Source organism: Motacilla alba, chromosome 20 (assembly GCF_015832195.1).
Source record: "Motacilla alba alba isolate MOTALB_02 chromosome 20, Motacilla_alba_V1.0_pri, whole genome shotgun sequence".
In the NCBI taxonomy this organism is placed as follows: Eukaryota; Metazoa; Chordata; class Aves; order Passeriformes; family Motacillidae; genus Motacilla; species Motacilla alba.
The window spans coordinates 14,891,072-14,960,895 of record NC_052035.1 but is presented as its reverse complement, the minus strand read 5'-3'; the positions used below and the strand labels follow the sequence as shown (position 1 = coordinate 14,960,895).

Below are 69,824 nucleotides of genomic sequence, written 5' to 3'. Positions count from 1 at the left end.
AACCCAAGCAATAACATCTTGGTGCTGCTGTGATGGATTTATTGAGTGCTAATCCTTCTGCACTCCCCTGTCCTGCAGTCAATGAGCAGCTGTCCTCTGAGAAGCTCAGGAGCCTTTAGCACCTGTCATCCTGATGACTCCAAATCTCTCTTTAATGGTGCGAGCCTCAGGAAGGGTTTGCACCTGCCTGAGAGTATGAAATTTTAAGAGTGCCCCTTTCCCAGGAAGCTCCCCGAATGCTAATAACAGGAGGGGGACAAGAGGGCAGTGGGAAGAGCTTTGGAAGTCTGCTGGTCTGCACTGAAGCTGGATCCCACAGGTAACACCTCCACATTGCCTTTGACCTTCACCGTTTTAGTGCTGCTGATATAAACACCCTGCTCCACACAGACCTCCTGGTACCATCCAACACATCTAAAGAGAGCAGATTTGACAGTTCAAGCACTTTTGCAGCCTTCCCCCTGCAGTGGGGGAAGCATTTGCTCAGAAATCCCAACCACAGCCCTGCTCTTATCCCTATATTTAGGCTGGTTTGGTCATTTGGAGTGCAGCGTGCACTGCTCACCTCAAGCAGCGAATAACCTGCTCCCACCACACTCTGCACCTCTCCAGAGGCTTCTCCAGGAGCCTTGCTGCCTGCATGGGACCGGGCAATGACCCCAGTCTGCCCTGGCAGCCCGGTGAGGAGCCCTGCGGACAGCTGCCCCGGGCAAAGGAGAGGACTTGGTGCTTTCCCTGCAGCACAGAGTCAAGTTGAGGGCTCAGCTCGAGCCCTGCAGAAATGCTGGCACTGTGGGGAGGCTCTGGGGATGAAGACATGGGGGCACCATCAGTGCAGAGCTTCCTCAGGCCTTTACCAGGCACGGAGTGCTGTTCGTGGGCACAGAGCATCCCAGTGCCCGCCTGCCACCTCCCCTGAAATGTCACAAACCACCAGAGAGCTCTGTAAGGAGCAGGGGAAGCACAAACCAGACCAGAGCACAAGCCCTAGCATTAACGCTGCTACACCATCCACTGCTGAACCCAAAGAAACCATTTTTATTTCCTTTTTTCTTGCCTGAAGGTATCGGACAATCCCATGGCAACCAGCCTTTCAGCGTGGCTGTCATTTGGCCAATACAGCTTAAGCCATCAATCATAAAACCAGTCCTTTCACCTAATCTGCTCCTTTCCAAAGAAGCCATTTGGCCTGTACAGATGCTGTAAAACTGCCCCCGACCGAGTTATTTTGGAATGATGTGCAGGGGGTCACAGAGCTCAGAATCTTTTGCTGCATGAGACTTCCATCCAGCCCTAGGGAGTGCCTCAGTCACAGACACAGCACAGCCCCTGCAGCCCAGTCCCCACGGCTTCAGACACACAGCGGAGGATTAAACTGTCCCGCAGCACACAGAAACACAGCCTGGGGAGGCCCCGAAAGCTGGGGAGGTAAAGCCAAGCCCTGGCTTCCCCCAGCCCCACGTGTACCCGGGGAGCCTCAGCAAGAGCCCAGGGAGCCCCTGTCCCTGCCCGAGGGGCCGCAGCCCCTTGCTGCTGGGAAAAGAACACAATCCCACACCAAGGCAAAGGAAGCCACGCTGGTTGTGTTGTTAAGGACTGTGTTTCCAGGATTGCTGCCTGACCAGCACTGTGTTTCCCAAACGAGAGAGAAAGGGCAGAGAAATCTCATTAACGACAGGACAAACAACCCAGCAGTGCAACAGGGCTTGCTTCAAGCTCAGATCCTGACAGTGACAGATTTTAATGTGCCAGCACACGAGGTCGTTGGTCATTAATTAGAAACAAATTTTATATTGTGACCCTACCAACAGAGGCTGGGGGCTCCCAATGCCCAAACTCCCCCACACACGAGCACGGTGAGGAAAGGGAGGGATTCACTCCGAGGGTGATAATGAGCATGGATTTCAGATGTGAGCGAGTGCTCGAGATGAAAATCTGTGCTCAGATCCAGGGCTGGGAATGGCATTGGCATGACCCATAAAATGGGTCAGTTTCTCCACCCTCTCTGCATTTTTCTTTAATTCCTTCATTACGTTTCAATGTTTTGGAAGCGGGGAGTTGCAAATGAATGCCCAAGAGGTGACCTGGGGGAGAATGCTGAAAAATTGCAGCTCTGGGCAATGGAGGGGTGGTAACTCCTGCGCTCACCTCCGGAGGGGAACACCTGGAGCAGGGGGAGAGCAAATGACACCAACGCGGCTCCAAGAAAAGCCATAAGAGAAGAAAATGAAATGGTGGCTTCACGCAGCATTTCAGGACAGGAGGCAAATACTGAGGCAACTTGATCCACCCTCATCCGCTCTCCTGCCCGTCTGGGGCAGGGCCAAAGGGGACCCTGCTGGGAGGGTTTAGGGATAAATCCATGTGGCACCTCTGGGCCATGCAGACCCCAGGCAGGGTCAGCAGACACCCAGCTCTCCCCTGGCACAGATCCCCTGCAGCAGAGCCCAGCACAGCTTCAGTCAGCTTGGGGGGGATGCACTCCCTGAGTGAGCCTCCGTGGACATGTCTGGCTGAATTAATTAGGCTGGAATAAATAAGCAGCAGGGAAATTGTGTTCAGAGCTTTGGTGTAGGTATTTGCAGCTGAACACAACCACAGCCTCACACAAACACGGCACAGAGAGCAGGAGACCACTGCTCAGTGTCAACAGATGTGGATTCTCCAGCAACCTCTTCATCCCAGTGTAGGCAGAAACTCTGGCAAACACTGGCTGTCTTTACGGTCATCAGTGCAGAAAGGCTCAGTGCCAGCTACCTAGAGGCTTTCCACGTGCTGGGGAGGTGCTGCTCTCCCAAATTTGGCGAATCACTCTGCCTCCCTTCCACACGATCTGCAGGGCCATAGCTTTCCAGCACGGCCTCCCCGGGAAGGTCTCTCTGAGCAGACAGCAGGCTCTCGTGCTCACAGGCTAGCACACAAGCATGCACCAGGACACTGTCCAGAAGGAAAACAGAGCCCAGGATGCATATTAATTACTGCTGGCACAAAGCCCAGGCGAGGTTGCTGCCCCACAGCCAGGCTATAAATCTGTCCAAATAGGATTCTGACCACGTCTGCCTTGTTTACATTACTAAATTTTATGGCCATGTGATTCTTCACCTGGAGAGGAGGAGTACCCTTGCACAGCCAGTTAAGGGCTCAGATTTATCACCTGGTGAGAAGGGCCTGGCTGTTCCCTGGCTGGGCAGTGCCCGTGGCTGCAGCACTCCCTGGGACCCCCCAGCCCCTGCTCAAGCTCCTGGAGAAGTTCTGTGCCTTTGTTTTCCCCAGCAGAAGCTTCGAGCCCCCTCCAGGCTGCGGAGCTAAGCGAGCTCCTGCAGGGACGCCCCACCCTGCGTGCTGGGAGAAGCCACGGCCAGCTTTCAGAGGATCTCTGCTGTCAGAGGGGCTGCTGTGCACTTCGGGAGGATCCTTGCCAAAAGAAGCTCGCGCCCCTCTCTTGCGATGAGACTGGCTCTGCATGCCTGCAGCACAGAGAAGCAAATGTTGCTTTCACCAGGGAGGGGAAAGACTCGAGCTGAATGCGTGGTGGCAGACTGATTGCTGAATTACAGAAAAAAGCAGATTTCCTTCCCTGTGTCAGGCCTTTCTCACAGCTCCTGGGCCCAGCACTGTCACAGTCACAGGCACAAAAAGCAGATGACAAGAAAGTGTCCAAACAGACAAAAACATAAAATAAAATTTGGATTGTTAAACATCTGTTCCACAGAAACAAATCTCTGTAGGCTTCTTGGATGTTCCAGATGCCACATTAACCTGAAGGACTCAAAAATTTTAACTGGAGGAGGAAAATGTCCCTATTTTTATAGAAACTTCATCATCACGTGCTCCTGGCCTCCTCAGTGGAATGGGTGCTCCCCTTTGCTGCACGCTCAGTGCCAGAGGCTGCTCAGGGCTTGCTGGCTTTGAGGAGATCGCTCAAATGCTGAGTTTTGTGTGTGCTGAAGCTTCCCACTCTTAGCAAGGGGTTCATTTTGCCTCCAGGCAGGTCCAGCTGCAGGGTGAGCTGGATCAGAGCCCTGGGGCAGAGAGGGGGATCAGCTCTGTGTGACACTTGCTCTGAAGAGGGGGCTGTGGAAAGGGGGGGGGAAGGCATCTTCCACCCCTTGTTATTACACAAACACAGAGCTCCAAAAATCTTCATTCTGTACTGTGTCCCAAAGGAAACCATTTGAAATAATCCATATTCATTGGAGTTTTTAATCCCTCACAAACCAGAATTCAGCAGGCAGCTAATGAAGAAGACAATTATGCAGCACTTCACACAAAGAGCAAACCAGAACAGGTGCAAAGGCTGGAGCCTTGCCACGGTTGCTCTGTTCCTTGGCACAGGGATTGGTGCTTTACTTGAAACATATTCACACATCCCAGCAGTTTAGGGACTCAGCCTGAGAGGAAAGGGGGGACACTGGAGATGAATCATTAGCTGCTGACCACCTAGGATACTAAACCAGAAAGGAGACAGCTGGCCAAAGTCAGCTTTCTTTGTGCTCCTTCTGAGGGGCACAGGCAGAAATGGGGAGCACCAGCAGGGCACTGAACACTCAGACTGCCCCTTGAATTAGGCTCTGATGTACAAGCACAGGGCAAAGGAGTGGTGCCCAAAGGATTTATGTCCAACCAGACAAGGATGGGAGAAGCAAAGGCAGATTTTCCATCTCTCAAAGGCAAAGAGAGATTTTTGCAGATGTTGGTCAGAGGCGCAAGAGACTAAAAATCCCCTCCTGGTGTGGGAAACTCAGAGCAAAGCCATGCCCCAGAGGTGCCAGGAGCAGCCGTGGCATGCCCAGGGCTGTCCCCTCCCTCCCTCTGGGGGGACACCAACCAGAGCAGTGCCACGGAGCTGAGTTCAAGCACACAGAGCCACTGGACTCGCCAGAAACAGCCTGGGAAAGAGCAGCAGGGAAGGCAGTGGTGAAGGACCTTTACTGAAAGAAACAGCCTTTTTAACAGGGGGTTCCAGTGTACTTTTAATGCAAAAGATAATTTTTGTCAGCAGGAGGGAGGAGCCTTAGCCAGTGTTATGGCTCATTCCCCTGGCAAGTGCTGAGGAAAAGAACTGTTCCAACAGGTAGGTGATAATACAGGGAATAAGTGACAATGAGAGAGCAAAGATATGAACTGCTTAAGGACCTGGTGGAAAAGGAAAAAAGAATAAATTCAGGAAGAGACGTAGTTTCTGCCAGGATAACGAATTACAAGCAGAAAGGTGCTGATTTGCTGACCATTTCCACACACAACTCACAATTATCCTGCTTTTACACACACCGGTTGTGCAACTGCTTGTATAAACTTCAAGACACATTCACACGTTCCTGATTTGCAGGTGAAGTCACAGCAGGTGTGGGCACAGCCCCCCTTCCCTTGCACAGCCCCAGAGGAGGCAGGAGGGGATGCCAGTGCCCGGCAGGAGCTCTGGGATCTGCTGAGAGCAGCAGCCCCGGGGCGGGCACGGGCACAGGGACAGCCAGGGGCTGGATGTGCCCCTGCCCCAGGGCTGCCCCAGCTCCAGCCCTGCTGGACACAGCCCCCAGCCAGCTCGGAGCCGTGCCCTGGGGGAACAGGCCGGGCTGCTGATGGCATCAGCAATCAGGGACACCAATCCCACACCTTTGCGCAGCAGCTGTGGCTTTCTCTGTGAAACGTATTTATTGCTCGTTTTGGGGCAGCATACACGAGCTGTGAGTCAAGACCCTGCTGTACTTAGTGCTATATAAACACAGAACAAAAAGACAGAACTTCCTACAAAGAGTTTATGGATTAAATTAATTACATCCATAACTCCTGGAAGTGGCATTGCCATGCTCGAGTTATCTGGACCATGAAGCAAATTTTCCAGAAGACAGTGCAAACTAAGATGTATTTCACAGCCACTTTACAGAAGCTCTTAAGAGCATCTTTAAAAATAACTATTAAGTCAAGTGGGTTTCATTCCTGGCCATTCATTCATAGCTGGAAACATCATCAGATGTGTTCTTGAGCTTGATGAACATGCGGAAATAATGCAATTGCATTATGAACACTGCCCCAGCATTCAGCAGGGAGAAAAGAGAGGCCAAAGGCCCCTCTGCTGAGACCCGCTGCACTTGCCTAGCATGATGGAATCTGATATTCGAGCAGGCATGTGCTGGAGCTTTGGCCAGGGCTGCAGATGTTAAATGAGACCCTTCCCTGGGATTGCAGGAAGTCTAAAGTTACACCTCTGGAATAACACTGTGTGCAAACACAGACAGAGAGAGCACCAACATGCCAATTATCAACATGCACTCGGACACCTGATGTGCTCTAGAATGCAGCACATCTTATGTTTGGGAGGAATATCTGAAATATCTCCTGATCAGGACAGCCCAAAGTGTCCTGCCCTGCTGTGCACAGACAGGAACCTGGAGCCAGGAAGGGTGAGGGCACACATGATGAGTGTCTGTCAGCACCTCGGGTGGCACGAAGAATGCACGAGGCTTTTGGCCCTCAGAAACTCCCTTTGACAGCATCTGCTTTGGCCAAGGCAGGGCAGTAGGGCTCTGACCAGCAGGAATTCATCATAATTCCTGGACTACACTTCGTCTGCCTCAAATTTACCTTAAGGATCAAAATAACAGTAAGTGGGATCCAATATACCTGGAGTTACCAAGCCCACCTCTTCATCAAAATAAACCAAAAGGAAATGCCAAATGCCAGTCACTCACTCGGCATCTCCTCCACGAGGAGAAATTAGGGGTCGATGTGTCGGAGCTCTCGTGGTGCCCCGGGGTGTCCAGCCCTCCTGGGGAACTGAGCCCAGCCATGTCCTGGCAGCCTGCCCCAACACCACCAGCCCCTCTCCGAGGGCACCCCAAAACCTGGCAGGTCCTTCCCAGAGCAGGCCCAGCCCAGCTGCCTCTCAGGAACACTCAGCACCTTCCCAAGACACGGCTCCTCTCAGCTGAGCGCTGCCAAACCTGCTGAGGCAGTCAGAGCTCACCTGGGGAAGACCAGAGGCTCAGAATGACAAGAGTGTGGTGAGTGCCCCGAGTTTAACTCGGCAGCCTGGCAATGGGCGTGAGCTACAGCTGCAAACTGAGCGGGCATCTGCTGGCAGAACATTGGTGCTCATTTGCTTTTCATCCCTGGCAAAAGCTGTTCCTAAGGGGCGCCGGCCAAGGTGACCAGACAGAGATGCTCCAGCAGCTGGGGCCAAGGACTGAGAGCAAAGAACCAGGGAGAGCTCTGCAGCCTGCCTCTGCAGGACTTCCTGAGGCTCCTCCTTGAGCAGAAGAGAAGGAGCAGCGTTATGTGGGCACACCATGAGACCTGTGACGTGCCCTGGGTGGTCAGCTGAGGCCTCAAGAGACCCTCTGTGGGACACTGCGTGTGCCTGCTGGCCCCCTGCAGCCCCTCCTGCCAGGGTGACAACAGCGGCTCTCCTGCAGCGAGGACCAGGCCATCCCATTGCTGAGGCTGCTGCCACAGCCCTGCTGCCCTCCCCCAGGACACAGGCTCTGCTGCCAACCACAGCTTTCCTCTTGCCAGCAGAGAAAATTCTGCATTGGTCAAGGAAATCTCCTGTCTGCTGCGTCCAGCCTGTGCCCAGCGCCCCAGGGCTCCAAGGAAGGGCTCTGATGCCCTGGCAGGGAAACTGCTGGGTTCACACAAAGCCCAGCCACGGAACCAGGGCACCTGCTCCAGCCTGCTTTGCCTTTCTGTACCAGCTGTGCTCTTGCCTGTCCCTGGGAGATTTTCTTATTTACTGTGTCTTCTGCACTGTCATATTTCAGTGCAGATTGATAGCAAGAGTTACTGCACCAGGCAGGCGTGAGGATTACTTAATTAATGTTTGTGAAGCACTTTTAGATCCTCACATGAAAGCAGCTAGGAAACGCAACATATAATTATTATGTATTATTAATAAACTTCTGGCACATTGACAGGAGGGAAGACAACGCTTCTTTTTTTTTATCCTTTTATTTTCTAAAAAGATTCAACTTTTATGCTATGAAGGGCAGATTTCCCAAAAATTCACAGGGAGGTAAACAAGGAGTGAAAGCTCCTTATTCCACTGGGAAAGCAGAGAGCAAACACTGCCTGAGGAGCGAGTTCCACCCCTCGTCAGCCCAGACACTTGAGGAATCCATGGTTTTTGAGAGTAGCCAGTTATGGAGAAGTGCAGGGGTGCTGCTAACAGTGGAAGTGGTCAAACGCAGCAATTACAAGAAGCAGAGAGTTTGTTTAGTGTGTGGTCACTATGGCTGACAAAAGCATGCGCTGCAGAAGCAGTGAAGTGTGCAGAGCAGGAGATGGACATTTTCAAACAAACAGAAGAACCACAGCTGTGTGAACCAAGTTTTTCAGAGCTGGGAAAGTGCCAGACACAAACCCAGTTCCCAGAAATACAAAAAACCCAATCTCAGATGGATTCCTAGGCAGTTTCACAGAAGGGGTCAGCTCTCACGTATTCCAGCTGCTGCTTGAACATTTATGGCTGGGATCCAGCTGCACCAGGGAAAAGGGGGCCCAGAGATTAGGGGCGAATTACAGCTCTGCCCTTTCTCCATCACAGACCCTGAGAAGCCTCTGCACCCTCTCCAAACAAAGCAGGACAATCCCACTGCTCTACCTGGCAGGGCAGCTGGGAGGACAAACAGCCAGGGTGGACAGACAGCAAAGCTCTGCAGAGAAGGACAGGAGAAGAGCAGACACGGGGACACAGAAGGGTCCTCAGGGAGCCAAGCTGCTGCTCCTGGTGCCTTGTGCCACTACACATTTCCATTCCTGTTTTTGCTGCCTTTGGATGCTGTTGAACCACCCAAGCAAAGCTCAGCTGGCACATGGAAAGCGTTCCTTGCCATGGGAAGGGTGCTTTCAGTAGTTCCTGCCCCTACAGAAGATTTTCAATGCTGACACTGCCACAGACCTCTTTGCTCACACCATTTTTAGCAAAAGGAGGGTTTTTTAAGAGATGCCCACAAGGAATCTCGAATCTGAACAGTTGGTGAGCATAATCATGCTTCAGAAGCATTTTGCCTATCAGTACCAATGAGAGAGCATTTCTGGTGTTTATGCTGTTTATGTACTGCAAATGAGATTTACAGCTCCATTTTGTTCAAAAATGAACGAGAGCAAATGGACTTAAATAAAATAAAACAAAACTAATCTGTGCTTTTGGCTGGAGACTCTGCACGAATCCTAGTCCAAACAGTACTGAGTAAGTTCAACTCATAATAACAGGAGCTGATTATATACAGCAGAAAAAAAAAGAACTTTCAAATAAATTGTTCCTTCAATTTGCTTTGACTGCTCACCAGCTTTTGTTAGGGACACAGGTTTTTAATCAGATGGGACAGATACCTGATGGATGCTATCAATGTTTGTTGAACACCAACAAGAGCTTGGTTTTGGCTTTGCTGTTCATTTCTCTTGCCCAAGCACACAACCAAGAGCCCGAGTGCTGAGCTAAGGCCACCTTCCCCCTCTGCAGTGCCAGCAGCTCAGGGCAGGGTCACAAATCCTCCACAGCCCCGGACCAATAGCCCACATCACTGGAGCAGAATAACTGCAAGCCTCAGCACAACCTCACAGGAATCACAATGGGACTGGGAGAGACCCAGCCCAGGGAAAGGGGGAACACACCAAAAAACGCAAAAACGTCCTCAAGGCCAGGCTGGAAGAGCTCCCAGGCTACCCAAGCCATGCTCCGAGCTCTCCTGCTGCCAAAGGTGGCAGCTGGGGTGTCTGAGGAGGCACTGCTCCTGGTGAGGAACACTGGCGTCTCTCACTGCACTTGCTGTGCTCAAAGCAGAGCTGGTTGCACAGATCAGCTCTTCACTGAAAGTGAATAACTTCCTCACAGAGGTTAAGTTTGGTGAAAAGGAGCCCCCGCACGGACGGGGTTTATGTTTGTAGGTTTATGTTGTTCATACATCTCGAGGTACAGTGCAGCAGTTATGCACGGCGCCTTATCCGGGCATTTCACTGTGTGTCAGTCCAACATCTGCACTGCCTTGCTGCCCAAAACCCTTGAGCAGCATCCCCTCCCTGGAGCCAGAGCTGCACGGAAACACCCCAGAACAGACCTTCTGCTTTAGAGGAAAGCCTTCTCTTTTTCTGTAACCACCCATCCTCAAACCTGACGAAGGTTTGCAGCGCTTTCCCGTGCAGGCTGGGCTCCTTTCAGTGGGAGTGCTGGTGCTTGAACAGCAGGCGGGCTAATTTCCCTCTCCATCCCCAGAGATAAGCTGTGAGAGGGCTGCCAGCCCCCTTCCCTCTGCAGGATCCCCTGGTGGGCAGTGCCAGGGACCTCGGGAAGCTCATCCAGACCATGAAAATGTGCTGGTGACACCGGGAAGCCAGGGTCCCCCAGCCCTGCCCAGCCTTCCTCACTGACCTTGGGCAATGGTCAGCTCCTCACTCTAAGATGGGGATAATACACATATCACAGGTTTGTCCTGGCCTTAACTAATCCATCTTTTCAAAGCACTCCGAGAGCTTTGCTTGATGAGCGCAGACATTATAATACTCATCTGTTCCCAATACATGCACCGGGAGTCTTACCCTCCTCAGAAGCACGTCTGGGGCTGCTGGTGTCACTGGGGACCTAGAAAATAAATCTGCTTGGGAATCTAGTGCTTGGGGAGGGGCCGTGGCCAGGCCCCAGGGCACAGTGCTTACCTCAGCCCTCTCCCAGTCTGGCCCTACAATAAAGGGTAGAATTTCTCATTAGAAATCACAGCAAGGCGTTCTTGTAAACACGTTCAGCAGGTGCCAGGCTGTGTAGGAGACAGGAGAGGCCAGAAGAGAAGCTAGGACAGTGGGGAGAAAGCAGAGGCCAGGCCAGCTCAGGGGGAAGCTCTCCACAAGGCTTACGACTGCTGTGGTGAGCAGCTGGGAGCGCCGGGAGGGAAACACGAGGCTGCTGCCCCAGGGACTGAGCTCAGGGAGAGCTCAGGATGGAGAGTGCCAAGGCTAAAGCAGCTGGGGCAGGGCGTGTCACCGGCCCCTCGGTGCCTGGCCCAGCAGCGGGAGCCCATTGTCCCCCTGGCCCCAGAGCAGCCCAGCCCCAGCTGCTGCTCCCAGCCCTGGGGCAGCCCCGGGAAACCAGCGGGAGGGAGCTGAGCCTCTGGCTGACCTGGGAGCCAAACCACACACCTCCCACCGTATCTGATCCTCGTCTGCCTGAGCGTGACAACACGGATGTAGAGCTTCTTGGGAGAAGGCTGATGCTCATGCCTCGCTCAAGAGCAGCGGCCCCAGTGGGCTCCTGCTGCTGCCAGGCCTCTCCACAGAGTAAATCACAGTGACTGTGTTTATTGTAAGAGCTAAGTGATCAGCTGCGAACTTTCTTTGACATAAATATTTTGCCATTAGCAATGACAAATAGCAACGCTCGTGTTGTAAAAGTAACAGTGGGTTATTCCTCTCCATGGGGGCATTCGCATCATGAGAAGTCAGAAGGAAATTGTGATTGGAGAAATGGGTACAGGGAAGACTGTGACAGCAAGGATATTTATCCACCGTGTAAGAAGAGTTAAGAGAAGAATGGATTTTTCCACAGAGCTCTGGAGTGCCTCTGCAGAGCCAGCTCTGGACACTGTGGTGGTGAGCACAGGGCAGGGCCTGGCCACCCGTGCAGGTGTGTGACACAGGGACCTGCCAGAGCCACACCTGCCCGTTGTGCACATCACACCACACCAGCAGATCCTGGGGGGGGTGGGCCCAGCACTTTTCTTCTGAATCCCATTTTTACTAAACCTGTGCAGTTACAGCTGAACAAAACAGGAATTTTCCATTGTTGCAACATTTTCTGCTTTTTGACTGGTGATGCTGGCACCTCAAACGCTGTCTGCTCTCAGGCTGAACAGGATGGAGAACACTGAGCAGCGAGGGGAATTAATTTCTCAGAGATTTTTTTTCCAAAGGTACAAATGAGAGCTGGTGCTTTAAAAATAGCATCAACTACACTTCTATAGCACACGTCCTCCAAGGAATCCAGCCCAAGCATGTAGGCTTGTCACTTCCCTCCAGGGGCAGGCAGCTCTCACGGATGCGGATGCTCAGGCAGCACCACAACCCCCTGCAGGCTCCCCTAGCAGGGAGCCACAGAGGAGTTAAAAATCCAGCCGTGTGCCAACATACACGTGTTCATGCATGCTGCTACTCCCCGGACTGGATGGAAAGCTTCAAACGAAACACAAGGCCCAGCAATTAACTTTCCTCTGCCAGGACTCTCTAGAGACCACAGAGCGGCAGGCTCGGATGGGAAGCAGCTGAACCCAAACCCTCCTCAGCAAGGAGTGCCAGGCAACTGCCTGCCTGGATCCATGGGCTGAAAGAACAGCTCTGGGGAGAGCAGCCCCTCTGACAGGCGAGGAGCCCGCCCGGGGAGCTCGGAACAAGCCTGTCCTTGGCAGAGGCAGCCCCTGCAGGAGGCAACGCCATGGGCCAGGCCGTGGCACAAGGACAACCAGCAAGCATCCTCAGAGCCAGGCAGGAGCCACGGGACAGCTGCCAGGCTGGCAGCTTCAGTAGGGTGACGCTGGGGGTTTTCTCCCCCAGCTGGGAAGGTGTGGAGGCTGTGATGGAGAGGAGCTCTGGGAACTGGCAGCACAGCAACACGCTGAGACAGAGGACACTGCAGGGAGCTAAACACAGGAATTAGGGCTCCCCAGACTAAAGGTTTAAGTCCACTGGAAAGACAAGACCCAGAAAGCAGCTGCAGGATGAAAAGAGATTGATCCAGAAGACACTTGTGTGCCCACAGGACAGGGCTGTGCTGGGAGCCCAGCGATAAGCTACAGACCAAAGTGGCAAATCCCTGAACCCAGGGGACAAGGCTTCGGAATGAGGCTCTGCTTTTGAGGATCTCTGAAGAGATGAGTTCATTCTGGATGAAGGGAAAAAGTCTCCTATATATAGCAAAAAAGCCAAGGCAGTAGCTGCATCACACTAAAAAAAGTTACAGATGGAGGCAAAATATGGGCAATGTGCCTTTAATAGTCAAAGTCAGCATGGGCCCTGTGGTGGGACCCTTGGAGACAGACAGGACACAGCCAAGATGTGACCCCTGCGATTCAGGAGAGGGGTTTCCTCTGCCAAATGCTAAATCCAGGCAGGTTGGGAGATGAATGAAAACTGCACACCATAAGGGAGGGCCAGGAATAGAAAGCCCATGTGGGGGAAGAACGCTCTAGATGTAGCAAACGCATCTCCAAGAGGCTTTTATCATTCTTATTTTGTCACTACTATCAACAATAATAAGAAAAGAGCTTACAGAGCATCCTCCCCAGTCCCTGAGCAATGCATCCAGAGATTAGCAGCAGAGAGCAGTGGGCAGCAGAGAAAAGCTGTTCAAGGAATGTAGAGGCATGCATAATGAGATTACCGAACTGGAGTTGCATGTTTTCAAGGATAAATGTGATATTACTGCACTGGCAAAGGCATAGCAGGAGCAGGGGAAAAGATGAGAAATAGCCTGTCAGAAGGGAGGGATCACTGCAGCTGAGCTCCCAACAGGACAGGGACAAGTGGGAAGTGGAGGCAGCGAGGAGGAAAGGAAGTGCACATCCTACTTGACATGCAGATATGCAGAGAAGCTTTTTGCAAAGTGGGTGATGTCATCGTGTTTTTCTCAGCCTTCAGGACAGCAAGAGAAAAATAGATGAAACCAGCACATGCAGAGGAGTCTGTAAGACGAGCAGACTTCCCCCCACACCCCATGCAACACTAATTGCTCAAATATTGATCGGAGAAATCATTTGTAAGGACTAAAGGAGGAAAAGAAATACTTTCCTCTTAAGAAGCAAAAGGCGCAATGTTCTTGCAGAGCTGCTGGAAAGGTCCAGGTGATCAGAGAATTTCCAGAGCCATAGATGCCAACCTAAGACGTTGAGCTGGTCTAATTTGTTATTTGTTCACACTGGAGAGCTCGGACAACTGCAGTCTTTTATTTTTCAGGATAGCACATGAAGTCTGGCTGGAACTACAGCTGGGCTGGCTCTCCCAAAGGCCAGGCAGCTGAGTGACCCGGGGGTCCCAGCTAGCCTTGGTCAGTGGAAAGCAGCAGCCTCAGAGGGGACCCTGGCGAGCCAGGACTGGCAGCTGAGCTGAGGGTGACAGGAACCAGCTGCCCAAGCTGAGCCTTGGCAAGGGAAGGAGCAACTAGGATTAAAAGCCCAAACCAGAATGCTGGAGCTGTCTAACCACTACTGCCCTGGCATGGACACTATGCCCGAGGACAGGCAGCAGTTCTGGCTGGCTTCTGGAGAGCTGCTTTGCTTTCCTGACAAAAGGAAAACTGCCATGCAACAAAGTGTGAGAGCTACTCCAGAAAATATCTGCACCTCGTCAGCTCCTAGAGTAAACCATGACAGAAGCGAGCACCAGAGTCCTCTGTGGTTAAAAATGGATGTTGTGAGTACACCAAAGTACATGAAGAATACTATTTAAAAAACAAAACCAAGAATCAACCACCAAACTATTAAGATAGACTGGGAGAATGATAAAAATAAGCGTGAACATGCAAAAACAGTGATTGCAGGAAGAGGAGAAAGCATCCACAAAGGCTGCAGTGAATGTTTGTCAGGGATATGCAGGCAAATAACCACAGGAAACGGGAGAATCAGATCCTTTGAAATATGCGCTAAGGTTAGGAGGAGATGAACACAGTTTTTTTTAATAACTGCCTGATACTTTTTCTCATTTGACAGGGGCCAGGTCCCTGGAGTGCTGCATTCTGTGCGCAGGGGTTTCCCTCCGGGCAGGCGAGTGCAGGGCAGCACAGAGCATCCCAGCCAGGGCACGGGGCTGAACTGGAGCCAGTCTGGGTGTGGGGTGCCCCTGGAGCTGTGCTGGGGTCTGGCAGCTCCCAGAGGGACAGCGGGGCCGGGCTGAGCCCAGGGAGAGCAGCACTGTCCCCTCCTGCTGCTGCGGGGGGACAGCCGGGGGACAGCAGCCCCACAGCCTCCTCTGCAAACCCGGGGCCTCTCAGGGAGTGGGAACTGGAAAACCCAGGAGGAATCTCTCCAGTCACGTACGGGCAAAGCCTCACACCTAAATGAGACCCTGCTTGCCACGATGGTTGGTTTAAAAGCCAGACAGGGTAATCAGAAGATACGGGTGAATCTCCAGAAAGCAACAAAACCTGAGGTCTGGGGGATTCTTCTTCTCTTGTTTGAATGCTATTTTACAACCTGAGGTATGCTAGATATTGTCCCATTTAAATAATTTTTAAACATCCATAAAAAACAAAACCAACAAAAAGCATCCAAGAATAAAAAAAAAAAAAAAAAAGGCAAACCCAAATCCATGAAAACCAAGCAAATAAAAACCACGTCTGTCTGTTTAACTGGTCCCAGTATAACCCCGGAGTAAGCTGCTGTGGATGGGTGAGGCGCAGTGCTGAGCAGAAAATGTTCAAACACAGCCAGTGCTGACAGCCAAGGACCCTGCTTTGGCCAGGGGAGAACCTGCACCTGTACCCATTTTCTGGACTCCTTAAAGAGAACGTGAAGGTATCTTGTATCTGCCACATGGAAAACCCTTTGCTCTGAGTGGAACGAGTCTGACGAGAAAAAATAAACAAGAGTAGCTCAGATTTCCTCAACAGGGGTTTTAGGACCTTGCGTGGCATTAACCCTCACGACAGTTGACTTTGTTCCCTTTCCACAGGAGCAGCTGGAGCCCCCGGAGCTGGCAAAGCAGAGGGAGTCTGGCTTTGGGAGAGGTGAGAGAAGCTGCCAGGGCCCGTGGCCCCTGCACGAGCGCTGCTCTGAGCAGCCAGCCGGGCAGAGCTGGCCAGGAGCTGCCAGCCCAGCCAGGGGCTCCGGCTCAGCACTCACAGCCTGCCAGGGACACAGCTGCACAGGTCAGACAGCGGGCCAGGCTGCCAAGTGCCTTCCCCATGCCCTTCCGTCGGAGGCTGAAGGGTGAGTGCCACCTATTCAATATGTGGATTGGATTCTCGGGCAGGTGATCAAAGCTGAGGGCATCCTCTGGCACCAGGGAAAGGCAATCCACCAGCAGGGAGCAAATCGGATCAGGAACAGGCTTAGCAGAACTCTGTCCCTGCCTGCTAAGCTAATTGTTCATCGGGCCTGTTTGCCCTGCTAGCGCACGAGATGAGTGGGAACCTGCGTTTGGGAACTGCTGGAATATCTGAGGTTTGAGAACACGCAGCATCACTCTCATTGCAGTAATGAAGGCACAGAACGGCAGCTGTAAATGCTAAGGGTAATGATGCATTACCATTCCCTCTCAATTAATCCAGAGCCTGCAATGCCGGGTGCACTTACTCCGAGAATTTTCTCAGAAAATGAAGCTAGAGTATTTCATTTATAAATCACAAAAGACACTTATTTGGCAAGAATGACCCTTGCTCATATACAATAAATCATGAACATCAACAGTCTCTAATGGATTTTGAGTCAGTGCCACAGACAGCAAAGCCTGGGGCCTGTGTTTCAGGATTCCAGGACTGTGCCAAAGGAGCCTTATAAATTATTAATGTGTTCATCACGGTGTCATCTGTGCCACTGGAGAGATGGAGGCACTCTGGGGCTCTGTTTGACATTAAAAAAGTGATGATGGGTTCAGCAGGCAGACCATGCCTCCCCTTCCCATGCCGGGCTGAGCCAGTCCACACCTCACGAAATCCCCTCCCCAAAGTTTCACACGTGCTCTCGGTTCACGATGTGCAGCATTTAGAGAAGAGAAAAAAAGAGGTAAAGAAGTCTGTTTTCACAAGCAGCCCATCCAAGCCAGACTGCCAAGGGATGGAGCCAAGGTCTGCGTTTGCAGGTGCTGGTACAGAGAGAGGAGCATCACAGAGGCAGCCAGGGCTTCCTGAGACTTCTCTGCCATACAGTGAGGACGTGGGTACATGGAAAATTCAAGTTTTGGTCCCTACTGCTCAGTCTCTCATGCTTTTCAGTTATTCATCCCACAGTTTTCAACCTCTCCCCCTTCACTTTTGTCCCCATGGTTACTGAATCACTGTGTTCGCAGAGATTTTCCTCACCAAAGAAAATGTGACTAACATGAGGCAGCTAAATTATCAGAGCCAACTCTGACATTGGTTTCTCCCAACATGGATCTTAGCTTCAAAATGCCTTCAAGTAAATCTGTCCACTGGAACCAACTTCAGAGTAAGCAGCACTTCAGCTATTGACAGAGCTGCATCACTTGCCCAGGGAAGACTTTAAAAAGGCTGGAATCAGGCAAGGGATGAAATTCAAACACCAGCTTAGGCAGACACACAGCCTAGGAGTGCGTGATGCAAATAACTAGGAGACACATTTCACAACAAAAAAAATTCACTTAAGCCCTGGAATGGAAGGCATTATTTCCTCACTGCACCTGGATCTAGGAGTTCAAGCAGAAGTGGCTTCTTGAAAGCCAGTTTGGTTTAGCAGCGGAAGACTCACACGTTTTAGGCCCAAAGAAATCTCTATTACAAACTGCACCAACAGGCCAGTGGGTAACAAGTCTAAAAGGTCCAGCCACAGCAGCCTTTGCACGCTGACCCACTGCTGAGAGGAGCTTCTCCCACACTGAGCAGCCCAGGCTGCCCCAGGGACGCTCAAACCAGGTCCCTTCCAAACTACCAAGAAAACACCCAAAAAACCTTTGAAATTAATTTGTAGATGAGAGGCCTTCCTCTCCTTCACTCACAGCATCCACCCAGCCACAAGTGCCCGGACACTAGAGCAAGGGCAGCTCCCCAGCGAGCATCACCCGTCAGGAGCCAGCAGACAACAGAGATGTGGAGCGCTTACCTTGGCCGCTACGGAGGAGTTGGGCTTCTCCAGGAGGTCCCAGAGCTTTTTCCTTTTCTCAGCACAGCAAGTGTTATCGAATTCCTCCCCTTCCCTTTCCCTCAGGGTCTCTGCTTCTCTCTTCAGCTCCTCATTCATCTGCTCTTTCTTCTGGTGGTAGCGGGCCTGGCAGCAGGACTCCAGGTAGATCTCGTCCACCCCCCAGTAGTCCAGCTCCTGGCTGAAGGACAAGGCGCACATCTCCTCCATCATGTGCAGCTTGCCGGTGCGATAGAAGTTCAAGATAGAGGTGAATGCCCCGGGGTGCCTGTCGAAGAAGTACTCGTTCTCCTCCAGGTTGTAGTCGTCGCAGATCTCCATGAGGGAGTCGTGCGTGTTGCAGTCTCTGAGCTTACCCAGCCTGGTCCGCGGCAACCTGTCCAAGGTCCGCCAGAGAACCTCGTGGGCCAGCCCCCCCACGTTGAGCTTGACCCTCCGGGAGCAGGCCTTGCTCCTGACGATCTCGGTGGGGTCCGGAGGCAAAGAGGTAGTAGAGCGAGATCCATGCTTATTCATCCCCAGAGGCATCGCGGGTCCCGCTCGGGCTGCTGGCTGCTCGCTGCGGCGCGGGGCAGGGCGCGGGGCCGGCTCTGCTCACCTCTCGCTGCCCTCCATGCCCCGGAGCTGCAAGAGAGGCCGGCGTGGGTCCCCGCCCGCCGCGGGCGCGGGGGGGCGGCGGCGCTGTCCGCCCGCCGGTGCTGAACCGCGCCCGGCCCGGCGCCGAGCCCGGCCCGCTCCACGTGCGGCGCCGCTGCCGCCGAGCTCCCCCGGGCGGCGGCCGGGTCCCCCCGCCCCGCCGGGCCCCCGCCTCCGCCCGGGAGGGCCGCGGGGCTCGGGCACGGCCCCGAGAGCCTCTCCGGGAGCCGGGTCGGGCGCGGGGCTGCCCCGAGCCCCGAGAGGCGGTGAGCCCCGAGAGGCGCCGGGCCGCCGGGCGGGGATGCGCCGGCACCGGGCTCCCATCGCGGAGAGCCCGGCCCCGCCGGACCCAGACCCAGCGGCCCCCAGGGCTGCCCCCCGCCCGGCCCGGCCGTGTAGGCTGCGGAGGCTCTTAGTGACTCCAGCCTTAGAGATTTCCCGAGGAAAGAGCTGGGGCAGGGAAATGGGAGGATTTACAGCCACTCTAACGACGCGCTCTGCCTCTCTGGGCTGCCCAGGGACGCCCCCCTAGCCCCCCACACCGGCCTTTGCATAACCGGGAAAGCAACGAAAACGGGAATAAGAAAAAACCCCCGAGCCTGTCTCAGGGAGCCGGGCGGCTCCTGACAGCCCCGAGCACTGTTGCTTACACAAGATGGCACGAAGAGAAAGCCGGCGCAGCCTGGAGCGGCTCCCCCGTGCCCAGCCGGCACAGCTCGGGGCTCGGCCCCGCAGACCCAGGTCCCCCCAGCCCCAAAACCGGAGCCGCGCCGCTGCCTCCGCTCGCCGCACACGGGGAGAGGCTCCCGGGGCCCGGCCCGAGCCCAGCCCTCACCTACCTCCTCCTGCGGGCTCCCGGCGAGGCGGCGCGGGGCGTGCGGGGCCGAGGGCGGCTACATGCTGCGGCGGGGCGGGCGGCAGGGGCGGCCCCGCTCGCATCCCCCCCGGGCAGCCTCAAGGCGGAGGGATGGCGGCGGCGCTCCGGAGCCCAGGGGGAGGGGAAGGGAAACGAGGTAAATCGGCTCCCTCGGCAGGAAGCTTTCCAAGGCCTTCCCTCGGCTGCGGCTCCTCGCTCCTACCCGCGGCCGCCGCCGCGTCTGCGCCCGCCGCCCGGCGCCGTCCCCGGCGGGCACGCAGCGGAGCCCCGGCGCCGCCCGCCGCTGCCCCGGCCCGCCGAGCAACAAGTGCAGCCCGCGGCTCCGGCGCGGCCGTGCGCGGCTGTCCCGCGCGGGGCGGAGGGCTCGGGGCCGGGGCCGGGCAGCTCCACCGTGAGCCGGAGCCCAGCATTGCAGCGCGGGGCCGCTCCGCTCCGCCGGGCCCTCCCTGCGGCGGCGGGGCCGCTCGGCAGCTCCCGGGGCCGGCAGCCGTGAGAGCGGCGGCGGCGCCGAGCGCCCCGGGAGAGCGAGGAGCCGAGAGCCCGGGCAGCCCGGCAGGGCCCCGCCGCCTGCCCCGCGGCTCCGAGCCGAGCCGCGAGCAGCGGAGCTCGGGGAGGCTGCTCATCGCCCCGGCTGTGAGGGCGAGCGGGCCCTCGCCCCCACCCCGGCTGCCCCTCGCCGGAGGAACGAGCCCGCGACGATGGCTGCAGATATTTGCAGAAACAGATAGGAGCAGTGGATCCCTGCTCCCGATTAGGACTATAAATATAACGTAAAGCAGCATTTACTAACCTGAAAACACAGCAGAAACAGAGAAAACGTCGACTTTCCAGGCAGCAGCGCAGCAATGGAAGTATTCCTCTGCCAGGCTGTCCCTCTTGTCTCCTTCCCTCACTCCCACCAGGGAAAATGGCCCTGAGCAGCAGCCCGGAGCTCCATTAGTACCCACCAGGATCGCTCAACACAGTTCACCTGTTCGGACTGGTGTACCAGGGGTACACGGCTGTGCCCTTCTCTTGCCTTGCTTGCCCGTGGCACCTGGACTCTAGCGACAGCTCCTGAAACTGGAGCCCAGTGTCTGATTTTCTGTGATTAACTGGGAAAAAGGACCCCCAGCGCTGCTGCCCCCCATTATCTATGCTTCTCTCGCCCGTGACTGGCTCCTGATGCCCAGTGTTCTCAATGTCAGTGCTAGACTGTCATATTTGGTGTTTAAATGCCTACATCCTCCTGAGAGGTCGCTCTCTGAAATCCCAAGCAGTGCTTTTGTCCAGTGCTTCACACAACTGTATATCAGCTGTATATTTAGGAAGTTCTTACAAGGAGGTGGTCACTACCTTCCTTTTGGAGAAGAGTAAATTAAGGTATGGAAAAGCAAGATCACCCAGAAAGGGGTGGAAGGAAGAATTGGGAATTAAACCTGTTGGCCAGCTTCATCCCAGCCCAGGGCCCCTCCCGTGAGGTAACTCTCCTACCCCATGGGTGCTTCCAATGCAGGGCAGACATCAGGGCAATGCGGAGAGCACTTCAGCTCTCCTGTTGCTTTGTCATCATTGCTCCTCCACGGCCGACTTCACTCCTCTTACAACAGAGACAAAACCCCCGATCAGGCCTAGGAAGCTCAGTCTGGCAATGATTGTAAAATGCTTTGAAACTTCCAGCTGGCAGGTGCCGCAGGAGAGCAAGGGTTTGTCACCAATGTGACCTCCTGGGCACATTGTCTCCCCCGTGATGCTGGGAGGGAAAATGACAAGTAGCCTGAGGCAGGGAGATGCGTCAGATCCACCAGTTAAATCACTGGGGGAGAGGCACCTTGGCTTTATTAGCAGGACATTTGTACCTGCCTGTGTCATGCAGGCTGGCCTGGCACTGCCACTACTGCTCTGCCCAGAGGCTGGAGAGGCAGCCCTGGAGCAGGGCACGAGCAGGGGCAGCACAGGCTCCTGCAGAGCTCCCCTTCCACCCTGGGGCTGGAGAGGCAGCCCTGGAGCGGGGCAGGAGCAGGGGCAGCACAGGCTCCTGCAGAGCTCCCCCTCCACACTGCTCCTCTGGCCACCGCTGAAAATGGCACTGAGGAAGCTGGGAGAGGGAGCCCTGCCCCAGGCAGCTCCTCCAGCTGGCTCTGCCTGGGGTGATCCACGAGTCTGGGGAGAGCAGAGGATGTCTCCACCCCCAGGACATCTGTTCCCTGCAGCATTTCTTGTCCCACACGAAGAGTTTGTCAGCGAGGGGCAGTGCAGGCCTGAAGATGCAGAAATGTGCATCCCGCTCGCTCTTCTCCAAGGTTGTTTCACCCACTCTTGGTTTGGATACACATTTCAATTGATATTTTTGTACTCTGAGCTTTGCAAACTTAATTTATGGTTTGTTATTTCCCCAGCCTCGGGAGCCGGCCAAATGTTTGGATGCAGTTTGTGCAAACCCTGTTTCTCCCCGGCACTACAGCAGCTATTGACAAGGAAGCACCTTAAACCCCGAGCCCCGCAGAGGAAATGTGCAGAGCACAGCGCAGACAGGTTCTCCAGGCCTGCATTCGGTGGCACAGACATATCTGGGCTTCGCTGCCAGGCAGAGCAGGTCTGTAAGGCAGTGCTTGTTGAGCTGCAGCAGGAGAGGGACATGGGCTGAGCCTACATGTGGAAATCAATATCCCTCTGCTGATCTGCAGTGACTCCTCTGCCTGCACAAGGAGAAGCATCCCACCTTCCCAAGCACCTGTGCCGTGGGACGGTCTGGCATCCTCTGGCCATCCTGTGAAGCAAGAGGGAAGGCTGGCTCGCTTCATTTACTGCTGGCAGGAGAACAAAGGGCTGTGGGAAAAGGAAGGCTCCTGGCACCCTGCAAAGCAGGGCCCGGCCCTGTCACAGCCATGGCAGTGGGACACAGGGTCCCCACAGGGAGGGGAGCAGCAGCCTTGGTGGCCCTGAGTTTTGGCTGGCTCCCCACTGCTGAGTTTCACACTCTGAAACGAGCTCTAGAGGTAACAATAACCCATATTGTTCTTGCAGCCCGAGGGCCCTGTACTCGTCCTTGGGAGTGGGAAAGGCAATCACGCACAATAAACTGCCTCTGTTGCAGAGTGTTTCCTGTTACGTCCCTTTAAGACTTCCCTCAGTTTCCAGGGATTTTCTTTCCAGACTGGAAACACTTTAGGTACAATGGAGATTTTCTTTTATAGCCCAAAATTCTTTTCCTTAAATGGGAAAAAAATTATCAGGTTCCTTGGCAGAGATCCATAACAAGTGTTGAAAAGTGCAAAAAGAACTGAGATGGATAGTGCTTGTGCTACTGAGAGCCCAGGAGCGTGGCAAGACTGGAATACCAGGGGGAAAGACTGGCAGCAGACAGCAAAACACCATCCAAAAATTCATCTTAAAGTAAGATAAAGAGTTGAAGTTTTCAGCTTGTCTAAACGTTTTGGATGCATGTTGAAGTCCCGGGGGTACCCCAAACCCCCTGGTTCCGGGCTGGCTGCCCTCCCTGGTGCTGCCCCGAGGAGGGGCTGGCAGAGCTGCAGCCCCACTCACCTGGCAGCGCTCCGGAGGAGGGCAGGAGGCAGCCCCTGCACTTTGGCTCTCAGAGAAGCTTCTGGTGCAGGTCCCACAGAGCACAGCAGGGCCATCCCCCGTGGCACCAGCTCTCTGCCTCTCTCAGGATGTGCGTTTCCTCCCCTGCACCTGCTCAGCCTCTGTCAGTGCTCGCTGAGCACAGGCGCTGGCCCTGGCTCCTCTTCCCCGGGGTGGCTCTGTCAGACCCACCTCTCCTCTCCTCTCGATGGGGATGACTCTGGGGGGCACTGGAAGCTTTGGCAGCACCAGCCTACCCCCTAAGGGGTGTAAAACATCCCCTCCTGGCTGTGTCTGTCGTGTTCACATCAGGCTTGAGACCAAACACAATTGCTTTGGGAAGGAAAAATACAGATTTCTGAAAAATACAGGCTGGGAAGGGAAAAACCAGATTTCTGCTGGCTGAGGAATGCAAAGCCCCCAGTGGGTTGATTTGTCCCTGTCACCCATCTGCTTGGGAACTTGCAAAAGGATCGCAGACATTTTCTCCTACCTATCAACAAAGCAGGCCAAATGCCTGGGAGAGCCAGGGCCCAGGACCTGGAGGCAGCAGCACTCCCAGGAATTCAGAGGCAGTCACAGGCAGGAGGCCCTGCCTGCTCGCACAGTCTTCACAGCAGGCAAGAGCAGTCAGGTCCCCTCCCTAAAGGGCTTCCACCTGAACCTGGGAGCAGCTCCCTGAGGTGGCAGCAAGGGAGCTGTGACCTGAACGTGCTCCTGCCAGCACTGACTCCTGTCCCACCCCCTGATTTCCCCCCGGGCCTATGGTCTGCCCAGCTGCCCTTTAACAAGCACAGGCTCAGCCTCAGAGGCAAAGCAAACACTGAACTCGGCCACAGACAAAATCTGCTCGGTGGTCTAACGCTGGAAAAGCGCCGTCAGTTGAATGTCCAGTTGAATGTCCAATCTCCTCCTCTCCAGAGAGCTTCCTGAGGATAACGAGGACAAGAAGCTCGGGGGAGACACGGCCACAGCACTCACCAGCTGGGCAGCTCCTGTCCCCATGGCCTCCCTGCCGTCCACGCTGCAAGCTCCTGGCCCTGGCACTGCGAGGTTTCTCTGCCTTCTCCCAGCCTTCACATTCTGTCATTCCAGTAACCAAAGTAACACCAGTACAAAGATTCCTCAGAATTGTCACAATAGAGATTTTTACTTTAAGAGAGTTGTCAGGTACCTAACAACAATACAAAGATTCCTCAGGGTTGTCATAATAGAGATTTTTATTTTAGAAGAGTTATCAGCTACCTACCCTTGTCTTTTTCCATTCATTAAATATTAACAACATAATTAACAACAGCCAGCGTAATGCAAAATTTAAAAGGCCCTCAATTCAAGCTGTTAAGCCCCATTAAATCAGGAAATCCCAGCAAACCCCCAAACTTGACAATAACCATGGTGTTTGAAAAGCAAGCAGCCAGTTCAGTGTTTCACAGCAGTTCTCCAAAACACTTTGATGGCCTTTCAAGCTCAAGCTTAGCCCGCGTTTGCAGCTGGCCTCGCCACTCCTGCTGGTCTCAGAAGCAGCGGAGCCCCTGCCCCGAGGGCTGTGGAAGGCAGCTGAGGGTGCCCCACCCCTGCTCCGCCCGGGATCCCCCAGCCCGGAGCACCGAGATGCTTGTGGGGGTGTCAGCTCCCTCTTCCCCCGACGCCCCCCGCCTGCCCTGGCTCTGCCCAGGGCCGCAGCTGCCCGGAGGGGGTGTCTGCCCCTCGCTCACCCTCGCCCCACCTGTGGGAAGCACACCTGGAGATGTTCTCCCCAGTTTCCTTCAACTCCCTCACCCTGTCTCTATTTTCTGGCACGTTCACAAAGGCCAGCCACAGCCTCGCACAAAACCCAGAGAGGTGGAGAGCTGAGCTCCCCTGCACTCCCCTGGCTCTCCTCTCACGGCTGCTCTTCAGTCTCTTATTCCCTTGCTCATAAAGAGTGCATGGTTCTCCCCCAAAATCCGCAGAGGAGGGTAAATAAATACCCAGCAACACATCAAAGCCTCCTCTCCGGGCCAGCGTGTGCTCCCTGCCCTGCCCTGCCCTGCCCTGCCCACCCCCTTTGCTGCGCAGGGGCACAGGAAGCCACGCAGCAATCCGGCTCCTCTCACCCGCCAGGACAGCGCGACTGTCCTGGATCAGGAGATCTGAGGCTCCATGGAGCAGCAGCAATTCCCCCCAGCCTAAAGCCATTGGTCCTGCAGGGGTGCTTCTCAACTCTCTGCAGTAAAAGTCCTGAGAGGATGTGAATTGGCTTTCGGGGTGCTACGCGTGGCTGCACAATCTGTTCCCACTTCCCGAGGGGAGGAGGAAGGGGGATGGATGGCAGCAGGGCGGAGGCTGATGCGGGCTGAGGGAATCTCAGGGGCTGAGCTCCAGGGAATGTGCCCCCTCTGGGAGTGAGTGCCCATGGTCCCGGCAGCTGCCTCTCCATCAAAGCAGCTAACAGCCCCCAGAACTCCTGCAGGCAAGGGAGTTCAGGGAAGATGCTCAAAGTGTTAAAAGTCAGACTCAACAATGTGAACAACAGGTCTCAGTATCTGTTCTTAAAGGATCTGTCTTTGTGGATTTCAGTTTAGTAAACCAAAAGAGAACAGCTCAATTTTGGAAAAAAGAAAAAAAATTGACTAAAACTAGAGTTTCCCTGTGGAAAAAGTTTAATTAGGATAGGAGCAAGCACAAACAAGCAGCATTGTCTGGGGAGCCGCGCAGGAACTTCGGCGGTTTGCTTTACAATCTTTGCAGCGCAATTCGAAACCAAACCTCCCCGTCATTTGCTTAATCAGGAGAAATGTGACGCTCCAGCCCTAACATGGACTAAAGTACATTTAGGGGGTGACTTTGCAGGTACAAACAAACCCTTTAGCCTGCTCACGGTGAGCAGGTTTGAACCCCGTGCTCCCGGATCCCGAAGGAGCCCCTCTCTCCCCGGGAGGCTGTGTCAGCACCGGGCCGCTGGAAGCTGCCGCCGGAGCAGGGGAGAGGCGAGAACCCTCCAGGCAGCGCCCTGCGGGAGGCACCTGTGCACACCCCGAACCACAGCCCGGACCCGGCCCGCGGTGCCTCTGTGGCCCTGGAGCGGATCCCCGTGCAAAGCCAATCGCAAGTCACGACCCTTGGGTTCTGGCGGTGGGTTTCCCTTGGCACACATCTCCAGGATGAGCTCTGCAGGGCTCAGCTCTGGGAATGACTGCGGAGCACACGCAGCCCCCCTCAGACCCCCCGACACGGCCTCAGAGCTGCAGCCCCACAGCTACAAAGCTGACATGAACAAGGGTGGGCTGGAGTGCGACTTCTTCTACAAGTTCATCACCCCAGGGCACTGTTCATCACCCCAGGGCGCTGGTCAGTGCACTGGCTGCGTTAAAATTAACAAATCTCAGGAAAGAGAGAGGTGGGAGATGACAGCCAGGCGATGGAAAGCAAGTCCTTGCTGTTTTACTCAGTGTTCAGTTGATATTGAACCCCAATGCCTTTTTTGGGGCTGTGGTACCACAAAGTGGTATCTTTCCTTCTCAAACCCCAAGATTTACGGCCTAATTCTTTCAAATCTGGTTCAGAAGACGTCAACAGAAGGAAAATGCCTCTGAGGGGATAAAGGAGTCAGTGCAGGAGAGCTGCCTCCTACTGCTGCACTGGGGGCACCTGCCTGACCTGCCCAGGGTGTTCTGGATTCAGTTACTTGTACCTCTGCCAAAGCTAAAAATGCTCAGGTTGGAATTTTCCACCATGTGTTGGTCTCTAGAAGGAAGGAAAGGCCATTTCAGGAAAGTTAGCTACTTTCAGTGGCTCACCCGGGAGAAAATTACACAATACTCAGAGGGATAAGATGCTATTGGTGATGGTAAAGAACAAGGGCTTCATCTGACATTTGCAGATTGCACCTCTCTGTAGATTAACAAGGGAGAGGAATTAGGATTTTATGAGAAAACCTTAATTTTAGCATTTCATACCAAGCAGCAGCTTTGTCTTGCAATCCAAGTATCCTTCTTACAAACTAACAGAATTAAATTACTTCCACTACACCACCGTAATGAAACCAACAGAGTAGAGCCAGGATTCTGGGAGATCTCCCACTGTATTGCACCAATAAATAATTCCTGCCGTTCAGGGCTCTTCCTGATCCATGGTATAAAGCCCAATTTTTAATTAAATAGATAAACAAGAACTTCTAAAAGCATCTACACAATTTGCTGGGCAATAAACATAAACATAACAGATGGTTTTGCAGTGAAATCATACACTGGAGATACCAAAGGCACACGGTAAATTTTCCACGTGATGACCTTTCTCTCAGACTAAGGGACTTCAGCTGGATTCGGGACCATCCCTGGGCTGGATTTGTGACCATCCCTGGCTGGATTTGGGACCGTCCCTGGGCTGGATTTGGGACCGTCCCTGGCCTGGATTTGGGACCATTCCTGGCTGGATTTGGGACCATCCCTGGGCTGGATTCGGGACCATTCCTGGCTGGATTCAGGACCATTCTTGGCTGGATTCAGGACCATCCCTGGGCTCGATTCGGGACCATCCCTGGCTGGATTTGGGACCATCCCTGGGCTCGATTCGGGACCATTCCTGGCTGGATTTGGGACCATTCCTGGCTGGATTTGGGACCATCCCTGGCTGGATTCAGGACCATTCCCTGGGCTGGATTCAGGACCATTCCCTGGGCTCGATTTGGGACCATTCCTGGCTGGATTTGGGACCATCCCTGGGCTCAATTCGGGACCATTCCTGGCTGGATTCGGGACCATCTCTGCCAGGAGAGCTGCACTGTGCCCGGCGGCATTCGGGACCCTTCCACCCCACAGCCACAGCTGCTCCAGATGTTTTCCACTCCTCCAGGGGATCTCTGCTTTCGGTCCAGCCTCCCCGAGGATGTTCACTGGGCCGGAGCAGAATCTGGGCCCCACACACCAAAGCTGTGAATGGAACAGAGCCCCCGCAGTCGTGGGGGTCCCCTGACCCCACACAGCACACGTTGCTGCAGGGGTGCCCCATTTCTGACCTTGGGGGTCCCACAGGTGGCAGCCAGCAGGGAGCAGAGCCCGCCGGCTCGGTGCTGCAGAAGGAAGGACGGAGCCGGGCTCTGGGGTAAAACCGGTTCTATATTTAAGGGCTGCGCTGGGTTGTTATGGCAACAGGAATTCCAGCCACCACCGCGGGCTCCTCCACGCCTCCCTGCCATCCTCTGCAGAGCCCAGCTTTGCATCACGCAGCAGCTCCTGCCTAACGCCCGGGCTGAGGGGAGGGGGAAATGTGCCGCTCATCTTCTCCCGGAGAGCCTTTTCCCCCAGCAGCGGAGAGCAAAGGAGAACGGCTCTGATGGCTGCCTGTGCATCCAGGCACCAACGCCCAGCTCCGGCTGCAGGAGGGCTCACACCCTCCCTGCTCGTGGGCCCACAGGGACTGGGAGCCCCAGCATGGCAAACCCAGCTGGTGTGTCCCCAGGGGACAACCTCAGGGCTGCTGATGTGTCCTGGGGAGCGTCCTGTGGGGTGGGAAGGACCCTCCTCCCCCAGCTCAGCCGGACAGAGCCGGGTCACAAACACCAGCAGCCACCACGGGGCCGCTGCCCCACGCTCGGTTCCTTCTGTCTGACCGGTGAAAGTCTGCATTTCATCCACACATCCATCTATGTACTTATATGGGCCTCATCTCCACCATGCCCAAATCTCAAGGGCTACCAGGACATTGTTTGCTTTTTTTTTGCAGCTATCATGCTGGAATTCATAAACAGAAAAGCTGTATGTGAGACACATGCCCTGCTACCACAGCCTCGGCTGAGCCCTGCATCCAAGTTTGGGCACTGCTCATCAAGGAAGTCAGGCCCAACTGGCGAGAGCCCAGAGGGCAGCAAAAGGAGTGACCAGGGACGTGGAAAACAGCCTCTGAGGAGAGGTGGAGGAAAGAGGTCAACTCATGGAAACAGAAGGCAGAGAGAGAGGGGATAACATTTTCTGTTCATGAAAGGCTTCTGTAGAAGATAGCAATGGTTTGTGCTCCTTGCCTGCTGGGAATTGGACAAAACACAGTAGGATGGGAGAATTAGGATGACTGTTGGGGGAAAAAAGGGTGAAGTCCTGGGGTAGTGTGCCCAAGGAGAATAGGGAGTGGAGACATCATTAGGGCTTTCAAGGAAAAGATCCTTAAGCACTGTCAGGATGGTCTAGACATATCGATCCTGGCTTGGGATGGGAGGATGGATTAGGGGACATCTCCATCCCACTCCTGCCATGCTGTGATTGCCCTGTGAGAACCTCACGGGTGTTACAAGTACACCCCTGGGGCAGTGGGAGTCACCTTGGCTGCAGTGCCCAGCATTAGGGCTGGTGTTTCAGGAGGTACCTGAGGTTTTCAGTGTCCCCTGGGCCCACCTCACGTCGCACACTCAGCAGTTGCCAGCCTGGCCACGCCGGCCTGGGAGCTCAGTGTCCCAGCAGCAGCACTCCAGGGGCCTCTGCCCCACTTCTCCTCAGGGATTCTCCTTTACCTTTAACCAGCAAATCCTGTTAATCTATTGACCCCCCTCTTAGCAATGGCAGCAATGCAAACCCTTCCTGCAGCCCATCAGTTCCTGGTTTCCAAAGCTGCTTCTGCTGAACAGTCTTGCCAGTTCTGGAATTAACACACATTAACACCAGCACGTCAGTCAGTCCCAAGGGGCAGCTGGAATCCCGCCTGATTTGAATGGAAATATGAAAAAAAAAATTTATAATTAAAAAAAAGAGAAAATGAAGGGTTGCTGCTAACCAAGAGGCAGAAGAGGAGCACCAGCCCAGAACCACTGCATCATCCAGCTACACCCACACATCAGCTTTGCAGCTGTCCTCTGCTTCAGTCACTCCTTCCACCTCACCTTGAACTGCTGCCATGGCTGAAGGAAACTTCAGAGAAATAGGAGAAGCCAGAAAAACACAAGGCCTCCACTACCCTAAAAATAAACACCCGGAAGGACCCGGAGCTGTTCGGAGGGGAGCAGCTGGAGCGAGCAGAGCCCCCCAAAGCAGCGCAGGGTCAGTGACAGCACCACCGTGGTGACACATGCACGGGGTGACAGGAGCCCCATCCTGGCTCACGCACAGCTCCACAGCCTTCAGGGGGCTGTGAGAGAACAGCAAGACCACCACTGCTGCAATGTAAGGCTGGGAGGAGGAGCAGCCCATCAGCGGCGCAGCAAAGTATCAGATGGACCAGCTTGGGTATTTTTGTTCTTGGTAATAAATAAATAAATAAAATTGTGATGATTAAGTGGAAGCAAAATAGCCCTGTTATTGATACAAGTGCCTTTGCAGTACATTAAACCCAAGTAATTTAAAGACCAGAGCACTTCATATAAATAATTAATTATTTTTTGGTGAGCACGATGCCACTATAGCTGCCCAAATTTTTGAAGAGGGGGTTGCTTTTTAATTAGAATATGGTCATTACAAATGCACGGGGGTCTTTAATCATTCATGTTGGAAACAAGCTGACTTGGTCATGCATCAGAGAGAATAAAGCAGCTCTTATCTCTCTCTAGATCACACCCAGCAAACCTCAGGGCTGCAAATAAGCGAGGAATTCTGCCCTGTGGTGGGAGTGTGCTTTCATCCCTGTGCAGCCTGGGAAGAAGCATTTGCTGAGGCCAAACTGAGAGGATGAAGTGCTGGAGAGGCAATGTGATGCAGAATCAGCCCGCCCCAGCACCAGCCTCAGGCAGGTTGTCCCCAGCAAGCAGGGATGTTATGAAGGTGGACAGCCAGAGTGCAGATCATTTCTTTTAAAGGTTTAATTGCTTCCTCGCTAATAACCCTGCAGGGAACTGTCCTCTCCCGCCTTTTCCAGATCTCTGGCTCGGTGGAGAGTCAGTCCCAGCTGGTGTCTGGGGTCTGGCCCCGGCCAGGACAGTGCACCGGGAGCCGCAGATACTGAGGGTATCTCCCAGCTGCTTTGCTGCTCTGGCTTTTCAGATGGAACTTTCCAGAGTCGCTTCCTTCTCCCCTGCCTGCAAACAGAAGCCGGGGTTCAGGTGCTGACGCGGAGCCTTGCTGCGGCCGCTTGCAGCGGGCTTGCCCGGAGGACGGAGCCGCAGCTCGGGGGCGCAGCCCCGGCGGGCGCGGCAGCGGCTCCAGCCCGTGCCAGCAGTGCCACCTATCGCCACCGAAGGAGCAGAGGGGAAAGGCTCGCTCCCACCTGGAGCAGGGGACACTTCCCCGTTAACCCACGCGCCGCTCCGCTTCGCTAAAAGAGCAGAGAGCTTTTAAAATATCTGCGTGTGTCAGAGCACGCCAGCCTCAGACCCCGCCACAGCTGAGAGCCGAGCTCCCCGTCAGAGCCCGGCTCCGCAGGGATCATCTCCATCAAGTCCTTCCCCAGTCCAGCTCCCTGGAGTCCCAGCAGGAGAAGCCTTTGTCCTGGGGCCGCGGACAGCAGCCAGGAGCGCGGGGCTCGGTGCTCCCCGCAGCCGGGAGCCTCCAGAGCAGGGCTGCTGCAGCCACAGCGGGGCTCCGCTCGACACCCGCTCTCAGGGGATCTTAAAGGAAAAGAGAACAAACCCCAGGCACACCTCAGGCCGAACACCCAAACACCCTAAAGAGAACAAGACGCCCCAAACCCGGCAAAAACCAGCGGCTGAGCTGCAGAAGGCAAGGGCTGCTGGGCAGTGCGGGTCTCCATCCTCCTCCCGGAGCAGCCCAGGCACCGGCAGGGCAGCTGGGGATGTGCAGCCTCCTCACCCTGCCCGAGCGGGCCCTGGGGACGCCACTGAACAAAGAACAGCATTCCGCTGCAGCCAAACATTTCAGCAGCTCGTCTCTTCCCTCACACATCTTGCAATACTTTGTCATCATAAATTGCCTCTGGTTTATGTTAACTGCAACCCTCTCTTGCTCAGTATCTGGTTTGAAAAATGTTGGCAATAAGCATGGGTTCAGGGCAGATTTATATCCACAGGCCGTGTGGAGCGCGGGGATGAGTTTCCCAGAACACGAACCCAAGTTTACCAAATAAGAACATGAAAAACCCAAAGAGCTCATTCACATCATCCGGCTCACACGTGGCAGACCCACGAGGGCCGCGGAATCCGGCAGCACAAACCACAGGCAGACATGGCAGTGCTCGTGGGGACGGAAGAAAAACAGGGACTGCGGTGCCTCAGGAGCAGAGAGAGCTTGAGAGGTCTGCAGGGTCGAGTTAAAAATTCACCACATCCTAAACTGCACCTGGTGGGACACAGGAGATGCTTCCAGGGGAGCAGCTGCTGCCACTGGTTTGCACAGGGTCTGGGAGCAGGGATGAGTGAGTTGAGCTTTCAAAACACCTTGATTTTCCAAGAGACACATAGCAGCTCCCAACAAACTTCCCACTGTGGGAAAAACCTCTAAAGATAGACTTGTGGGATGTGCAGGAACACCTGTCTCCTTTTCCAAATGCCTTCCCAGATTGTCCCAGCTTACTTCCCAGCCTACTTCTGTGCAGTCCAACACCTGGCTTTTGGGCCAAACAGGCAGGGAAGGAAAATAGGTGAGCTCAAAAATGTTCAAGCTTAAAAAAAAAAAAAAATTAAAAATATATATACACAACTCTTTTTTTTTCTTTAAAACAAAGCTTTGACATTATTTAAAAGAAGAAAAATGCTGACAAATAGTAATAGAGAAAAGGAATAAAGAGAAGGGTAAAATAGCACAGACATAAAACATAATTCTTGAATTTCTCACTGCAGCTCACAACTTTGCCTGGTTTTGGTCAGGGGGCGAGAAAATCCCCAGCAGCCCCAGACCTGCTCTGTGAAGGGGCAGTGAGGAGGGGGATCTTTACTGGGCAGGAAAATTGAACAGCTGGAAACCAGTTACAGTGGTTTTTCTTGGTGGAAGGTGACGGCTGTAAGAGCAGGGATATCTCACCCCGGGGACCGAGATCGTGTCTCAAGGCCGCCCGGGAGCACCTTCACGGCAGAGAAGCCAAAGCCCCCGGCTGCCTCCCCTGGGCACGGGGGGCTGCGCTTCCCCTCTGCTCGATACCGCTGAGGAACGGGCATTTCTGCCTCCGGCCAGAGCTGGAGCCCGTTCGCCCCCGAGCAAGGAGAGATCCCGTGTCCGCCAGGAGAGGGACGGTGGTGCCGTGAGTCGGCGGGGACACGGCGTGGCAGCCCCGCAGGTGGGGACACAGGGCACGGGGACACGGGGACACGGGGACATGGGGACACGGGCACACGGGACACGGGGACACAGGGCATGGGGACACGGGAACATAGGAACACGGGGACATGGGAACACGGGGACGTGGGGCATGGGGACACGGCGACACGGGGACACGGGGACACGGGGACACGGGGCATGGGGACATGGGAACACAGGGACACGGGGACACGGGGACACGGGACATGGGGACACGGGGACATGGGCACACGGGACACGGGGACGGACACGCGTGGCAGCCCCGCAGCCGGGCCGGGGCCGGGGCCGCTCCTCCCGGCGCCGCCAGAGATCGCTGTGGGAGCGCGCGGCCGGCCCGGCCCCAAAGCCCGGCCCCAAAGCCCGGCCCCAAAGCCCGGCCCCAAAGCCCGGCCCGGCCCCAAAGCCCGGCCCCAAAGCCCGGCCCCAAAGCCCGGCCCCAAAGCCCGGCCCGGCCCCAAAGCCCGGCCCCAAAGCCCGGCCCCGCTCGGTGCCCCCAGCCCAGCCCCGCTGCCGAGTGCCCGGTTCCGGTCGCACCGAGCCTCCAGCTCACCTGCGGCTTGTTGAGCTTGGGCGGCGGCGGCTCCGAGGGCCCGGGGCTGCCCTCCTCCACCGCCCCGGCCGGTTCGGGGCTGAGCTCCTTCTGCTCGCCCCGGGTCCCCCGGTCGCTCGCCAGCTGCGGCCGGAGCGGGGCTCGCATCAGGCACCGAACGCCTCCGCGGCGACGAGGACAGAGCTGGGCAGGGGCTCCCTCAGCGAAGGGTGACCTGGGCTCAGGGAAGGGCCCGCTGTCCCCTGGCACAGCCCGAGCTCCCTCCACGCCCGGGGCCGGACGGTCGCTGCCCAGTGTTGTCGGAACGCCCGACCGTGGCTCATTTTTGCCCGGCGCAGGCTCCAAGCCCCCACGGAAAGCGCTCTGTCAAGCACGGCATCCCCGGCGCCCCTGTGCGCCCTAGGACTGGCGGCTGGGCCCGGCCGTCTCCAGGCTCCCAGCTCAGTCGCCTGAGAAGGGTTTCCAGCCGCGGCAGCGGCTCTGAGCTGCGAATGAGTGTGCTTTGTCAAGAGCAGGGCCGCGCTCGGGGGTCAGCCCCGGCCCTGCGCTGGGGGCGGCTGTGGATAGCAAAGCCCCTGCTCGCAGGTACCCGGCGGGGACCCGGGCCGCCGCCCCAGGAACGCCATCCGTGCTCCAATGCCACCGAGGGCAGCAGGACGGGGAGGCGCGAGGCACCTGTCACAAGGTGGCTCGTGGGTTTGCGGCCACCAGAGCCTGCTGTGCAGCTGGGCAGGTGGCCCCAGCCGTGTGGGTGCTTGCACAGGAGTCCCGAACGTGCCGCCGCATCCGCGGCCCTCGGGCTGTCCCTGCGGCTCGAGGCGGCGCTGATGGAGAGCATTTCTCAGCCGCGGGTCCAGCATCCTGCGGCTCTCCCCGGCTCGGCCTGTTTGGCTCAGCCGCCGTGGCCCGTCCGCATCCCCGCCAGCGCCAGGGCGGGGAGGAACCAGCCGAGGCGCCGCTGCCCAGGGCGGAGGGGGCTCTCGTTTCACCCCGGTGACACCGGGTGAGTCACTGGTTTCCCCCTTTCTGCGGCTGTCGGTACCAACCATGGGAGCGCAGCAGGGAGGAGGGAGCAGCTCCCTCTTTGGCGGTTGTTTTTGTGCGAGCTCGGGGTTTTTTTACCCACTGCAGAGCTGGGGGATGCTGCAGCGCAGGAGGCCGAGCTGTTCTCAGCCCGCGCAGGAGCTCGGCCCCGCAGCGGGGCTGCTCCCGGGGGAGCCGCGGCTCGGCGCCGCCGGGGCCCTCCAGGGCTCCTTCCCTCGGCACGGCCCCCCAAAAGGGGCTCTGCTCCCCGCTCCTGTGTTTGCTGCTGGCCCCAGCACGGGGGTCCCAAGCACCCCCTGGGACAGGGGCCGGGGCATTCCTGCCCTTCTCGTCCTTCCCGCACAGGAGCAATCCCAGCTTCTCCAGGGGCATCCATCTCCCCCAGCCCCTGTGGGGCACACGGGCGCAGAAGCCCCCGCAGCTGGGCACCCCTGGAGCGCCACGGCACCCCCCGAGCCGGCCAGGAACCCCCATGAGCAGGGGTCCCGGGCAGGAGCAGGGGTCCCGGGCGGGCAGCGGCAGCGCTGGAAGGAGCCGGGCACCCCCCGGCTGCAGCCCAGCGCCGCGGGTGGGAGGAAGCTTCCCAGAAGACGGAGAGCTAAAAAAAGGCAAGGCTTGGAGCAACCCAGGGCTGCCAGCTATTTATTCTAGCATGCCTGCATGCTGCAGAGCAGGGGAAAGATATTTTAAAGCTGCTGCAAGGAAGCTTGTCTGGCTGCCTGGGTTTGTGGTCCAAAAATTCAATTACCAACGGTCCCCAGCACCAGTCCCGCACCACCTCCAGCCAAGTGCCTTCCTAACACCCTGAGGGAGCCAGCTCAGCCCTCAGAGCTACACTGAAGCAGATGCTTGGAAAAAAGCTTAGGCACCAACACATCAGGAAGAGTTTGGGGACCATTCACATCTCACACTCAATTTACTTCTGGCCAGTCCTAATGAGAAATTTCTAACCAGCTTTTAGCTTCAAGGGCTCACCCTTACTGACACAAACTCTCCTTGGCACTTACCCCTCTGGGCTTACAAACAAACCTCACCCCCTACGAAAAAAGCACACCCCAGCCTCCTGCTTAAAAAAAAGAAAGAAAAAAAAAAAAACCAAAGCACTGCAATCTCTGTTCTTGGATATGTATTTTTTACTGAAAAAATCATTCATAAATTAACAAATACAAAAATGTACAAACACATGGGTAAATAAATGTAATGACACAAAGGATTGCTTTGCTGAGAAGTGTGTGTGTGTTGTAAAACACTAATCTTCAGTGCAAAAACGTCCCCCTGGCACCTCTTAAAAACATAACAGTAAGCTCAAAAGCCATGATGATGGAAAGCTGCTTGAGTTTAAAGCCACTTCTGATGGTGAGGGCCTGAAGTGCGCGGCCGATGCTCAGACAGTACCTCCCTTAGAGAAGCAGAGCTTTATGGAGAATTAACTGTCAATAAATAGTTTTGCAAATAAAACCCACATGGCTCATTTAAAAAAACAAACCAGCGTGGCAGAGGACCTGCCCTCCAGCAGGGCTGACTGCCGGCGCCGGCGTGGAAGGGGCAAACGAGTGGCCTTGTCGGACTTCAGCTGCCAGAATATGTACAAGTTCTCCTTAACACAAGAATTTTTACACCATAACAGCACATGCGCTTGACAGTATGTTTTTAACAGTTACATTTACTATACAGTATTTGACATAGCTGATAAGATTAACAGTGCACATTTTCAGATAATCCACATTTTAAAAAGGAAAAAAAAAACAAAATTCAACATGGTTAGAACGAAGGATGGGATGCTGCTGGGGATGGACCCTTGTGTGCCCACCGCAGAGTGCAGTTCTGAGCAGAGGTAACGGCTTCTGTTCCACACCAGGAGCGCCGGCTGTCAGGGACATGGAAGGCTGAGGATCCCGACTAAGGTAGTCAACACTTACTCACACACACATGCATGATTTCGGGGTAGTGAACTTGGACTAGTTGAAATACATTCCTTGTTTGAAGCACCATTAAACAAAGACAGGTTTCTAGCAAGGTCTCAAGATGAAAGAGAAGAGGGGCAGGGCAATGCGGGTCCAACACCCGGAAGGGGTCCACGTGAATTACAGATCGAGACTCCGAAGCAAAAGTCTTTATTGCTGTATGCGCCAGAAAAAGCAAATCCTCACCTCTGCCTATAAATAACCAGGCTGAATCCCCTCGGGAAGCGAGTTTAAAGCACATGTAAGTTCAGAGACTTTAAAACTTAGTTACAAACTCATCAGCGCCTCTCAAGGGCAGGCTCGCTGTCCTCTCATGCCGGCCGATAAGATCTACACAAAACTCGTGTTTTCTAAACTAACGTTTTCTGGATACAGGTTAGGAATGCCCTGGGCAGTCACACCCACCACGGATGCGTATGGGGATCATACGTCCACAGAACTGAGAAAACAGTGTAAACCATGAGAAGTTAAGGGACCCGAAGGCAAACAATGCAAGGAAAAGAGTTAAAGTCCTTCGGAGGTCAAGTACCCGCCCGTGTTGTGTGGAAATACAAACTAAAACCAACACCCACTGTATTTACTTTTGAGTCAGAGGTCCAGTGAAAGTGGCGGTGTCAGTGCTGTGTCAGGGCTGGGCTGTGTCCGTGGGGACAGGGCCCGAAGTCCAGCCTGCCCACGGCAGCCGTGAAGAAAAGAGGGATGACATTGGATGGCTGGATGGGCTGTCAGACCCAGCTCTGGCTGCCAGGCCTCATATTTTCACGTGTCCTTCATGTCTCTCACTGTGCCCTCGCCAGTGCTGCCTGCCTCCAACAGCACCTCTGTGCCGCTGGATTTACACGGTGAATACAAACCAAACCAACCTCCCCAACCCTTCCAGCTCGTCCCAGAGCGAGGGCAAGCCCTGCTGTGGGGGAGGGCTCGCGTGGGAGCAGTGGCTCCATCCCGGCCCCCCGGCTCAGCCCTGCTGTCAGTGGGACACCGAGCCACGGCCAGGGGACCGTCCTCCACAGGGCTTCTGGGCTCACCTGCACACCGTGCTGCAAAAGTGACGGAAAAGGGAGGGTTTTTAATAAATATTCCCATTTCCTCACCCTGCCTGGAACAGGCCAGCCCTGCGGTTTCTGGAACGAATGATGACTCAGCTGTATTTCTCACCCACTGCTCTGGAAGGTTCTGGGCCCTGGCCCACAGGCATTTCTGCATATGCCCAGCTGGAATCATGCAGGCAGTCTCACTGGCTTAAAAGGGAACACCTTGCACAAGTACAGTGATGCTCACACAAGTGTTTTCAGAACTCAGGACTAAAATGAGTGACCGTATGTAAACCTCTCGCTTGGACTTGAGCCACAGCAGAAAAATTAAAAGGGGCGATTCACAGAGCATATTTACACTTACACTTCTTTAAGAAGCGATTCTGTTGTATGTACTTCAAGCAGGTCATTTAAAAAACCGCACAGACATAGAAGAATGGCATCAGAACTCGTCTGATCTCCCACCAGGGCAGTTGCCAACCAAATTGCTCACGACGTTCACTGCCAAGAAGCCAGAGTCCCTCAGCTGAGCCGCTTCCCGGAGGAGAAAGCACATCCCAGGAGAGTCCCAGTGCCAGAGATTGCTAGAGGAGGAATGTGGAGACGAGAGCAGCAGGTCGAACTGTTGTCCTGAAACCCAGAAAGCAAGTGGCAGAAAAAATAAAGAGACTGCTGAGCTCGCTGCCCAGGTATCGGTCTGGATTGGAACAGCTAGGGCAATTTGTGCGTGCACTTTCAGCCTCATTCTCCAAAATACTGTGATCCTTCATTAGACAAAGTGTTGCTTGTCCTCAATAACCCTTGGAAAAGAAAGTCTAGCGTGGTGCTTTCTTGGTGGAGGGCAGAGCAAAGTTATTTTCTGCTCTTAATATTCGGTCACCAGAGCCAGCTCCGGTGTCAGGTTAACAGTGATGTTCTTATACAAGGCGTCATATGTGACGTTTGGAAAGTAGTTCAAGTTATTGAGGCCGTCCAGGGCTTGCCTTTCTTTTGACTTCCTCAGCAAGGCGTACCTGTGCAACGAGAACCAGAGGCCAGAGTCACTTCCACGGATCCACAGCACCCGCACGCTCCTCCCAGGGCTGCAAGAGCACCTTTCAAAGAGCAGGCCCAGGAGCAGCTACAAAACAATGAACTTCTGAGTCCTTAATAAAGGCAAGCATCACATTTAAATACCCTGTGTTAGCAGATTTCAGAAAATTCCAGAGAAGTCCCTCACTTGATAAAGGGCAAAATGCTCACAGTGCCACCGGCGAGCACTCAGCTGCCACAACCACCTGTGGCACCTGCCCAAAGGCTGCAGGTCCCATCCCCAGGAGGGGCCTGGGGGTGCTGCCAAGCCCACCTTCCACACCCTCCTGGAGAGGCAGCTCAAGGGTGATATTACCGTGGGTCTCCTGGGCAGTCAGGACTTGAAGGGAAGGAGAGATCTTGACTCCATTTCAAAAGGCTGGTTTATTATATTATGATATATATTACATTAAAAAGACCACACTATAACTACACTACAAAGAACAGAGAGAAAGAATCATCAGAAGGCGAGACAGGAATAGAAAGGAATGAATAACAAAGTTCTGTGACTCCAGAGAGTCCAAGAGCTGCTGCCTCCTCGATTGGCCACCAAGCAGAAACATCCCACACTGAGCAATGGAGGAAGCACCTGCTGCATCCCACAGCAGCAGATCACAAACTGTTCACACTTGAAGCTGAGGCCCTTCAGCTTCTCAGGAGAAGAAAATCCTAGCAAAGGGATTTTCACAAAATATCACAACTACAGGGTGATGTGGTCCTTGCCACCTCTATGAAACCAGACATGAGCAAGAACAGAACCAAATGGCTTTGCTCAGAAGGACGGGGGCGAGGAAGTAAAACCAGCAGAATGGTGGTATGGGGAAGGAACTGCAGCTGCTGCACAAAACCAGCCTCAAACACATTTAGAGGCAGCATGAGGAGACAGAAGGAGGAGTGTTGGGAGAGGAAAATAGGAAGAAACATCTCAGCAGGACAGTGACTCCCTTCAGCACGGTGCACGAGAGGGAGCTGGGCTAAGGCCTGGGGACAGAAGGGACCAGGGAAGGGTTGTGCCATGAGGCAGGGGAAGGTGCTGCGTGAGAACAAAGAGGGAAGGACCAGGAAGCAGAGCTCAGTCCCATGGCATTATCAGCCTGCCATGCTTCACTGGTTTGACTAAATATGGTTTTTTAAACCAAAAGCACTTCTCTTTTTCAAGAGTGAAGTAAGAGAAGCATCTCTGACTGGCTGCATTCTGTCCAACAGAGAAATGAAAAGTAGGGCTAAAGATGGAAACTCAAATGAAAACACCCCCAAAAATGAGTCTTCTGAAAAAAAAAAGAGCAGCAGATAGCTCAAATCTCTGCTGCAGCAGCCTACAGCCCCTCTGCAGAACAGAGCTTGCACTGCTTGTCCAGCAGCTGCTCAGCTACAAGAGTTAATTGCTGAAGTTGTTTGTGAAAGATGTATTTCTCTGGTTTTCTGCTGCACAGTTTTCAGAAGACTCAAATTCCACTGTGGTCTTCAGGCAAAAGCAATCAGCCAGCCTGGGGACTCTCTGGAACAACCCTGGCTCTGGGACAGAGGGGCTGGAGCCCTCCTGGAGAGCTCCAGGGGGAAGTGATCTTGACAAAAACGCTCGCACAGTACTTGTCCTCCTCGGGTCAGGGGACAGCCACCACTCCTGGGGGATGCCTGCAGCCTCCCAAGAGAGCAGACCCGGAGTTCAGGGTTCTGTGCACCCACCCCAGTGCAGGGCCAAGAAGCAGAAAAGAGAATGAAAAGGGTGCTGCTGTTGGGCTTTGTGCTGCAGGGACACCTGAAGCTTCAGCAGCCGCCCTGTGGGCCAGCCCTGAGGCTGAGCCGTGCCTCCTCCAGCACTGGGGTCAGGCTCCTCCAGAAACACCAAAGCCTCTCTGACACCTGGCAACAGCCACCCCTGGACATTCCTCTGGAGGTAAAGGACAGGCCCTGAGCCTGCCGTGCTGACAATCCCCTCTTCTGGATGGCATCCCAGCATGGCAAGGACCCCTCACTGCAGGGATGAGGGGTAGGAAATGCAGGGATGGAGGAACCCTGGCCATGCCCTGCCTCCATCTCCCTGCAGTTAGCTTCCCTCAAGAGTTCAGGCTGCCCTCAAACAGCTGCGGGGAACCTCCTACACGGTACAGACTCTTTGTGAAAGGCTTTATGACACTAAAAAAATTTACTTGCCTTCCTAGGAACTGCACTTCTCCCCGATGATGGTGGGGAATTGATTTGTATTTCCCTGTGTCTCCTTCTGGTCGAGTCACTGAGTAGCCTGCATACTGTACTCTGCATTAGAAAGGGGAGAAATAAAATAAAATAAACAGAAAATAGTCACCCGTCGTGTTTGCTGCGCTGGCAGTGCTTCCAGGGCTGCAGCCAGAGCTCCCGGGGCTCCGGTCACGGCTCAGCCTTCCCACCCACGGAGCAGCCACACAAACTCCCGCTGCCCTGGGGCAGCCACAGAGCCCCCAGCAGCTCAGAGCCCCCTCAGCAGCGGTGTGGGACACTGTGGGACACTGTGGGACACCGTGGGACACCGTGCACAGAGCCAACAGCTCCCAGCCTGCACCCTCTGCCTGCCACGCACTGCCCCAGCAGCCTGGAGCAGCCCCTGCCCCACGGAGCCAGCACAGCCCAGGGCAAGCACAGCCAGCCCAGCGCCCCGTCAGGGGGCAACTGTCCCCTGCCCAGGGGGGCAACTGTCCCCTGAGAGCACCTGCCCTGCCCAGGGGGGCAACTGCCCCTGAGAGCACCTGCTACCCGGGGGCAACTGTCCCCTGAGAGCCCCTGCCCCTGCCCAGCACCACCTGTCAGGGGGGCAACTGTCTGCCCTGCCCAGGGGGGCAACTGTCCCTGAGAGCAGGTGCCAGGCCCAGCTCACAGAACCTCCCCCGGGGCCCTCGGAGCCTGTACCTGTTCCAGAGGTCGTCGTCCTCACCACCCCAGCCCCAGAAGGCGTTGGGGAAGCCGTTGATCTTCTGGAACTGCTCGACAGTCAGGCCGCTCACGCCCCCGAAGAACTCGTTGTACGGGAGCCTGAGAGGAGAGAGGGCTCAGGGCAGAGCTCTCCCACCTGCCATGGGGAAGCCCAAGCCCTGAGGATGCTCCCTGACAGTCCCTGTCACGCTCCCTTTGTACAGAGCCTGAGAAAGAACCCAGACTCATTCTCTGCCTTAAAAATAAGTGAATTGAATCTAATAGTGGGTCCTCAGCGGTGGTGGCAGCAGGGGGGAAGAACGGTGCTTACAGGTACATGTACTTATCCAGCTTGGCTGCAAAGTGCCTGGGCATCTGTCCACAGCCGTAGTAGTTACGGTCGTTCTCTGGGATGTGGTCCACGTCGTGGAAGATGAGGCAGTCCCAGGCCAGGTCCTTCATTGCTTCCCGAAAGCCAACGTTGAAGAGCATGGCACGGTTGAAGGGTTGGTTCCCAGCCTGGCAGGGAGAAAGTTCCTTCTCAAGAGGAGTCCCTGCAGTTCTTGCTCTGTGTGTGCTCTCAGCCCTGTCTAGAGAACTGCAGAGGGCAACCAGCTCCCAAGCTGGCACCGTGAAAGAAGTAACGTATTGGAGCACACCAGTGAGATCAACCAACACTGAAATATTCAATTTACAATACAGGAGTAAAAATAAAGATGCCGAAGCCTCGTTACTCAGACACCTGAAAAAAAACCCCAATTTTGACCAATCTGTTTGAGCTAGAGCAAAATATGGAGGCACGTTTACTGCGTGGATGAAGCCAAACAGCTTAGTTGAGAGGTCCACGTACACATGAAGTGACAGTCATGTTCTACATGAAATGCCTAACTCTGGTCAGGCCATTCCTGTGCCTAGGGGATGCTGCCTGGAACTACTGCAGGGATATACAAAAAAACCGCAGCATTGTCTGCACTGCAAATACCTGGTCCAAAGCTTCTTTAAAAAAATAACTCCCACTAAACAGAATTTAAAAAGGAAAACAACAACTCAAATCCCCAGTTTCTGTTTTTCATATAAAACCAGTAATTTCCGGGCACCCGTAATCCCTTAGCTGTGCCACTTTGGGACAGAACGGGACAACTTCCACGCTGCAACATGACCCTGCACCTGGCCATCAGAGGTGACCTGGCAGGGGCAGAGCTGCGCCTGCCCCGCGCTCTCACCTGCTCCACGACGTAGAAGGCGAACTGCAGCCGCTGCCGCTGCAGCATGGGAATGAGGTGTCTGAAGAGGACGGGGAGGTGCTCGTAGCGATTGCGGAATGGGATCAGGATCGCCACCTGAGGAGCAGAGAACAGGGCCCTTACTGCACCCAGCCCGGGCTGCGAGCAGCGCTGGCTGCTGGGGTCAGAGCAGCACGAGCAGCACTAAGCAAGCACTCCTAGCTCTCCCACGCAGAGCAGCCTGAAACCCTTCCAATCCCAAAACACGGATTTCCTGTTCAGTTTTTGAGGCATTGTTGCTTTGGAAAAATGCAACGTCCCCTTGAGCGGAAGGGAGATGTGCAGTGCCCCCTTGTCTCTCTGCCCAGCACTGGGGACCCTAAAGCAGCCCTTGAGTTCACTATTTCTTCCCCGGGCACTGCGTTCCCACAGCTCAGAGCTCCTGCCCTCGTTGCTCTGAAGATGCAGCACAGCAGAGGGGCTCCCGTGAGCAGCCTCCTGCTGCCCGCAGCCCTCCCCGCGCGAGCAGGACTCAGCCCAGCCCCCAGGTACCTTCCAGCGAGGCAGGCAGTCACTCGGCTTCCAGTGCCCTCCCAGCTTGATGGAAGGGTCTTTGGAGAAGAACTGGTGGATCTCCTCCATGGTGATCTCGCTCATATTTACATCAACGGGGCCCTCTGCGGGGGGAGAAGCACAGCGGTGAGGACCCGCTCTGGTGCTGGGGCAGCGCTTTGCTGCAGCCCTGCCCTCCCTCCCCAGCACTCAGCTTCTTTTCTCCAGCACCAGCAAGAGCAATTGGGAAATGCTGCTGGGGCAACACCTCAGCCTCTGTGGCTGCTGTTGGACGCTCTCCACGAGAGCCCCATGGTACCCCCTGCTCCTCCCTGCGTGTCTCCAGCAGACTAAACCCCCCACCTCAGCAGAGGGCATTCTCCCCTTTGGAAACATTTGCCCTCAAAAGCCCAGTTTTCCACCTGGGGGTAGCGTTGGTGGAAGCCTTTCTCCCAGCTGCAGCTCTCCTGGGGGGTCCAGCCCATCTCCCACTGCAGCCCCGGCACAGCTGGGGCTGGGGCTGGCAGCGCTGCCGAGGCACGAGGGGGCCACGCCGCCGGCACTGCCCCTGGAAAAGGGCTGGCAGAGCCTTTCCACCGGCTCCCAGAGCACAATCCCTCTTTTGTTTGCGCTTGCCAGGCAATGGGCTCCTACTTCAGCAGGGAGACATGCCTGCGACACAGCAGGGATTAATTCCTGAGGGTGGGTAAACAATGATTTCCCAGGAGGGAGCTGGCTCTGAACAGTGCTCCCATTCATCCCTAGGTGCCTGGCAGGGAAAGGTGCAACGCTGGTGGGACTGGGAATGCCACGGTGTGCCCTCCAAAGCCAGGGGAGCAGGAGAGGGGCACAGGGCGACAGGATGCTACTCACTCATAGAAGGGAGCCTCTCAGGACAGGTATTGTTGGGGAAGTAGGTAAAGTCTTCAGGAAGAAACGTTGTGGCTTGCAGAAAGGTGTCATTGTGGCTCAGATCAAGAGGATAATCTGGGGAAAAAAAAAAAAAAAAGAGGAGAAGTTTTCACCTGAGCTATAGCTCTGTTATTTGCAGCCACCTCCCCATGCTACTGTGAGCAGACTCCAAAGTCAGCCGCAGCTGAGGATGTCCCCAACAGCACAGCTGTGTCCCCAGTGGAACGTGCTCTGTCCTCGCAACCCAGCTGGGTGCTCATCCCCATCCTGGGACAGGTGCCTGCAGAAGCCCAGCAGCCTTAGCACCACACCAAAAAAACCTTTGCATTTGCTGGCCAAAGGAGGAATTTTGAACATCCAAAGGAGCACGTGACTCTTGAAAGGAAAAGCTACCAGTGCCTTGTCCCTGAAGGACCCTGGCACAGCACGAGGGGATGTGCTCCTCCAGCAGGTCCTTTCCCAACAGGAGAGTCTCCATGCCAGCTGGGGCTGCCAGTGCAGCATCCTGCACGGGGCAATCCTGCCTGGAATCCTCCTCAAAGGATCAGTAAAAACTATCACATTGCACACAGACTTCCCTCTGCTTCCTGCTGTGCAGGAGCAGAGGAGCCCCCAGGCTGCAGCAGCGCCCAGCACCTCCTCGCTCCCCTTTAACCTCCAGCAGCACCTGCAGCCTGCTGCCCCCAGAGATGCCCGAAGGTTTTCCACCCCAGGAGCCACTTGCTGCGCGGTGCTAGCACGTAACATCGCGGCAGTAACCTTGTTTATTCACTCAAGTAAACAGTATCCAAACTATCTCAAAACTCAAGATGGGCTGTACACAGAACCCAAGGGCTTTTCAAGTAGGATAGATGTTATTTTGGATGCTTGATACTGTTCCAAATTTCCACAAGCAATTTTCCCTGTAAACTCCCATTAGCAGAGCACACCCGCGGTACTCGGCCCAGGTCCCTGCCCACAGCGAAGCTCAGCTGCTCTGTTCTGCACCAAGGGCTGCCTTTTTGCTGGGTTTCCTCTCGTCACACGGCCTCACTGCCCAGAGCAGTGTGGGGACAATGCACTCCCCAGGCAGTGACGCCCACCCAGGCACCCAAAACCCGTCAGGGAGGGGAGGGTCTGACCCCAGTGTCAACACAGTCCTTGTGGCCACAGCACCAAGCACCTTCCAGACGTCACCACCACCCATCCTGCCCCTGCTCGGACCTGCCTGCCAGGGAAGGTCGCCCAAGGACAGTGCACAGTGCCTGTGTGTGCTAAAACTGTCCTCGTGGCTGGGGCTCCTGGGGAGGGACGCTGTCCTCTCGTGCCTGCGCAGCTGGGACTGGGATGAGCTCAAGCAAAGCCCAGCGTGGCAGCAGCAGCAGCAGCACTGGTGTGGCACCCCTGGCACTGCGGTCACCAGCTCCCCACTGCTGCAGGAGGACACAGTTCCTGGATCACCTGAAGCCCCCCAGGCCAGAGCCCCAGCAGGATGAAGGCTCTCACCACCTCCAGCAGCAGCATGGAGCACCCAACCCTCCTCCCTTCAGGAGATCAGCCCTTCCTCACCCTGCCTCTGCTTCACTTGATGCTTCCAGTCTTAAAAATAGCCCAGGGTGGCTGCGCTGGCTGACTCGGTGCAGCACAGGGGCTGACCCGGGGTGTTCATCTCCTGCCTAAGTCGATAATTCCCCTCCCGTGCCCATCCCCAGCCAGGGCACAGCTGAACGGGTGGCTGCACCTCAGCGGGCTGGGCAGCAAGGACACGGCTCATACTTCTGCTAATGAGAAAATGATCTTGCCTTGTAAAACTCTGTCAGCCCCTGCTCCTGAGGCCCGGCAGACGAGGAGCCGAGCTCCCCATGCCAGCCCGAGGCCAGCAGCACCGGCCTGAGGCCGTGGGGACGAGCCAGCAGGGAAGGGACGGGCTGGGCGTCACACAGCCAGGGGCAGCTCTGCCTCGCTGCACCACACCGAGAGCACAGCTCAGAACCCCCCGTGCTCGTGTGTGTGGATGGTGAAGAGGCTGGGAGGGCGAGCCCGCGCTCCACTCCCCGCATCCTGCCCCGAGTTCAATAGATTACTTGTGGCAGATCTCCAGCCAAGTCATCCCGGCTCACGCTGGCACGGGAAGAGTGAAGCTTACGAGCACAGGCTCCTCCACGTGCCCAGAGCCCGGGCTCTGCGCAGGCGCACGCCCGGCAAGGTATTTTTTAAATATGAAACCTGATCCTTGCACTGAATTTGACAGTGTTTATCCTCAGACTGGCTGGAGCTGCAAGTTGAATTCCTGGAAAGCAAAGAGGTTTTCAGCTCAAATCCCATCACTTCAGACCTTTCAAGATTTTCACCCCTTATACAAGTCATAAGCATTTGAACTTTTGACATATATAAATAAATAAACCTAATTTTTATATTTTGACAGTATTTCTATATATATAGGGCATTTTTATGTTATATACGTATTTTATATACAAAAATAAAACCTGCAGACCATTAATCAAAGCTTCTGCCCTGCATTTACCAGTACAAATTAATGCCTTCAACTTAATTTTCAATGAGAATGGGACCTCGAATCAAAATTACAGTTACTCAAGAAATACCTGAGTCATTGACGCTGCTGTTCCTCTTGGCATAGGCACTGCGGACCACCTGCTCGTACACCTGAGCTCCTATCGTTCGCATGTTCTCACGGATCATGATGCCCTGGGCTTGCATCATGAAGAGGTAGGTGTTCACTGCAAGGAGCAAGAAAAAGGAATATTTCCATGAGCTTTTGTGGGGAAAAGAAATCAGGGTCTTGTGGAAGCACTCCCAGGCTCCTGCTGGATTTCAGCTCCCACGGCAGAGGGATCCCTGGGCTGCACGAGCGCGGGGAAGGGCAGGGAATCGGGCAGTGGAGGCGTAGGGCACGTGTGGGACCCAGCTGGGTGACAAGGGGGAGGGACCCGGCCAAACCTGGCTACCAGGCTGTGAGACAGCACTGCAGCGTAACCGACAGCACCTCTGGCTGCTTAATTAGGGAGGTTTAATTAGGAAATATCATTATAACAGGAAACCCAGCTGCGTGCCTGGAGAAGGGCAGCCGTTCCAGACTGCAGCACCCAGGGCTGGCACTTGCCTGGCAGAGGCACCCCAAAAAGCATCCATCCCCACACCAGGCTCCGAGCCCCAGCATGTCACCCCCCTGGGCAGGCAGCAGCACAAGCTCTGGGTCCCCAGGGCAGCTCCCCAGCCACGTTTCTTCCTCCTCTCCTCTGCTGCTGACCCCGTGCCCTGGCACAGCTCTGGCCGAGCCTGATTAGGTTTCAGTTTAAGCTGACACCCAGCTGGCAGGACCAGGCCCCAGAGCAAACCGCAGCAAGCACAGCGCTGTGTCCCCAGCAGCTCCCATCCCATGGCACAGCAGGACAGCCACCGTGCACAGCACCCCTCGCAGCATCACTGTGCCAGCCACAGCCCTCTGGGTGCAGTTTGAGGCTTAAGAATGAAGTAGAAAACAAATAAAATCTTGACATGAAGATACTGAGAAGGGGCAACCTAGAAGGCCTATTCTGCACTCGTAATTAAAAAGCCAGGTCAAAAGACACTCCAGGAAGGATAAAGAGGGCACCGGGCCAAGGAAACAACAGAGACCCTGCTCAGAGGAGGGCAGCAGCTGATGCAATGTCACCAGCAAACACCCATACCAGCCAGGGCATTTCCACAGCAGGCATATCACAGCCTGAAACCAGCAGCTACCAGCACCAGGAAGGCACAGTCCTGGCTGGAGTCACCGGGAGCACAGGCTGGATACGGCACTGCCACCAGAGAGTGGGGTCCCACCCCGGGGTACACACCCTGCACCCGCACACTGAGGCAGCTCCAGAAAGGCTGCCCAGGCACATTTCCCAATCCCAAATGTATTTTGTTTTCACACAGCAAAGTAAATATTTGAAAGGGGGATGGAGCCCCACGTCATGCCCAGAGCCCAACGCCCTGCCTGGCTTGGCCAGCTTGTCTCTGAGCCATGGGGAATCACTGGATCTTCAGAAAGAAGGAGGTCAACTGCATGAAGTGCTTGGCAGCTAAATGTCTCAAAATGCAGTTTTGAATGTCCATTTCCAGCCCCTCCCTTCCCATACGTGTACCCCTTGCAGTCGGGCCAGCGATGGCACCTTAGGCCAGCGGTGACAGCAGCAATGAGAGGAGCTGGCTCAGACAAAGCTCAAACCCTCTTGGCTCACCCACCTGCTCTGGGGCCAGCTCTGGAAGCAGAGTGACCGCCAGGTCAGCCGGTGGCAGCTGCAGCTTAAACGTGAGCTGTGGTGCAGCTTCTCAGCAAGGCACCCCATGGCAATGACAGCAAGGGGTATCGAGTGCTGCTCCTCCTCAGAAAGACAGGGCATTTGCTCTAACAGATGCCCAGGGATAAGGCTCAAGGAAATGCTGGTATTTTGGTACAGCACCACAGGCCAGGAACAGAAGTAGCTGAAATTCTGCACGCAAAGCCTTACACCCGAGCCCCAAAACCTTCCTAAGTTCACCGTTGTCAGCTCAGGGCTCAGCATGAAATGGCATCGCCTCCCAACACCGGCAGCGCAGCCCCAGAATCCCTCCCCAGCACAGCCCCAGCCCTGCCAGGCCGCTGCCCACCAGGATTTATGGAACGGGAGTTCCTGCCGTGTTCAGAGCGGGCTGCTCGGGGTTAGCAGTGAGCAGGGCTGATGCAGTCAGAGCCTTGCGTGTAGGGCAGGGTGCACGGGGCAGCCGCAGCCCGGCCGGCCCGTGCAGGTCTCCCAGAGGAACGCAAGCTTTTCCTTCAGCTCATCAGCCACAGCCCTGCCCCGGGTGCGCCACGTTAAGGGTTGGTGCTTGGGGCACCTGGTCCCCGAGGCCATGTCCTGCCCCAGTGACAGCGTCCAGGGCGCTGCTGGCACCGGGCCCTGGCAGGAGGAGCAGAAGCAGCGCACGCAGCCGCGGCAGCAGCGTCCCCCGGAGCCGGGCAGGCACGGCAGGGCTGCGGGACAGCGGCACCGCAGCCCCAGCACCGCCCCCGGCCAGCACGGACGGCCCTCCCAAACACACAAACCCGCTCCAGAGCCACGCACGGCTTCTCTCCTCTGCACAGAGCACTGCGGGGCTGAGAACACAGCCGAGCTGGCTCTCGGGCCCAGGCTGCGGCAGGAAGGGGCAGCGAGTCTGCATCTTCCAGCCCACACGGAGCTGGGTCAGCGGCGGAAAACAACTCGCTGATGCTCATCAAGTAATTTCACTTTCTACTTCATTATGCTTCTACTTGCTGGGCAAAGCAGATCCGGGCTTGGTGGAGCATGAAAGAACAGCAGAGACAAATCAGCAGGCAGCCCCTGGTTAATGTGAGGAAGAGGGAGGCTGGTCGGGCGCAGTGAAAGCGGCGTTTGTTCCCCTCCGCGGCGGCAGACGGAGCCGGGGCTCGCCGCAGCCACATGACACGGCTGCAGGGCCCGAGCGGCAGCGGCGATCCCGGGCAGACTGTCACAGCAGCCGCCCTCCCAGGGGAGCGGGGCAGCAACAACACCCGCTTTGTGTCAGGCAGCAGTCGCCTTTTCACATATTAACCCCTCTAAGCAGATGATGAAGGAGATACCTGGCCAAGGATGGTGGGCCATCAACACGCCAAACACCCAACATCAACAGCCCCCACGACCAGGGACAGAGCCCCTTCTCCTACCCCCTAACAAGCCACCTGCATGAGATAAGCCTCACAAACACTGTGTTTATCCAGAACACGCAATTCTTTCAGGTCAGAAAATCGGATTTAAACCGCGTTATTGTAAACATTTCACTCCCTGTGCACACACGGTGCTTAGATTAGCTCCAGGGGCTGCTGTGGCCAGGGCTGGGGCTGCACCAGCATTTGGGAATCGCTGTACCGAGCTCAAATCTCACTCCTCTTCCATTTACTGCCCTTTTGACGAGGAAATTAGCCATGTTTTAAATTTATTAAGCCTGACCTGGCTGACCCCACAGCGACACAGGGCCCCTGTACCCAGAGGCGTTTCCCAGAGCAGATGCCCATCGCCCCTGCACGCTCACTGCTGCAGACACAGGCTCGTGGTGGGCTTGGCCTGAGCCGTGGTTCAGCCAGAAAGCAATTCTCCCTGCTGTGATATATTGCTAATCTCATCACACAGGATGATCTCGAAAATTACATCGGCCTTCTGCCTTTCTTCCCTTTGAGCATGCGGCGCTTCCGAGCACACGCGTGGAGCGACAGCAGCCTGGCTGCTGCACTGGACAAGGACAGCATGGCAGAGGGGAGCCGTCCCTTCTTCCATTAACTTCCAGCAAACCCTCACTCCCCACCCAGAAAACAAGCAGAATTTAAGAATCCATTTACCCAAGTAAGTGCCTGAAGATTATTCTTGTTGGCTCATTAAAGGACAAGTCAACCCTGCTGTGATTTAAACAGACGGAAAACATGACAGCTTGTCACCAGCTGGAACAGAGGCACAAGGCTGCACCCCAGGGCACGGCACCCCTCGGGATGTTGCACCCTAACCTCTCTGCTCACAAGCAAACTGGGAGAGCAAGTGCTCACTCAAGCCAGGAGTGGATGCAACAACTTCAGCCAGGGAAGTAAAGTCCAATTACATAAATGAGCACTGAAGTCTTCCTGTAATCATTTCTCTGTTCATATTTTCGGAGCACTTCTAATCAAGAAACAGCTGACTCTCCCATGGAAAATTAGTTTCATCATGATGATACATACTAGGGTAATTTGCAGCCTGGGAGCTGATTTGGAAGAGGACTGACTGTGATCTATGCCAGCCACCGACACAGGACAGGGGCAGACCTGACACATCCCCCTCCTGACCCTGACACGCTTCCAGTGCCGGCGGAAGGGACCTTCCCACAGCATCCCACTGCAGGGGACAGCAGCGTGCCCCGAGCTGGGGGAGACAGCCACTGCAGCCGGGGCAGGAAGAGGGGCCAAGTGGCTCCCAGCAGCCCTGCATGCCTGCAGCAGTATCAGCGCCCAGCACAGCAGCCAGGCTTTCCTGAGGAAGGAGCTGGCCTTCCTCTGCTTTGAGATTTAGGGCTTTCTGTCACATTCAGCATTTTTCCCATTCATTAGTGCACTCAGGCTGCAGAAGCACAGAGGGGCTGCTTGAGCTCACCATGGTCTCACTGCTGCGTGCAGCCTTCTCCTGCCAGCGCCTGGAGCCCCGCACCAGCAAGGACAACCCCTGCTGGCCCCCAGAGCCCCCATTTCAACCAGCACAGCCACAAACCAGCGCACCACCAGAGAAACTCCTGCTGAACACTCTACCAGATGCTTGGAGTGGCAGAAGGTGCCCAGCAGAGCTGGTGGGACGCCTCACGTGGGAGATGCAGCAGTGACCGGGAAGGGGTGAGGGTCCCGCAGGCAGCAGGGGGGGTGGCAGCTCACCCTGCCAGGGCTGGGAGGGAGGTCCTGCCCGCTGCAGACACCTCCCGCAGGGCCCAGAGACAGCAAAACCAGCAGAGTCATGTCTGCTCTAAGCCTTTTGCTAAGCTCTCCCCGCAGATCCCCAGCATCAATCCAGCTCCATTAGCATTAGCAATATAAAGGGGTTTAATCAAACTAAGCCTCTAAGGCACTGATAGACAGTTACGATAGTCTTAACTCATAAATAACCCAACTAGGAAAAGTAGCAGCATCCCAGCGTTAATACACCACGAGACCTCTGTCTCCATTAGCTTTCCAGTGGCACTGTATTCCCCAGACATGCTGAGTGCCAGAACAATTAAATAAGAGGTTCCTATTAGTTTTAGAGAATTTAATATTAATGCCATCACTGTTACTTAGCCCTTTGCCTCTAAATAGCACAGGAAGGAATAATTTGATACATTAAATGGCCTAAGAATTAACAGTGCAGCAGCAGCACTGAGCTGGTAATTACAAACCACTTGTTCCCAAAATTGGCGAGTCGGCAGCTTGCACGTGCACACAGCGAGCAGCAAGATGGGAGGCTAAAGTGACACTCAGTCAAAACCTGAATATGGGAAATTTGTATCTGAACTGTCTTACAGAAAAATGACCCCGGGGAAGCCTCAGCAAGGGGAGGAAAATCCATATTATACTAAGAGACTCTAAATTCTTCATGTACACATTTAAGGTGGCAACTTCCATTTGCACTCCCACAGCTGCCTGCCCTAAGGTGTTTGTGCCACTGCCCTGCTTTGGGATACCCAGCAAGAGGAGCACAACACGCTCTGCACACATGGGAAAGCCCAGAAAGCCAAGGCAACTCACAAAACACCTACAGCACCAGAGCACCCGTGCAAGGAGCTCTGCAGCCCAGCAGCAGGCGAGGCTGGGGTGGGGTTGAGCCCCCCGGGTGCAGTGCCAACTCGTGCAGCACCCAGCTCCGAGCAGGGGAAAGCCAGGAGCACACAGTTCACCTGTGCACCGGGGCAGCAATGCCAGGGATGGCTGCAAAATCCCACGGGGCTGTGCAAATCCCAAGAGCAATCCAGGTCTCTGCTGCAGCTCCTCTCCGAGGAAGGGCACGGTGACACGCGCAGGCTGGAGCACCGAGCGTAACCAGCGTTTGCCCAAGTTAAACATTACCCTTCCTCGAGAGACTCAGACTCTCCCACTCTAATTGCCATTCGGAGATGTGACTGCACATGAGTGCATGTCCTGTCTCTTTCCCATCCCTCCATGCCCATCTCCAGCCCGCTCCCTTCAGCAGGATCAGCACAAAGGCTCCCCAGGAGGAGCAGAGCATCATTCCCGTGCAGGCAGAGCTCAAACGCGCAGCCACCACCGCGCACACAAATGAGCAATCAAAGCCTCTTCAGCAGCTCTGACACCGACACCGACCCGACCTCGGGGCTGGCAGCACCGGCTGCTGCTACCACAGCGAACATTTACCCTTCCAAACACTTACAGCTCGGCGTTTGTTCCCCGGCTTCATTAGGAGACAAAGGGGTGGGAATTCCTGGCTCATGGACACCCTCTGAAGGCGTCAGGAATCCCAGGGCCTGAGCCCAGTGCTCGTGTGGGATCGGGAGGAATAAACAGAGGGAGAGCTTTCGTTAAGAAAAATAATAAATGAGAATTAAGTGAACGCTTGGGCAAGCAAGGGAGAGGAAAAACAGGCAGATCCTCCCCAGCGCTGTCCTTGGAGCAGGAGGGCAGGGAAGGGCATGGGCTGCTCGGGACAACTCCTCATCCCCTGGGCCATGGGAACTGGAACAGCGGCAGGAGACAGGAAATCCTCTACTGCAGGCAGGCCCTGCCACCAGCCTGGGCATCCTGCTCAAACAGGCAGCCCCAGGACACGCGGGAAAACGGGGACATGTGGAGTGGTGCTGCCGAGGAAATGCAGTCAACAGGGAGTTTCACCAGGGCTGTCCTTCAGCAGCTGGAAGCAATCTGGAATACAGTCAGACCTCAGCAGAGAACAGGAGACAGGTGGGATTCGGATTTAAAATTTCCATACGCATCAAACACCAGTCAAATAGATTTTGAAATCATTGATTTGTTAGTCTTCCAAATTAGGAGATTACACCCGTTGGAAACTGTTAAAAAACAACTTAAGAGTAATGGATCTACTGACTCAGTTCACACACCACAAACTGCACTGTCTGGAGTTTTAACACTTTGATGGAGAAAAAGAGAACAGGTTCTGTTGTTTTGACTATTCCCCCCCAAAAAAAAACAAAGACCTGATTTTTCAAGCACGTTTTACAAGTTCAGCGTGGCTGAACAAAAAGGGTTATCACATGCACAGCCTCATGTCTGCTGCAAGGGAGCCGTTCCAAGGGGGTCCGAGAGGCTGTTCCAGGTCAGCGCTTTGCCTGTCACACCAGGCTGGCCCGGGCTGCGAGGAGCGGCTGCGAGGAGCGGCACACGGGGCGGGGGCTGCGCTGCAGCATCCAGGACAGCGGCACACGGGGCAGGGGCTGCGAGGAGCGGCACACGGGGCAGGGGCCGCGCTCTGTGCTGGCCCAGGGACACACAGGGCAGGGGCTAAGCTGGCCCAGCCGCACACGGGGCAGGGGCCGCGCTCTGTGCTGGCCCAGGGACACACAGGGCAGGGGCTAAGCTGGCCCAGCCGCACACGGGGCAGGGGCTGTGCTCTGTGCTGGCCCGGGCACACGGGGCAGGGGCCGTGCTCTGTGCTGGCCCGGGCACACACGGGCCAGGGGCCGCGCTGCAGCATCCAGGACAGCGGGCGCTCCCCGCTCCGTTCAGCGACACCCGCGGCACATCTCCCACTGCCATTTATGGCTGGAGCACGGTCCAGCGTGTCCTATTTACATCGTCTGAAAAAAGCAGCTCGGGGAAAGCCCTGCTCCCAGCCGAGCTCGCCCACGACGCGTGCGGCCCAGGGCACCCAGGGCAGGGATGCTCACCCCCGTGGAAGGCTGGCCTGTGCCGAGCCTGTCCCTGCCTCCGACCTCTGCGGGGCAGGTGGGGACAGCCAGCAGCCACCAGGGAGGGGCATGGCAGGGCAGAGTGCGACACCCTGCCCGGCTCACCCAGGGCACACCCAGGCACCGCCAGGACTGCCCTGCTCAGCAGGACACGGCCACCTCCAGGAGCTGTGGCCTCTGGCCTGGCCCATCTCTGCAATGCCACGTGGGAATGAAGCATCCCGAGCTGCCTCAGCCATGACCATACAAAGGCTGCTCGCAGCAAACATGATTTGACCAAGGAGAGCAAGGAGAGATCCCTCGGCAGCAATACCCCGAGACTGTCCCTGCTGTGGTTTCTTTCTGTACATTGCCAGGTCCTGGGAAAGCAGCCAGGCCAGCAGCCAGGCAAGGAGCACAGCCACAGCCCCACCTCCACACTATGCATCTGCCTGGCCTGCCAGCCCTTTCAACTCCTAAAAAATTCTCCAAGCTGGAATTCTTCAATCATGTGGGATGATTGTTGTCCGAGATTTTCAAAGGCAGCAGCTCAGAGCTCCCTGCCAAGGGTACTCTCACCATGCAGTGCCATTTAAGACCCACAGCAGCTTGGCCTCCACAGTCAGATTACAGAGTTGTTCTTGTCTGCAATAATTAAAGGCAACACTGAATGGCCTCTCCAGCTGCTGTGTTTTATTAGAAGCAAAAAAGCTATCAGAGAGAGGGTGCAACTTTGAACTTCCAACACACAGACCATTACCTACAGGATTTTGTAAGAACTCTGATGTCCCAAGACATTTATGAGCTTTGTTGTGAGCTATGCAACCTTGGAATACACAACATTTTTATATGGTTTTCTTCCGCCTGACAAGCAAACTGGTCATACAGCTGCTGTAAATAAATTAACTGATTCCATTGTCAGTGTAGGGAGTGACTTCACTGGAAAAAAAATCATCCCTCCATCTGTGAACTTATTTAACACCTAAGAGACTGCCCATCAAATCCCAGCCCGCGTGACGCCTTCCTGTGTGTCAGCAGAAAAGCAACGTCATAAGTCTGCTTGGGATGCCATGAACAGGGGAAAAGAAAAAACCCTTCCTTCCATCACCCCAGGCCCGTGCCACCCGTGCCCTTCAGGAGCAGACCCTGTGCAGGGCAGGCTCGTGGCGTGCCCCCAGCCCTGCCCTTCCCTCCTTCCCAGACACGGCCAGCCTTTACAACAGCGCCGGCGCCAGGCACGGGCAAACCCCGAACCTTATCAGGGGCAGGGGGAATTAGAGAGCAGATCCGCACCACCCTGTGCACTGCACCACACCAGAGTGCACCTAAGCACTGCCATTAGGTTACACATTAATCCCAGATAAGCAGCCACAAGGCTATTGAGCCAGCCAGCTCAGCAAGGGATCAGCACTTCCACAGCCCCGAGCTGCACCCAGGGTTCACGGGCCGCCCCCGCCTGAGAGGGACGGGGGCTCAGGCCCACCAGGCTCCCTTGGGTCTACAGAAACAGGAACAACCTGAGGCAAGTCCAGCAGAGGCTGTCTGTGATCAGGCTGGGCACAAAATATCCTGCCTGTCCCTCTGCGGGCAGGAGCGGCCTCCACTGCCTCCTCCTGCCCCGGGCCACCAGCACTCATCGGCTCTGCAATTGCTTGGGAAGGGATGAGCACACACAGGGGCACACGAGGGAACAGCAAACATCCTTTTCCTCCTTCCCTCTCTCCGGCTGAAACACCTTTAAGCTCCTTGCACACAGCAGCAACCGAAGTTTCCTTAAGAGACTTGAGCGTCTGCCAAGGGTTCTGAGCACTCTCCCATTGATATGTGCAACAGGGCAGAGGGGGAAAGATAATAAACTAATCAATTCCAGCCTGTCCACAGCCAGAAATCGAGCTCTGCAAACATGAGTCAGACATAGGGCTACCTTGGAAAAATTAAACACATGGGGATGGGAGGCCAGTGCTCCCAGGTGGAGCAGCCAGAAGAGCTGAGCAGACAGCGAGGGCAGGACTCCTGTGGGCCAGGGCAGCCCCGAGGGGCCTCAGCAAGGAGCTGGTTGAGGCTGGTGTCCCACACACCCTGCCCACACCGGCACCTCCAGCTCACTGGGCATGGCATGAGTCCACAGCAGTGCAGCAGCCCACCTTCCTCCTCCTCCCTGCCAAGGCTCCAGCCATTCCCTCCACTCTGGAGAGGGATTTTAGGTTACACCCATTTACCCACTCAAGTTACCCAGTTTGTGCAGGTTGTGTTAGCTTCCCCAAGCCATTGCAGCTAAAGGCCATCCTCCCCCACGTCGCCCTACAAATGCCGTGTTGCTCTCTGGCAGCATCCCGTGATGTCTGGGGATTTGTGACCCCTCCCCACGTGCGGAGGGAGGCAGCTGGGGGAGGGCAGTGTGGGGAAAAGGGTCCGTGTCAGCACCCGCCCGAGCCCTACTCTGCCCCCGGCTCTCTGCAGCGCAGCAGCAAGCCGACAATTGCTGCGTTGACACGCGTTTTCTCTTTTTTAATTAGGTGAAAGCAGGGTTAACCTAGAGCACCCTGAAGCTGGGCAGCCCCTGCCCCTTCCTGCCGCAGCTCCCTCCATCTGCGCCTGCCCTCCGGCCCTGCCCAGCCCGATGCACAGAGCCAGCAGCCCGGGAGCAGCCTCACAGGGCCAGGCACCCGCAGAGACCCGGCTGCTGCAGCCCAGAAACGCTCAGAGCATCCAGGGCAGCCCGAGACACCCGAAAGTCAGGCTCAGGGGTCACTGCACACTGACAATCCTGCCCAGGCCCTCAACAAAGGGATGCTTGGCCAATCCTTTTCTGTAACTCCACATACGAGTTAGGGCAGGAAGAATCGCAAGGGGTCTGGGCAGAAGCAGAACTGAGGCAGCACCTTATCTGCAGGTTTGATTAGCCATAATTGAACATGGAACGTTTTACACCTGGCCGTCATACAAGGTGCTCTGCCAGCCCCACAGCCAGGAGAGATGGGGCAGCCAGGACAAGGGGCCCACAGCACAGGCAGGGTGTGACAGAGCACGGCCCTGCGCTTGCTCCAAGGTAATTCCCACTGCAGCAGGCAAGGAGGCAAAAACAAGGAGGTCTGAGAGGCAGAGGCAAGAGATGTTTGCAAAGTCCCAGGGCTGCTTTACGCAAAAGGAAGCAGCAGCGATGCTGTGGGGAGCACCTGCTGCCACCTGAGAGCAGCCTGGTTCACCTCAAAGCAGAAGCTGCCCATACCCCTGCAGCCAAGCCTTTTGGTTGGGGTATTTTCAGTTCTACAGGCAGTGCCCACATTCACAGAGCGGGAGAGCTGTGACCTGTGCTCGCCATACGTGCATCGAATGGCAGCAAGACAGAGCTCGGTTCCTAGAATAAACTTCCCCTTTCCAGAAAAAGAGAAGGTGATTTGAATAAGCAGTGTATTTTCAGCATCTTGCTAACTGGACCATCTCACTGCCCGCAGGTGAAGCGGGCAGACCATGCCCACAGCTCAGACACAGTCAGGGCACCCCGGAGCACCAACACGCCTCCCGGGGCAAAAACCCCAGCCTACAGGAAAGGGACACCACACAGCTTGGGCAGTGTGCTGGCCCTGCCACTGCAGGCCAACCCTGACAAGCACTACAGCTCTTAACTGGAAAGTCATTTTAAACTTCTAATACCTGCCTACAGGGACAGTTCCGAACCGTGGGCTCCCTCTGCACAGCCAAGGCCGCAGCACGGAGCGAGTGCCTCTGGGCTGGCAGCAGGAACACCCTCTGCCTGGCTCTGCCTGGCTCCTCCACAACCAGCACCAGCTCCTCTGCTGCCAAAGCCCCGCAGGCCCCAGGGCAATGCTGCACCGGGGCAGGACAAGGGGAGAAGAGGAATTGTGGGCTCCAGTGCTGCTGACAGCCACTGCAGGGAGATGGGGGCTCCCTGTGCGAGCAGTAGGGAGTCTGGTCTCCAGTGCAGAGCCACTCAAGCTCACAGGAGCCGCAGCTGCTTTTCTAGAAGGTGGGAGCCTGACTGCAGAACAGCAGAGCATCTCACTGAGCTGTCAGCACGAAGCTTTATGTATCTGGAAACATGGTTTCAACCTGAAAGCTAGAAAGGGAAGCCTTTTCCCCTAAATGCTCCATGACGGTCAATGACTAACAACATTCTCAACTCCTACCTCCCCATCACCTCAGACTTCTCCAATCTGGTTTTGCATTTGGTCGCCGCTGCTGCCAAACCTGCCTGCTGAACCTCCGGCTTCTTCGAAAGCACGGCTCGCCACGCAGGCACATGGCTGAGGCGTATTCCCACTCAATAGCTGGTCTCCAGGCTGGCATTTCCCAGGGCTTTGATCCACTCCAAATAAGGCAATCAGCTTAGCCCTTGATTAAATACATAGCATAATCCACCTAAATCTTGTTAGCCGAGAAGCAAGTTGCTCGTCTCACCAGTTGTGGGTGGCAATGTGTGTCACCGCGGGGCAAGCGGGGCTGTGGCCGTGCAGAGGTGTCCCTCAGGGCATGTCCTGGGCAGGCAGCAGCACGGGGGCACCTGGTGACCACAGCAAGGCTGCTCCAGCAAGCTCCCGTGGCCTCCAGTTCATGGGATCCACCTGCAAGCTTCCCCTGCAGCACGCAAAAAGCACCCACAGAAGGCACTGGCACAGCTGGCAGGTACAGGGAGGGGGCCCCCAGGGCACTGAGCACCCAACAGCCAGCAAAACCCTTAAAAAAACCCCAAAAACCAGGAAAAGAGAATTTCCTGATCCTGAGCAGGGAGCCAGGCTGCAGCAGGGGAGGAGGATGCGGCGCAGCTTTGGGGGAATTTCACACCACAGCAGTTTTTCCTTCCTTGGGAGGAATGAATCAGTAGCCCAGCACTGCAGGGCCTCAGCAGAACAGGAGGGTGCTGAGGGGGAAGCACGCCACAAGGGCATCTGCTGCCCTGCCAGACAGGGGCCTGGCCAGGTGAGACGCAGGTGTGCAGCCAGGACATCAGCCTCACAGCCACAGCCACGGCTGCTCTGGCCAGTTCCTCCAGCTGAGGAAGCAGGGAAAGGCAGCACCAATTCCTGCTGCTCCCAGAGCCCTCTGCCCTCCCCAGAGCAGACGCCACTGTGGGTGCAGACGTGCTTGCACCGTCCCCAACAGCAGGACACGGGGAATGAGGCAGCCTGGGAAGTCTGAGAAAGGAAACCCTCCTCCCCAGGTGAGCCCCGTTCCTCTCCTGCATGGCTCTGGGACAATATTGACAGCTGAGTCCCTCAAAGCCTGCCGAGGCAGAGCACCGAGCAGGGGCACACCACGAGGATGCTGCTTCCCAGCCCTGAGGCTGTGTCCCCACGCCACCAGTGAGCACCCCAGCAGCCACTGCCCCCCAAAGTCGCACTGGGACAGGAGAGATCTGCTCCCGAGACCACAGTGGAGGTGTTACTCAAGTCTTTAGAAGACAAATTCCCTGACAAGTGCTACTGCTCCCCGTTTCCCTCCAGGTCTTGGACCCAGCAGGTGGGGCCTGGCTCTGCATGCAGGTGACCCACTGGGGGCTGGTCACAGCCTCCAGGCAGGAGCCCTGCAGATCTGTTCCATGCTGCACTAGCAACTCCAACACTTCCTGCAGCAGCCAGGCACGTTTCAACACCTACTGGGAAGATTTTAAGTTAATTTAGCCACTTTAACACATTATATGGCTTCTGTCATCCCAATTACCCTAAAAAGCCCAGGTATAGATCTCGGGAGGAGTGCAGGGAGGAGGAAAAACTTATTTAAAAATTAGCAGGGAGGGGGAAAAATGGAAAAAAAAAAAAGTCTTCGACACAACCCCAAAACACAGTTTCAGGCAGATCTGGAAAAACCTTCACAGGATTTCAAACAACAACAAAAAAAGCAGCCAACAGAGGCAATATCTGCTCTCACCTAACACTAGCCAGGAAGGCTGAGCAGAGCTCAGCTCGCCAGTCACCAGCTGGTGTAACAGGAATCAGGTTTTTGGCATGGGGATCCTCCCCCCAAGCCGGGCAAGGGAACAGGCTGCCCGCAGAGGAGCTGGGATGATAAATGACAGCAGTTGAGCACTGCAGGGGCATTTCACCGCTTCAGAGGTTGCTGCTATAACAATCTTCTCTGACTCAGCAGCTGAAAGGGACGCTGGGAAGGAAGCACCATAAAAAAAAAGTCATGCATTATTAATATGGACTCTGGCAGCAAGACATGAGTTGGAAAAACACTGAGGGAGGAAAAAAAATGACTGCAGAATAAGAGCGAGCTGCATGTGTGGAAGCATTTCACATTCCTGCGGGAGCAGGGGCCACCCTGTGCCCCTCCGGGGTCCCCAGCTCCAAGGGAAGCCCGTGTTTGCCGACAGGAACTCAACACCCGCGGTGCTCTCCCTGGACCAGGCTGCTGCAGCCCTGTGTGAGCCCTGGGCACGGCCCGCACTCCTTTCCAGCCACGGCAGCTCCGGGCTTTCCTGGCGTGGCACACGGCTGTTCCGCAGCTGATCTGTGTTTACCTGCGCTCTGTGCATCGCCTGCTGGCTCCCTGCAGCTGCCCCGTGCATCCCAGCCCTGCCCGGCCAGAGCAGCCGTGCCAGAAGCGCCCAGGGCTCCGAGGCACAGCCGCAGCCTCTGCCAGCCCCTGGACACGGGGAGCACGGAGGCAGGCACTGAAATGCCTTCCTTTTCCTGCCAGGTAGCGAGGGAAAAAATACATCTATTTGCACTTGACTACCTGGTGCACTGCAGTGTTTGCTTTCCTCCTCTATTCCAGCTGCTCTGTACACCTTTTTGAAGGCAATTTATGAACATTAGCATTCACGTAGCCATCTTCTCCACTTCCCACCCAAAATCCTTGCTCCCAGCCCGCTGCTGTGGGGAGACGCCATCGATCCAGAGCGTGCACTCCCGTGTCACAGGCACCCCGTGGCCCTCTGCAGCCTGTGCTGCCAGTGCAGGGAACCCCCGAGCCCCCTCAGCAGCCCCTTGGCAGGCTGCAGCACAGCTCAGCCCTCAGCCCAGCCCGGGCCCCAGTCTCTCCAGAGCGAGGGAGGTGGCTGACACAGCGCCCGGCTCCAGCAGTCTCCTTTGGTCATGTGCATGGCGATAGCACTCAGTAAAGCCAATCAATTATTTTGCCATAAAATTCTCCAGACGCACAACAAGCACTGGTTGAGCTGCTTACACCACAGCCCAACCCAGAGCAGGGCAGGGGGGGGCTTTGCCTGTATTTCCTTTCTTCCATCACGTGTGCAGCGGCATCCTCCGCACAGAAACCGCTCCCAACCTTCACCTTTCAGGTTAGAAAGGCACGGGGAGGAACAGCTTCATAGGAGCTGTCCCACACGCAGCCCAACCATGGCACAGGCACGGGCCTGCCCTTTGGAGCGGGACAACAGCGGGACAACGGCACAGGCTCCCACCGAGCAAGGGAGACTGAGCACAAACCACAGGAAAACTCCACGGTCCTATCTGACCCCTGGAAGCAGCCCCTTCCCTGCCACGAGAGCTGGGGACAGGCACGCACAGCCCAGCTTGGTCCCTGTGCTAAGGGGGCTGGCAGCTCCCCAGCAGCTCCTGAGGGGCCCAGGACCAAAGCCCCGCTCAGGGCAAGGGCTCTAGAGAGGTTTGTGCCAGCCCACGGATGCCACACACAACTGCAGGCTTACAAAGGGCAGAACCTGTTGGCTTTGCACCTCAAACAAAACCTAAGAAAATGACCTTTAGGAAGTCACACACAGCGCACGATTCCAGCTAAAGCCCCAGCAAGCAAGCACTGACCCATCACCTCCCACGCAGCCAGGAGGGAGGCAGGAGCTCCGAGCAAGCTTCTTGCACCCCTGCAGACACATTCATGTGCCTTGAGAAAGCCAAGTGTCAAATCAGGGGCACTGAAGCTCGTGGCTTTATCAAAAACACCCACACTCACCACGAAGCACCATGGATCCCCCAAAAGCACCTCCGCCCAGCTCCCTCCTTCACTTCAGCAAGGCCAGCAGGCACCAGGAAATTCCTTTTACAATGAGAAAAGGGCTGCGTGGCCCTGCCCATCACATTCCACAGCATGTGCAGAGTCCCACAAGGACACTTCCCACCAGGACGAGGGCTACACGGGCCATCCGCTGCCACCCCTGGGACCCTTCCAAGCAGCAGACGAGGATGGTCGAGGGCTCTTCTTCTGCCGGGCACTGACATCACCCTCAGCTTTCCAATCCACCTTTCCTTTCAAAATAAGAGCAGCTCCAGGGTAATGCTGAAAGCCCTGGTGGTTTTTATGTTATCTATTTCACATTCCCCAAAAAACCACACCCACCAACATCTCTCAGAAATTTCTGATTTGGGCTTATCTTGCATTTCAACAGCACAGTCCACTATACCTCTTCTCCTCCATCTCTCCAAACAGGACTAATCCCCACGGTATTTAGAGCTAGTGCTAGAAAAGCTTCAAACACTCATTAACCACCCTAAAGCATCCGTGTTCAGAGTGCTGCCAGCCAAAACCACAGCCAGAAGATTCTGAATGCAACGGAGAAGAAAAAGCCTGTATGGAAATAAACTCTACTAAAATAACCCAGCAAAGGTTTTGTCAAAGTAAATACACACATTGTATTGTGACAATGAAGTTTTAAAGATAAAGCTGTTCAGGGAAGGCTCTTCTTGCTCTGCACAGCTGCAGATCAGCTCCTCTTCAGAGCCCTCACCCTCCCCGGGCCCTACAGAGCCAAGGGCACATCGGCCATGCCACCCTCACTGCTGCCACCCCTGCGAGGCTCCCCAGAAATTTCAGTTAACATTAAGTATTTGAGGACTCCATGTGCTTGGGCAGTTAAATGCACCAACTGTAACAGCATTCAAACGGGATCAAGTGCAAACACAGCTCCCCACGCCGCTCATCTCCGTTCCCTGCGCGGGTCCCCAGGGGGCTCATCGTACCCTGCAGAGCAGATGCTGCCCGAGTTAATGCAATTAATGAGTCCACCTGGAAGAGAGGCAGAGGATCAGCTCAGGAAGCAAAGCAGCGGTGCCAGAGCCCTTATCTCCACCAGAACCAGCACCACCTGAAGCAGCTGAGCGCCTGCTGAAGCCCTGGCCTTCCACGGCCTCCCAAACCCATGAAGACCATTGTCTCCTGGGCTGACAGCATGGGTGGTTTTGCTTTAAGGTCTGCTCTGCTACAGATTATTGAGGTTGTGAAGCACTCAATTCTCTGGAATGAACCAGTACCTGGAAGCTTCTGTGTCAGCTTCCACAAGCCAGGCTTCCAGAGGTACATGGATGAAACACCAACTCTACACATACTCTGCAGTTGCAACACCCAGAGAGCCACCAGCAAAATAACCCAAACCAGATGTGCCTGACAAACAGCACAGGTGCTCACAGGCAAAGAAAACACAGTAATTCATCTGCCCTCACAGAAACCTTGTAATTTGTAAGCATTGAGCAAGAGGTGGTCTCCAACCAGCACTGCACCACCAGCATCTTGGAGCTGCTGGCACAGGAGCAGCTGGGTGGAACAGGGCTGCTCCCCATCCCAGCCCTGCCTCGTGGGAGCCTCTTTGCTGGAAGAACGTGCTGCTGCCAAAGGAACGTTTCCCACAGCTGCCGCCAGTCTCCTTCTGCTCAGAGCACAGGAGATCCCAAGCTCAAGTTCTTGTATCAAGGAGCACTTGAGCATTTCTTACTACCCCCAGCCACTGTCAGATCCAACGACTGCAATGTTCTCTGTGGGATACGCTGTGGGACCAGGCTGCTCCCTGCCTAGGTTGTGAAATGCTGCTTGGCAGATCTTTCGGGCAGAGGAGGATGAAGGAGGGCAGCGCTGCCGTGTTCCACAGCAAGATACCACACTCCTCGTGCTGCCCGGGGAAGATCCGGAGATGAAAGCCAGGGCTAAAACAGCACAAACCTCATTTCATTATTCCAGGCTGCACCTTCCCCTTCTGTCCCTGCTCAGACAGCACCCAGGCACCCAGCATGCTGCCAGCAAGCCCAGAAGGACACCTGCACCCAGCCCCTGCCCGGCCAAGCCGAGGCCAGCGCGGCTCCCCAGTGTCCCGGGCTGGGCACCAGCCCCAGGGAGCGCTGCCCCTCGCTCAGGACTGCCTGCCACCCCCTTGTGCCCTGCTCTCGCCAGCTGACCCTGCCCAGGCCCCTTCTGCCCACGTTCCCACAGCAGGGCTCAGAAGGCAAAGCAGCAGCAACCCTCTCCCCGCACAACTGCCCCGCTGGGACTCCCCAGCCCAGCAGCTCCACCCCTGCCTTGCCACCACTCTTCCTCTGTCCCTCACCGCCACGGGCAGCTCAGCCGCAGTCTCTCAGCTGGGACAAGCTGGCAGTGGCAAAACCCTTTGCCATTTTCCCCCCAGAACTCCTCTGTGATAAGATCTGCCAGGCTGATGCATTAGACGACCAAGCTGGATCAGCCACCTTTGGTGATACAATATCCTTCCAAAAGCAACAAATGAGCTGTACCGAGGCAGCTGCTGGTCCCCACAGCCCTGCTCTGCTGGTCACCCACACACAGCCTGACAGAACAGTGTTTCAAAGCACTCCTGCCTATCAAAATCAAGTTCTTGTACCATAAATGTAATTCAGGGCTCGTGGTGCTACTTCGTGCCCTGTATGACCAGTTGGGAGCAATTCCTGATAAGTTTGGAGGAAGTAAAGACAGACTGAATTACAGCTCTCTCTCAAAGGTAACAATCTTTCACCCAATAATTTAAATTCTCTACATTATCTTCCTGAATCAGATCCAACCAAGTATGACTCCTGAGGAAATCAAAATTTTAAAAGATAAAATTAAATAAAAAGGCTCCAACATCCATTGAGACAACAAAGGAAAAGCCAAGAGCTGCTACCTGAGCACCAGGGAAGGCCCCTGCCAGCCCTCCCAGCCAGGCAGCAGCCACCCTCTACACCAGGACCAGTCCAAGGTCAGAGAAGTTCCCACTTCTCTGAGGTATCAAGATGAAATTACTTGCAGCTTGAAAAAGCATTATTGCTTTCAGCTGCAGGATGAAATTCCCTTAATTTCCTAGGCCCTGTTAAAAGAGAATAAAACCAGACACTTGAGGGAATGAGCCACTGCCATGTGAAAGCAGGACACACAGGGACGACCCCAGATCCCAGGGATGAATTCAGAATCAGAGGAGAGGATGAAACAGAAACAGCTTCTCCAGGTGTTCCACCTCCAGGTCAGCACACTCTTCATGCCCACATCATCCTTGCTGAGGTCTGGGCATGGACAGAGTGACCCTGGTGAGCACATTTCTCCACGTGCCATCTGGGGAAGGCAACAGGCACCGAGGGCAGCTGTCCCAGGAGGGCAGGAGCCCCAGTGCCAAGAACAAGCCCTACAAAATAACCTGTCAAGGTGGCCCCTGACCTCCATAACATGACAAAACTGTTTGCCCAGTGCCAAGCTCTTTTTTTCCCAAGATGAGGCCAGTGTGACTTCTTGCAGTGAAAGCCCAGCCTGCCCTGCAGCCCTGTGCCCTGCTGGTCCCAGGACTCTGAGCACAGCAGCGAGCACAAGCAACCTCCCCACCCACACGAGCATCCCAGGTACCTGCGAGGGCAGCTCCCGGAGCCTCCAGCCACCACAGCCCCGCCGTGCCCGTGGTGCAGAACAATTGGCCACCTCATCCTGCACACAATGGCCACCATGAGGCAGCCCCGCAGTATCACCGGGAGCAGCTGGAGGTCAAGGAGAGCCTGCTGTGTGCCATGGCTGGCTCCCTGGCACTGCACCTTGCGAGGTGGGAGCCCAGGGATGGAGCTGTCAGGGTGGCAGGTGGGGGGACAGATGGGAACTGGATGTGAGACGGGGAAGGAGGAGGCACTGGCTGTTTACACTGGATCGCTCTGCGCAAACTTGAGGCCACAAGAACACTGCAGCTCCCGAGGAGGAAACCTTGGTGAAGAACAGAAACCAGGAGCTACCTTGGGCATCACGTAAGTCCAGGCACGACACAAATGTAAGGCCCAAAAGCCCTGGACTCCCTGCAGGAGTCAGGCATGGTTATTTGCTGACAGTAAACATAAATGTCTTCCTGCATTTCCATCTGGAGCAGACTGCTGGGTTACCTGGGCTGTGAGGAGCCAAACACCACGGTCAATCAGGTAGCAGGCCAGCACTGGGCAGGAAACTCAGATCCCAGGCTGGGTCCCCCTCCCCATCTCCAAAGGGCACCAGGAGCAGTTATCCAGCTTTTCCAGCTGACAAGTGTGCCAGCTCCACACCAATGCGCTGAGACAGCACCCAGAAGTGCAACTGTCCCAGTTTTCTCCTGGCACTGGCGCACAACTGCTTGAACACAACACGCCTCGGCGGTGCCCGTGAAATTTTCCCCCACAAACATGGGGCTTGGGGACGGGCTCCCACCCTGGTGACAGCACACCCTGCCACAGAGCCATTCCCAGCCCAGCGGGGCTGACGCTGCCCAGGCAGGGCAGGCTGGCTCCAGCCCTGCCACCGCCAGCTGCTGACCCCCGCGAGCAGAGCTGGCTGCTGCAGACCCTTCCCAGCGGCCTGTGGCACCAGGCAGACAAGAGCCCCTCCAGGCTCCAGCTGCCTCAAGCTCACTTGCAGCTCCAGGTCCCGTTTATTTGGATTTTTTCCTTTTCAATTGAGGTACAGTCAAGGAGTTGATTAATCACTGGATTAATCACTTTCCTGCCCGTGGTTTAGCCAATGAACTGTGTGTCCTCCTTCAGCCACTTCCCCAGCATGCCCTACAAGGCATGGTCTCAGGACAGAGGTTTGCCCAGGCCCTTCAGTAGCCACAGAAGAGCAGCCCAGCCCTACTCCATGCACTGAGGCAGCAGCAGGCAGGACCAATGCCTCAGAACTCCCTGCTGACAGCATCTCTCCATCACCTGCACGTGGCCGATTTATTCAAACACCCAGCTCTGCTCATCTCCTACCTCGCTCACTCTTCTCCCAAGCTTCTACTCAGCCCTGCAGCCTGAAAACAAACTCCCTCCAAGTGCTGAGAGCATTAGCCCATCCATCCCAGGAATACGGGGCTGGGCTTCCATGAGGAAACATTTCTGGCTGAAAGAAGAAGGAAATTTAAAAAAAAAAGGAAGCCGATCTTCTGTCACCTGATGAGAAGATGACTCAGAACATCACTGACATCCACGGGTGGGTAGGGACAGGGACCACTAACACTTCACTGCCTCCTCTTTGAGCATCACAGATAGGAAGAACACTGGGTAGGACGTGACCACGTTATCTGAAGTCCACACAGAGAAAATCCTCTTGGCACAGAACTAGCCTTAGTTGTATTTATACCCTACACCACCTCTAAGATGGGTGACCACACAGAAGTAACATGAAATTTATCAGAATACTCTAAAAAAAAAAAAGGAAAAAAGCCATCCTTACAAGAAAAATTGCTTTTTTAAAGTGCAATTCTACCTGGGCCCGGGAAGCTCATGCACAGCCACGCCACTCCCTGCGCCTGCCCCACCAAGGGCTGCAGGATGCACTGGACAAGGAGCCGCTGGCCCACAGCAGCGCGTGAACAGGACGAGCTCACAGAGGGAGCAGGCGGTGGCCGTGCCTCCCGTTACCACCCGCGGGAATCCAACCGAGCCAAGAGGGGGCTCGGCAGCCCGGCCAGCCTGTGGGATGGTGGCCAGGAGCCTGGGGACCTGGCCTCCAGGACAGCAGAGCCCTGGGCCACCACGGCAAGGCTCAGCACGCACGAGCTCACTTGGGATGTGCCCAGGACACGAGCAGAACTTCATACTCCAGCCAACCCCTACTCAGCCCTGGGAAAGGCTCCCAAAGCCCAGAGGCAGCCACGGGACATCATTTGTAAATAAAAACCCATAGAAGTCACCTTGAAAGCGCACAGAGATCTCCTTGGGATGTCCAAGATAGGAATGGCATGAGCAACACCAATGACATTTCAAGGAGAAACTCCCTATTTCTTTGGAAAGGGCTGTTTCTATAGAAATAAATTGTTGCCAAAGTTTGGTTGAAGGCCAAACCACGAGCCTTGGCTCCTCGCAGAAACGAGATACACCGTATGAAGTGAACAGATGCTCTCCGGGCACAAGTCCTCCAGTATCTCAGAGGAGATGGACAGACAGCCCCGCCAGCACCGGGTGCTGGCCATATTGACACACGGCTTCTCCAGTTCCCCATGAAGCTATGGCACGGAACATAGGAACGAGTACGCTCTCCTTCTAAAATACACACTTCTCATCTTCCCACTTGACAATCAGAGTAGGATTTCCGCGAGGGAGCACGTTCAGATCACAAGCACTTGGACAACACTCCACTACTTCAAAACAAACTCCGGGGCGGGCAGCAGGCAGGAGCTGCTCGCTGCCCCCCGTTCGCCGCTGGCACAGGCGCCGCTCGGCCCGGCGGCGCGGGGAAGCCGCGGGGAGCGCGGCCGGCGCCCCTCGCCGCCCGGGGACCCGCGGCCCGCCCCGAGGGGCGCCGGGCACGCCGCGGGGAGCGCCGGGCACGCCGCGGGGAGCGCCTCCTCCTCCGGCCGCGGCGGGAGACGAGGACGCGTGCCCAGCCCCGGGCACCGCGGAGCCGCAGCCGGGCGCGCCGGGCCCGGGCCGCCCCTGCCGGGGATGCCGCGGCCCCCGGGCCGGCCGGGCGCGGATTACTCAGCGTTTCCAGCGGCAGTCGGAGCGCCCGCGCCCCTGCCCGCGCCCCCCCGCCCCGGGCCCCGGCCCGCCGCTTACCGATGCCCGGCGCCACATACACGAAGTAGAGGAAGGAGGAGGAGAGCGAGAAGAGGAAGAGCGCGGCCAGCAGCGAGCGCCGGGGCAGCAGCCGCCAGGCGCCGCGGGGGCCGCGGGGCCACCGCATGGCCGATGCGGCGCCGCCGCCGCCCTGCTGCCGCTCCGCCGCCGCTCACATGCGCCGAGGCCCGGCGGGAGGCGCCGCGCCGGGGCCGCTCCGAGCCGCCGCCCGCGCCCAGCGCCGCCGCATGAATGTGCCGCGGCGGGGCGGGCCGGGGCGGGGCGGCACGGCGGGGCGGGCCCGGCTGCGAGCCCCCGCCGCACCGCCGCTCCTCGAATGACGCCGCCCCGCGCAGCGCCGGTGGGGCCGGCGAGCCGGGCGGCGACCTCGGGGCACCCGGCCGGGGTCCCGGTGTGCCACCGATGCTCCTGGGATACCCGGCATTAGCCCCAGGACGTTGGGCATCGGCTCCGGGCCCCGGACAATGGCCCTGAGACGGACTGCAATGGCCCGGGACGCCCAGCGGCGGTCAAGGGACGCCCAACGACGGC

The 69,824-nt window shown here is 55.8% G+C and overlaps 2 protein-coding genes across 4 annotated transcripts in view; both read right to left on the bottom strand.

The window, feature by feature from the left end:
• KCNB1 (potassium voltage-gated channel subfamily B member 1) overlaps positions 1–20,674 on the bottom strand; it is an 89,862-nt gene extending 69,188 nt beyond the window's left edge. Inside the window, exons 1-2 of one of the 3 annotated variants that reach the window (XM_038159153.1) lie at positions 20,090–20,674; positions 17,748–18,410 (exon numbers count right to left, since the gene is read on the bottom strand). In XM_038159153.1, the coding sequence (XP_038015081.1) occupies positions 17,748–18,314 (567 nt within the window). In that variant the 5' untranslated portion in view covers positions 18,315–18,410; positions 20,090–20,674. The other 2 variants (XM_038159152.1, XM_038159154.1) reach the window with 2 other exon arrangements.
• A 15,046-nt stretch (positions 20,675–35,720) lies between these two features.
• B4GALT5 (beta-1,4-galactosyltransferase 5) lies at positions 35,721–69,490 on the bottom strand. The gene is made up of 9 exons (XM_038159163.1): positions 69,273–69,490; positions 46,827–46,961; positions 44,206–44,319; positions 43,333–43,457; positions 42,781–42,897; positions 41,889–42,076; positions 41,555–41,677; positions 40,826–40,927; positions 35,721–38,613 (listed from the first exon to the last, which is right to left on the bottom strand). Exons 1-9 carry the CDS (start codon positions 69,397–69,399, stop codon positions 38,466–38,468), a joined length of 1,179 nt encoding a protein of 392 aa, XP_038015091.1. The 5' UTR covers positions 69,400–69,490; the 3' UTR covers positions 35,721–38,465.
• Positions 69,491–69,824: the final 334 nt, after the last annotated feature.

Bases quoted from the DNA above. Each gene is read 5' to 3' on its own strand.
- B4GALT5 (XM_038159163.1), bottom strand. From the start codon at position 69,399: ATGCGGTGGCCCCGCGGCCCCCGCGGCGCCTGGCGGCTGCTGCCCCGG. The intron at 43,458-44,205 runs GTGAGTAGCATC...CTCCCCCCGCAG, and splicing joins TGAGAGGCTCCCTTCTATGA to AGGGCCCCGTTGATGTAAAT. The intron at 38,614-40,825 runs GCAAGTAAATTT...CTCGTTGCACAG, and splicing joins GAAGTGCAGTTCCTAGGAAG to GTACGCCTTGCTGAGGAAGT.